The sequence below is a fragment of the Amia ocellicauda genome, chromosome 14 (assembly GCF_036373705.1).
Source record: "Amia ocellicauda isolate fAmiCal2 chromosome 14, fAmiCal2.hap1, whole genome shotgun sequence".
Lineage (NCBI taxonomy): Eukaryota > Metazoa > Chordata > Actinopteri > Amiiformes > Amiidae > Amia > Amia ocellicauda.
In genome coordinates this window covers 8,645,035-8,717,123 of record NC_089863.1, presented here as the reverse complement: position 1 = coordinate 8,717,123, position 72,089 = coordinate 8,645,035, and the positions used below count along the sequence as shown (strand labels likewise).

Sequence of the window (72,089 nt, the reverse complement as noted above, 5' to 3'; positions counted from 1 at the left end):
TTCCAGAACAATAGAGACACAGTTGATCAAACACAAGATGCTGCAATTACCTTGGCAGGTGTCTGAATTACTTTTATTTGGGACTCCAGGTGTAGGACTGTATCCAGTGTCACAGATACACTTGTAACTTCCAAAAGTGTTAATACATTGTGTGTTAGGACCACACACTTGGTTTGCACACTCATCGATATCTGCAGCAAAGCAAGACTTCAAATCAGTATTTATTATTTTAATTACGGTTTTAATAGATTTCCCTGACATTTTTCACAGCATTACCCACATCTTCACAACCTTTTACGTGTAAGCATCCTGGTGACAAGATATTCCATGTAAGAAAAAATAGTTTTTATATTTATAATTGAACAAGAAAGAGAGGAATAAAAAAGAAAAAGAAGCAGGAAGAAGGAAGAAGGAGAGAATAGAGAAGAAAAGGAAGGAGTGTAATGAATCGAGCTTTTCTCTTCCAAGGAATGTTACACTGAACAAAATAAGGAGAAACACAAAACAAGACATTTATTGCAAAAGACTTGCAGAAAACTGGTAAGAGAGGCCTGTGACATGTATGGTTTATATCTTTCTATGTAGAGCCACTGTAAGCCTTTATTTTGACATCAGGGAACCCCACTGTTGATTTATATGAAAGAGATTACTACCTCTACATGGGTTTGAACTGCTTATCTGTGTAGTGTCTGTAGTAGGGGCCACAAACCCAGTGTCACAGGCACAGCTGTAATTCCCAGGTATGTTCGTACACTTTGCATTGGGACCACAGAGGTTGCTGTATGCACACTCGTCAATATCTGCAAAGAAAATACATCGATAGCATCTGTACTTTCTTTGTTTTACTCAGGCAAGTCATGATGGAGATCTGTATTTCATCAGCTTAGTTATATTGACCTGATCTTCCCTAGTTTTAACCTAAGTTATTACTAATTGTTATGGTGTGGGGTGTCATCTGTGAAGGGTGCTATATAAGAAGGGCAGGGATCCACCTCCAGGAGTATTTTATATAGGAGAACAAAGCACGCTCAGACGCATTGCAATGTGGGTGCTGGGAGAGGTTTTGAGCAGAGCAAACCGTGACTGCTATTGATGGTTTGACTGGATACCGACCTTTGATTGTGCTGAGAACCTGATTTGGCTACCTGCCCTGGACTGGAAAACGAACATGATTATGTATCTTGTCTCCTGCTTCCGAACTATGACTGAGAGACTGCTCTGCAAAGTGGATGCTTGGCCCAAACATAGGCAGACACAGATATAGTGTGAGTTAGAAGGCCGGCAACAAGGCTCTGCAAATTGAATTGTGAGAGCTGTTAGGCTGCTTGACTGCTGGCAGCCAAAGGAGTAATTGAAAGACTTGTGGTCAACTATCTCCTGGCTCTCCCCTATTACATAAAAAGACCATCAGTCAGGGAGATTCTGGAAAGGGCAGACGAGCTCATAGGCCTTGGGGAGAGACAGCAGGCAACAGCAGAGCTACAATGAGGCAGTCAGGCAGAGAAGCCAGGGCAAATTAAAACAAAGGGAAATTATCCAGGGGAGTGGGAAGGTCCTAATGGGAGCTGGATTCCAGTGGCTTGAGAGGAATGACTGAGGACAAGCCCCAAAAAAGGAAAAGGACCCAGCAGTCAGTCTGACCGGAACGCTCAGGTGACACTTTCTATGCGATGGATAACTATGAAGATTTTTCTTAGTTGTTTATTTATTTATTTAATAACAAATACTATTCTCACCCTCACAGATGCTACTTGACTTCTTGACTTGAGAGAGAATTCTGTATCCAGGATCACAGTAGCAGCTTCCATTAGTGTCACTACATTGTGCATTTGGACCACAAACTGATGCAGCACAGTTGCTATGGCCTACAGAAATATAAAACATAAATAAACAACATAATTACAATGATACACACATAACTACAGATTTACATACATACATACACACACTTGGCGGTGAAAACTATGATCCTTCTCAGTATTTCAGCATGAGTGAATTGGTCCATAGGCCCAGCCCTGTGGGGCTACAATATCTCTTGTAGCTCCATCTGAGAACTTAACTACCCAATAAAATTAATTATTGTTTACAAAAAAATAAATAAACTAGTCTTCCCAGTATCAGTGATTGGACCAGGATTTTGAACCCCTGATACATACTGCAAAACCCCCGATTAAATTCAAATAATGATCATCATTATTGTCCTGATAGCTCAGAAAACTGACCCAATCTGCACCAAAGCAATTAATTATTGTCAAACAGGCTGGCCAGATAAAAGAGGGGTCCCACCAGAGCTGACTCCATTCTGGCAGGTGAAGGAGGATTTTAATATGGTGGGGGATCTACTCTTGATGGGCCAGAGGATAGTGATTCCAACGGTTATGTGGAAGGAAATCTTTGATGCGCTTCATGAAGGTCACCAGGGCATTGCAAAGTGCAGGACGGAAACGTCAGGAGCTTCAGTACAACAGATGACATCGAGCCTGTCCACTACCGGAGCTTCAGCCAGGACAAAAAGTGTGGATTACAACTGAGCAAGCTCATGGGCATGTGCTTCAACAGGCCAAGACTCCAAGATCATATCTTGTGCAAACTGCAGATGGACTGTTGCGTCGGAACCACACGCATCTCAGTGCAACAGCACAGCCTGTCATTAAGGAGGCACCAATGCCATCACATCCGTCAAGGGCACAGCTATCAGTGATATCCAGTCTTGATAAAGGATATTGTACCAGAGCTGGGAGAAGTTACCCCCACCCCCCCACCCCCACTCTCATGGGAGAAAACACCAACACCGTCAGGAATTATTTTGTCTGGGGCCCCAACATACTCTAGAATTGCCACTGCTATTGAGGAGGGGGAGGACATTTAAGGAGAATAATTAAACTAATCTCTTGTGGGTTTCCTTCCCATTGAAATGTTAGAGAGGTTAAGTTGATAGTGAGAAAGTTACAATATTATCAGTTGGAGAAAATAAAAGTTATGTTCTTTACTTAACAGGGGAGATGTCCTGGTAAGGGTTAACTTCCAGGGGGAGGTTACTTCTGGGGCAAAAGGTTAACCCGGAGGGAGTTTTAGAGGATAGAAAAAATAAACCTAGTGTTAGTACATAATGGTCTCGTCTGCATCCTTGTCACCCATAATATAACAAATATCATCATTATAATAATAATAAAACATATAATATGCCATAATCAATATAAATAGATTTGTTAATATTGTATACTCACTGGTACAATAAACATAGTTACCTGAATCTATTGAAACCATCTTGTATACGTAGTAACCATCCTGGCAGGCCTTTACATATCCAGTATACCAGTAAGGGCAGCAGTAGGGGTGAATAATGAATAATGAATTGAATATTACCTCAACTTACCTGCATTACACCTCAGAAAAAACAGCAGCAAACCTGAGTAAAAGCAAAATAGATGTATATATGTGAAAGAAATGTGTTGGTTTGGAAATATACTATTTGCACACTAAACAGTAAAAGTCTTTATAAAATGATATTGCCTTTGATGTAAAATATGATTTTATAAGGTATTGACTATATTTTCAATAGCATTACTACTACCAACAATAAAAGGTATCATTCCCACTAGGTTATGACTAAATAAATAACATTGAGACTCATTTTCAATTCATTAGTGAATCTTATAATGGTTAAAATCTAATCAAGAGAAATTGACTGACTGAAGTGAGAGATAAGCATTCTTTTTTTATGTAAATGTTTTTACATACAAAATACCTGGATTAGATACCTCTATTTGAGTGTTATACTGGAGATTGAAAATGCACTCACTCAAAGAGAGAAAGTCCCATCTTTCTGTGTTCATTTTCCCTGTGGGTGGCATGGAGAAAGAGAACACAGATATAAATGTGCAATTGCAATTGTAAAGAACTGGTCTCTCACCCACTTTGATCCCTCAAAGTCCAAAAGTGTCTGTTTTATCAGTGTCTTAAATCTATACAGAATCACAGTCAGCCAATCCCTTGATCTCTGAATGTTGAGTCTAGATCATGCCTCTGGTTTATGTTCTTTTCTGTGCATGAAGGAAATATTGATATCACAAAATGCAGTATCCTAATTGATCAGATTGTTTAAAATAAGGAATACAAGTTTCAATTAAAACCGTTTGTGCCAGTGAGAGATCCAAAGTTTCAGATACAATTGTGTGCATTAATGTTGTAGAGATCACTTGAACATCGTTAATATGAATATGGACAGTCATTGCTAACTATCTAGCCACCAGTGTTATCCAGTAGTTACAATTACAATAATTATTGTAATTATTTATTGTATTAGCAGATTTGCACCTGCCATCGTACTCGTCAGGCTGTCCTGTGATCGGCTCAGCGAGTTTCTAATTCAATCCCGATTATGTTGCAAAACCAGGTCTCTGGATCAATGTTTGATCAGTCACCTGTTTGATGCTAATTATTTCATGTTATAGGGCACCGTAGTGTTGAAAAGCGCGTTTACTGCATACAGCTATACAAATCGCCTTCACTTTGCATAATACTATAGCCAGGATATATGCAATAGTTCAATTTCCTGCTAATTTTATAACTAGTTCTTTGTTTTATAATTATGTCTTACCGATTTATATAATTCATTGTGTAAAGCCAGTGTTATTGTGTTTTATTATTATTATTATTATTATTATTATTATTATTATTAGTGTGTATGTATATGTGCAGGTGTTGATACACAGTTGAAGAATGAGGTCTGTCTGTCCTCTGATCGGCTCAGCCAGTTTCTACCGCTCCTTATAATTCAGTCATGACGACTCCAGCATAGTGTCCATGCAAATCGAGAACACCTTAGTCCAGTAAAGTGTTTTTCATAAGCCCTTACTGTTCGTTTGCTGTTAATCCTGTTATTGTTGATGTACTGGCTGGCAGTGTTAAAATAATTGATCGTTTTTAATTAGGTCATTAGCTTAGGTTAAGATTCATTTGGAGACAGGTGTGTGAAGAAAAAGTACAATCAAAAATTGAACCGAATCAAAAGTGTGTGAATCTTTACACCCCTATTAGTGAGCAAACATTTGAAGAGCTTCGTGGCAAAACGTGATAATTAAGCCAACACACATAATTCGGGTTCTTGATATGGATATACTGATAGAGGGTACCATTTTCATATAGTATACACATTTTAATGTAGTGATGTCTTGTAATCCCAGTGATATTTACTGCTTTACCCACCAAACGCAACATTTGACATCCCTGATTTATATCAAAACGCAATATATCAATTTTCAAATTAGCACTGATCTCTGAAACGGTAAACGTTCATACGATCACAATGAATAAATCATGCAGCAATGTTGACGAAATATCAGACAATATCCCGTTCGTAATAGCAATTTACTGTTTGTAAATAGATGTTTCTGTAAAATAAAGGGACAGAATAAAACGAATGACAAAACGGAATGTCCATTGAAAGTGGGGGAATGCGCATAGACTACACATATGAAAACAGAAGTGCAATCTAGATCTCAAAATCCCACACAGGGATGCTAAAATCCTAAATCCACTTTATTTAAAATAACCTCATATAACACATAAAAGTGGAATGACAGGCCTGGAATATCGAAAACGCACTGAAAACAGCACTAATAGGTTTGACTGCCTAAATCTCCTAATCCTAGACTGGGATTCTAAAATCCTAAATACACTTTCATTAAAATAACCTCATACAAAAACAAAAAAGTGGAATGACAGCTGATTTCCATGGAATGACAGGCCTGGAATACTGAAAACACACTAAAAACATAATAGGATTGTTTTCACACACACGTCTGTCTTTATTGCTGTTAATTGCTTATTCATCTTGATTATTATTTATATGCAGACACTTTATTAAGAGTGAATTACAATTGTTTCAAGATATCACAGCATTTTGCATATAGTTGCCCATTTACAAAGTTTATTTTTTCAGATAAGGTTGAACTTGCAGTGTACATAGATAGATAAACATAACAAACATAGATGACAGAATATATTTGCAGTCAAACCTATTTGTGCTGTTTTCAGTGCTTTTTCGATAATCCAGGCCTGTCATTCCATAGAAAGCAGCTGTCATTCCATGTCATTCCACTTTTATGTTTTATATTATGTTATTTTAAAGAAAGTGTATTCATGGTTTTAAGATTCTTGTGTGGGATCCTTCTGTTCTCCCAATTATAGTCAATGGGTATTCCGTTTTCTGATTCATTTTAGTCTGTCCCAAATACGGCTTCCTGTCCTGACCAGTGGTGTTCCCCACAATAAACTAACAATAAAGTTATATCAATATTTCTGTGTGTTCTAGGTAAGATGGTATTGTGATTTCATTTGTATTTATTTATTTAAATACCAGCTACAGCCATTTAGAAATAATAATAAAAAGAACTTTTAAATCAATAGAACTGTTACTTTATTGTTATAAATCTATATATTCATCAAACCGCTAAATTTATTTATTGAACATGGCAAGAAATGTGTGAAGCATGAAAACACAACTTGCACTGAATTGGTAAAAAGACAATCCACAGCTTTTTGAGCATAAAACAACACTGAAAAGCTCAATTTCAATTGTATATAGATAGATATAGTGATTTATAGAAACATTTGTAAAAGGAATATAAAAACCTTACAGCTATCTTGCAACAAACTTGGGAATTTGTATCATTGTACCTATCAATACCATATCTACTACCATATCTACTCAGCAACCGCAAATCTATACAAAAAACATATAAAATACCTCTTAGTGTCCTCAGATGCCCTCAGTGGTGAATCTGTCTCTTGCTCTGGAAGTCTTCAACTTGAGTGTGACAGGACCACAGTGATAGTCTGATCCCTCAGTGATTTTGCAAATCAACCATGAAGAAAACATTCAAATCACGTATTCTGTTAAAACAGTAGCAGATTCAGTGTTTACAGCCCATTCAAATGATCAAACCATGGTAAAGTAAATTCCTTTTTAATCTTTTTTAACCCCTTTGAGCAGAGAAAATGTACTGATACCTCCACTGGTCCCCTGGGAGTGATGTTTGTAACCATGGGTTGCTGTAATCCCTCACTCAGCCACATTTTGTTTGTTAGGTCAGTTGCAGTTCGGTCAGAGGACTATATTTCTTTCCCTGTGTGTCTGTGTAAACAAGGTCACTGTCTCACAGTCCTACTGTGGTATGGTACTATGAGAACCATAGTTCTAATGTAAAACTTTGTTTTTTTACTTAAATCTTGTTTTTTTTTTTTTCCAGATTTAGTAAATACTTAAGCCATTTTTTCCACGTGCATTAATATTTTGTTTTTTTAAATATTTAGCTAAATCCTAAATATGGGCTTTGCAAAGTAAACATCTAACTCTTAAATAAATAGTTTGTCTAAATATAAATATTAAATATAAATGCAAAATCAGAATCTTAATGTTAAATGTAAAAGTTAAATATAAATCTTAAATATAAATGTGGAGTTAAATACATAACTAACATGCAAATACAGTCCCTCTGGTCAGGTCAGCCTATAACATAAATGTAACATTTATATTAATATTTAACTTTTACATTTAACATTTATATTTATATTTATATTTAACATTTACATTCATATTTAACATTTATATTTAGATTAGGGCAGCATGGTGATGCAGTGGTTAGTGTTGATGCCTCACAGGTCCTGTGTCCCGTGTTCAAGTCCTGGCTCCGGGGGCCTGTCTGCATGTCTGTGTGGGTTTTCTCTGGTCACTCTGGTTTCCTTCCACTGTGCAAAGACATGCAGGTTAGGTTGACTGGCCTCTCTAAATTGTGTGTGTTACCCTGCAATGGACTGGTGTCCTGTACTGGGTGTACGCCTGCTGGCTTCCCCTTGCCAGGTTTGAAAATAAGTGGTTTTGAAAATGGATGGATGGATTTATATTTAGACTAATGATAATGGTTCTTTATGTCAAAGTGACAGCCGGAAGTCCCGCCCTCCCTAGTACCATAGACCCACCTCACCTTCCGTGACCCTCCCTGTCAGCCATCTTGGATGGCAGCCATTTGTAACGTCATAGGTCATCTTGAATAGCGGCCATCTTGGACGGTGGCCATCTTGTAAAGTCATAGGTCATCTTGGATGGCAGCAGCCATCTTGGATGGCTGCCATCTTGTAAGGTCATAGGTCATCTTGGATGTCGGCCATCTTGGACGGTGGCCATCTTGTAAGGTCATAGGTCATCTGGTAAGATGGTAGCCATCTTGCTAGGGTGACATCCATCATGGTGAGGGTCTAAGGGTACCTCACCCTGCTGGTGTGGAGGTGTAATGTTTAATAGCATAAACGGTGTTTTTAAGGTTATATTGTTTTATGATACGCTTTTAGTAAATTAAAAAATACAAGTTTTAAACACATATACATTTTTAAAGTTATATTGTTTTATGATACTGTTTTAGTAAATTAAAAAATAAGTTTTATATATATATATATATATATTAGGTTATATTGTTTAATGATACTGTTTTAGTAAATTAAAAAATAAAAGTTTTAAATACTTATATATTAGGTTATATTGTTTTATGATACTGTTTAAGTAAATAAAAAGATAATATATATATTAGGTTATAATGTATGATACTGTTTTAGTAAATTACAAAATAAAAGTTTTAAATAAATAATATTATTTTATGATACTGTTTTAGTAAATAAAAAAATTAAGAAGTTTTAAATACATATACATTAGGTTATATTGTTGTATGATACTGTTTAAGTAAATAAAAAGAGACTATATATATTAGGTTATAATGTTGTATGATACTGTTTTAGTAAATTAAAAAATAAAAGTTTTAAATACATATATATTAGGTTATATTGTTTTATGATACTGTTTTAGTAAATAAAAAAGAATAAGAAAAAATATATATATTTTATTTTAGGTTATAATGTTTAATGATTCGTTTTAGTAAATTAAAAAAATAAACATTTTATATATATTAGGTTATATTGTATACATTTGAGAAAAATAAAAGTTGTAAATACACATATATATTTTATTTTAGATTATAATGTTTGATTATACTGTTTTAGTAAATTAAAAAAATAAGAAAAATATACATTTTTTATATATTTAAGGTTATATTGTTTTATGATACTGTTTTAGTAAATTAAAAAAGAAAAATGAATATTTACCCAGAGTGGGATTTGAACCCACATGGACATACGTCCATGTGTTTTTAGTTTATATGTTTTATGATTAAGGCTTAGGATGATACTGTGTTGGCAAAATAAAAAGGTAAGAAAAAATCAATTAAGAAATGTATAGACTTACATATATTGCATGTCATTACATACATATTTAAGCAAACACAGATAAACACACATGCCTATATCTCTTTAGTTTATATTTATCAAAAGACACTAAAGTCAAATACACCACTTTTCTTAGCGAACAACAGTGAAATGTATAGAATTATATCTGTACATTTTGATCAGCCCTGTACTTTGTTACATTATGTTAATTATATTTGTTACATTAGTGAATGCTCAAACATAGCCTTAACATGTATCATATTTAAGAATATACTGCATTTATTTTCATTACACATACATACATATATGTATATATACATATATACATATATATGCAAACACACACACACACACACATATATAATAATACAAGTCTTTTGTTTTATTTATCAATAGACACTAAAGACTAGTGAAGCACAGAGAGAGACTCAGTGAAGCACTATTTGTGAGTACTCATATGTTTAAAATTATATACATGTATATATAATATAATTTGTGCTCAAATGTATAGAATTAATAAAATACACAAACACACACACACAATGGTGACTTTTATTGTGACAAACAAGCATTTTACAACATGGAACATAGTCAGAAGTAGAAAAAAGATACTCCAAAAAATGTTGTACAGATACTTGTAATTAATTTCTGGTTCACAACATTATGTTGTTTCTTGACTTTATTATTATTATTAAGGACATCAGCTCATGTATGACAATATGTATAATTACATTAAAGCTATTGACATATTGTAATAGTTCCCAATTGTCACGGTGTTTAATATATAGTATAATTTCATGAATTTTAGAAACCCACAATACTTTAGTTAGTACAATATTTCATGGTTTACCCCATATAAGGCCATGACTTTATGACCAAATATTACCTTTGATATGTTATTTGTTCTATAATGGAGTGAATAGTTTCTATTCACATGAAGGGATCAAGAGCATCTCTAGCTTGTAGACACAGGATGAAGTTTAGACCCACAATGATTTAGTGCATTTGCAAAAGCTTTGAGAAGCAGCCAGAGCAGCAGTTTGCAGCTCAAGAGTGAGAGGACAGTGTAGCAGCTTTGGTCTGAAATCTCCTACAGGAAGCCAGACATACAGAGGGACGAGGCTGCCCGGGCATATTACTCTTCACAGAGACAGAAATAATTGCCTTCAAAGTTTCAGTTTCTTCACTACAATTATCACACAAAGGCCTCCCCTCCTACTTCAAAAGTCTTAGGTGCTGACACGACCATTAATTGTTTTTACACAAAACCATGGTGTTATATCACTTAACGTTCTATGTATATCATGTTTTATCATCATGCCATGTTATGGTTCTTTGTTAGGTGTACATGTGCTAGAAGAATACCTGTGCCAGTCATATATCTCTCTGTGGATAAACCAGTACAAACATGTTTACCTTGACATGTTTTTAAAAAAGATTTCAACTTGTTTACATTGTTTTAGAACAAAACATGGCCATCTGAAGATTTCATAACTGAATAACTGTTTTGTTTGAATAGGGTGAAATACTGTACACCCCAAACTGCAATACAGACAAAGATTACAAGAGAGCATAGTAAGTGTAGAATGGTAAAATAATAACGTACAAAATACTCTTTCCATTTAGCCAGACAGACAGTAAGATATACATATATTTAAAGGTAATACATATATACACAATTTAGATAAATAGTTCATGTTTAAGAATGAGATTGTCTAAATGATCAGGACTGAACATTTCTAAGCAGATATAATACGTAGAAAAGAAGTGAAATGCTCATGCAATACCACAACATCAAAGTGTGTTTATTTTTTTACATAATGTACATGTATCAATATAGAGTGAGAAAGTATAAGACGGTTTTAAATAATTTAAAAAAACACTCTGAGTACTGGGTTCGTAGGCCGGCTACATAAACACGAGCTCTCTGGCTCTGTCGTTGGGGTGTTATGGCCAGGCCTGGTTGTAGGGCCTTATCTAGAACGTAGCCATCGCTTGTTACTGATAACCACCTTCAGGGCTCTGCCGTTTCCCACCCAATCTGATAAGTATGTGCTGTCCTTCTCCAGGACACTAATCCAGAGAATAACTAAGAATAACAATAAAAGAAGGAATATGTAATCAGACCCGGTTTCATGGTTTTTACTACAGAGCAGTTTAATTATTGCCGCACAGTCTTTGTGTGCCATATTCAGTTTACTTATTCTAATAGCACAAATGAGTTGTTTCTATACAGTTCCCTTTAAGAGACCAATATTGACACATGTCTTTCTTTTTATTATTATCACTTTTAAGCCTTCACTAGTCTCATAAGGAAACACATGCCTGTGTAAATATTTCTGTTATGTGCACATTTTAGGTATTCAACATATTGATAATGGCAAAAATTATTAAGGTTTAATTAAAAAAATAGTTCTTTGTCTTTGGTTAAATCCCTCTCACTTTGTAACTTTTACTAGTAAGTCAAATTGAGATTTGAAAAGTTGGTACATGTGAGACAGATCCAATAAGGTTTAATTCAGACTATAAGTTGTGTATGTGCATGGGTAAATTACTTTTGCTAACCTAGTATAGTACTATATACCAATGGTTTATTGTCCTTCAGCCTAAATCATTTTGTATACCAAAATACCACCATGGTGAATGCCATATTCTGAGTAATGTACTTAAACTAGTGCTAATCATGCTCTGAAACCAACCCATAGAGAACAAGGTGAAATCTGGATTAATGGCAAAGCACAGTCATAAACTGTCAACATAATCAAGCCCAGGTAGAAATATAGATGTCTAATTGTTCTGAGCACTCATCTTACATTTCATAAAGAAAAGCATTTAAATCTAAGCAACTGTTAGGTATATACTACGTATTCCGGTTATTTCACTGTAATGACAGAAATGAGAAGTTCAATTCTTTAGCACACTCACAGAAAACCATTTCTCTTTTTAAACAGTTAGTAGATAGCCAGTTTAGGCCTTCATCTTAGTTATTTCTAATAGCAAGAGTGCTTAAAATGATTCATTCAATTATATATCTTTGTTCCCCCTTTTTCTTACTGCTCTCATGAAATAACATTTTATTCAAGCAATAACAGGGTAGCCTAAATATACAACATATCTTAAAGTACAAGTCATCTGGAAGCTGTGTACGGTCTCAATGCATTTGATGCTGAGGATTAATTCAACTGAAAATGGTCAAAACAGTGGACTTTTATTGAATGTTAAATTTGACAGTGTCCTCTCTTAAGGAGCTGCTGTCTGGGGGCGTTGCTGCTTTGGGTGTGTCCAGTGCCATTTCAGATAAGAGAGGCTCTGCAGGACAAGCAGGATAGAGACCCGTCTCACAGACACCCTGCCTGCTCTGCATCTCCCTTTCCCCTCTCCACCGCTCACAGCTGAACGATACTCTGAATCTTACACAGAGCGCTCAGCTTCTGACGCTGATGGCAAGACCGGGCCTGGCTCCGAGCCTGAGGAAAGCCATGAGGTAATTCAAATTGATTTAATGTATATACTGTGAAATGTCAGATTGAAAGTGGATTATTTTCTTAATGTTTGTATTGTTTACGTATTTCATGTATTATTGTACAGTTTTCTGTTGACGAGTCCTACATCAACATGAATGTGAATTTCAATGTGAAGAGCACGTGTCATGCTCTGTAATGCAAGGGAGCAATGAGGGGCTGTAGAGACACTCATAAGAGGAGTAGATTTAACACTTTTTTTTATGAACTACTCATTTGTTCTAATTTTAATAGAATATGAAATGTAGTAGAAAGTTGTATCAGATCAGACCACTGGACAGAAACACCCCACCAAGACTGAGTTTTCATGCTTCTGCACTTGTGTTACAAGTCACCTACAAACTCTTGACAGAGTGGATGAGGGTCTACAGCAGAGGTTCCCCATCCTGCGGTTGTGACAAAGTCAGGGTGAGTTTTGTTTAATATGTTTTAAAATTATTATTATTATTATTATTATTATTATTATTATTATTATATTGTTATTTTATATATATTATTTTGTAAGTAAATATTAATATGTTTTTGCATTATTGTTACTATTATTATATAGTAGTTATTTGTATTTATTAATTTGTACTTAAAAATATGATAATTATGTCAAATTAAATCAAAAGTATAAACCACATTAATGTACATAGTAATACAACAGTAATACATATGATACAAAAAACATGTCTTAGCATTTTAGGGGTTGGAGGCTAATTGGACAATGTTAAAAAGGGGTTTTGAAGCCCTGGCCTACAGAGTCATTTTAAACCCCAGCGCACAGCATTGTCTAAGCCCTGCTACCCGCTCTCAATGCTGTTGTTGGCTCTGTACAAGTGTCTAAAAGTTGCATGAATAGATTAATAATACCCCTGTGCTACAGGTAAACCTGTAAGTTTACATCATACTTTGGACTATGTTGAGGGTGAGCCTATTTGTTTCTGTGTCTGTGAAATAAGCCATTTTACAAAACATAGAGTTTGTAGTTATTTTTCAGAGTTTCAGGGTTTAGTAGAATGGAGTTTCCTGTCATATAAATATGACATTGTGCTTATTTCAGTCTGCTGTGTGTGTTAAAGACTGATTGCATTTTCACTATGTAGTTTGCAGATTACTCCTAGACATTATATATATATATATATAATTTTACAAAACTTGAAATTTGCAGTAAAATACCTTTTGTGAATATTATATCCTTGCAATGTGGTCCCTATTTCTGTGTTTTGTATGTGTTTCTTGCTTGCAGTTGTCACCATGTATTTGTAGGTTTGAAAAATAAAGTATTTCCAAAGGAATAGAAACTTAAGTGTTTCTCACTTTATTTACAGTAGATACCTGATATACTTTGTTGCCAGAATCAGGCATAACTTTGAAAAAGAAGCCAACAGTGAAAGACTTAATAGAATATATATGGAATATGCTGGAAATGTAATGGAATGACATTACTCCGTACAGGTCAGTGTTTCTTTCTGTCCAATGTTGGTGTTGTGAACCAGAAATTAATTAATTATCTGTACAACATTTTTTGGAGTATCTTTTTTCTACTTCTGACTATGTTCCATGTTGTAAAATGCTTGTTTGTCACAATAAAAGTCACCATTGTGTGTGTGTGTTTGTGTATTTTATTAATTCTATACATTTGAGCACAAATTATATTATATATACATGTATATAATTTTATACATATGAGTACTCACAAATAGTGCTTCACTGAGTCTCTCTCTGTGCTTCACTAGTCTTTAGTGTCTATTGATAAATAAAACAAAAAATTTGTATTATTATATATGTGTGTGTGTGTGTGTGTGTTTGCATATATATGTATATATGTATATATACATATATGTATGTATGTGTAATGAAAATAAATGCAGTATATTCTTAAATATGATACATGTTAAGGCTATGTTTGAGCATTCACTAATGTAACAAATATAATTAACATAATGTAACAAAGTACAGGGCTGATCAAAATGTACAGATATAATTCTATACATTTCACTGTTGTTCGCTAAGAAAAGTGGTGTATTTGACTTTAGTGTCTTTTGATAAATATAAACTAAAGAGATATAGGCATGTGTGTTTATCTGTGTTTGCTTAAATATGTATGTAATGACATGCAATATATGTAAGTCTATACATTTCTTAATTGATTTTTTCTTACCTTTTTATTTTGCCAACACAGTATCATCCTAAGCCTTAATCATAAAACATATAAACTAAAAACACATGGACGTATGTCCATGTGGGTTCAAATCCCACTCTGGGTAAATATTCATTTTTCTTTTTTAATTTACTAAAACAGTATCATAAAACAATATAACCTTAAATATATAAAAAATGTATATTTTTCTTATTTTTTTAATTTACTAAAACAGTATAATCAAACATTATAATCTAAAATAAAATATATATGTGTATTTACAACTTTTATTTTTCTCAAATGTATACAATATAACCTAATATATATAAAATGTTTATTTTTTAATTTACTAAAACGAATCATTAAACATTATAACCTAAAATAAAATATATATATTTTTTCTTATTCTTTTTTATTTACTAAAACAGTATCATAAAACAATATAACCTAATATATATGTATTTAAAACTTTTATTTTTTAATTTACTAAAACAGTATCATACAACATTATAACCTAATATATATAGTCTCTTTTTATTTACTTAAACAGTATCATAAAACAATATAACCTAATATATAAGTATTTAAAACTTTTATTTTTTAATTTACTAAAACAGTATCATTAAACAATATAACCTAATATATATATATATATATAAAACTTATTTTTTAATTTACTAAAACAGGCTGCTGCCATCCAAGATGACCTATGACTTTACAAGATGGCCACCATCCAAGATGGCCGCTATTCAAGATGACCTATGACGTTACAAATGGCTGCCATCCAAGATGGCTGACAGGGAGGGTCACGGAAGGTGAGGTGGGCCTTCCCATCTATTGTACGTAGGGAGGGTGGGACTTCCGGCTGTCACTTTGACATAAAGAACCATTATCACTACTTAAGTCTTAATTTTAAAGTTAAATGTATAGTTTGGAAAGCCCATACTTAGGATTTAGCTAAACATTTAATCAAACGATGACTATTTATTTTTCAAAAATGGAAATTTAACATCTCTTTAAGTATTTGTTTATAAAAATGAAATATTTATTAATGTGGAAAAAACACACTTGAAAAAAGTGAATGCTGGTTTGCATTTGGTGCCCCATATCGTTCAGCCCTGATAGCCAGTAGAACAGTCAGATAAGAACCAGTTTTCACCAGTAATTTGGGCTTGATACATCATACAATCCCCCCTAATATTAAACATTACGTATGCCTTAATCGTCCCTGGTTTAGCCATATATGGGTTTTCCTAACGAGGTGTCAGGCAGAAACCGAACTTGCACTCATCACAGGACAGACATGTGGCCTCTTATCTTTCTCTCCTGTCTGGTCTGCATGAAAGTGCCTGTACTTTGTAACTTTTCTAAGACTGCTCTTGAGATCGCCTCTCATTTGTCGAAATTGTAGCCTGGTTTGTACAAAAGTGTAGTAGAAGTTTATTTGGTATGTGAGGAAATGCAGGTAACAGATGTGTATAATTCTTTATCTTCACCCATTCTTGTTGGCAGCAAATCATTAATTGGCTCCTAATTCTAAAGTTTTACTTTGAGCTTGAACCTTTGACCTTCCTTAAAAATGTATCAAACAGAGCAGAATTGCATGCAGATATACTGGCCACGTAATTTTTTTGAAATTGCTTTGATTTTGCTTTTTTGTTAAAAAAGTTAAATTGAATACATAATGATCATAATAATAATAATAATATGTGTTTTTCCATGAATGTATATACTATTGAATAAAATATGATAATTTGAACACTTGTTTTTGTGCTTTGGACCCTCATCTTTCTTTCTTCCTTTCTTTTGAAAAATAATAATCTCTGTGAAGCTTCTTGACTCAATTGACTCCTGAATTAGTGTCTTGTCCTCCATTTCTAGTTGTCTCTCAATCTCAGAGCGAGCCTCCTTTTACAGAAAGTGTTTCATTTGGTGTTGCAGGAGGAGTGAAATGCAGCCCTTTCCCCCGAGTGACTATCCCAGAACTTCGAGGACATGCAAGGTTCTCCATCCAAGACCCCTCAATAACCCTAGCCCACACATGGCCACGCTGTCTCCTTTATGCATTCCCACCGTTCCCCCTTCTCCTGGTGGTCCAGGAGAAGGTCAGGAGAGAACGAGCAACATTTCTGCTGATAGCCCCTTGGTGGTCTCGCAGATTCTGGTTCCCAGACCTAATCACCCTCCTCTATGGAGAGCCTTGGCAGCTCCCAGTGAGAGCAGACTTGTTGTCCCAGGTGCAGGGCATGCTTTGGCACCCCAAACCAGGCCTCCTCCAGCTCTGGGCCTGGACCCTGAGCAGCAGCGACTGATTGCCTGCGGTCTGTCAGACGCGGTAGTAGCCAGTATTCAGTCGGCGAGAGCTCCCTCTATGAGGTCGCAGTATTCTTACCGCTGGCGGACGTTTAGCACCTGGTGCTAAGCCAGCAGTCAAGACCCAATTCACTGTCCCATTGGGGTCATATTACAGTTTTTACAAGAGATGTTGCAACAGGGCAAGTCCCCGTCCAAGCTCTGGCGGCCATCTCCACATGTCATGTCCGGATTGATGGCGAGCCCCCTGGGTGTCATTTCCTGGCTGTGCAGTTTTTATTTACTTCACTGCCCACATGGCGTCTTGATGTATTGCTGGACGCACTTTTCCAAGCCCCATTTGAGCCACTGAACTGAGCTGAGCTGAAGCTGGTGTCAAGACTGCGTTTTTGCTGGCACTTACCTCTGGAAATCACGTGAGTGAGTTACACGCCCTGTCCGTATACCCACCGTGTGTTCGTTTTGTGGGAGATGGCTCCAGGGTCACGCTGCGGCCTAACCCTGCATTCCTCCTGAAAGTGCTGTCTCCATGCCATGTCAACAGGCCTATTGAGTTCATGGCTTTTCATTCTCCTCCCTTTGCTTCAAAGCAAGAGAGTCGACTTCACCCACTCTGCTCTGTGCGGGACCTCAGGTGCTATTTGGAACGCACTAAGGACATTCGAAGGGTCAGGCCAACTGTTTGTGTCTTATGGAGTGCGGACACAGGGCCAGGCGCTTTCAAAGCAGTGCCTCTCGCATTGGATTGTGGACACCATTACCATGGCCTATGAGTCCACCCAGGACCCCGGTGCCTGAACACCTGGTGGCCCACTCGACTCGAGGCTTAGCCACATCTTGGGCCCTTTTTCAAGGCGCCCCCTTGGCAGACATTTCTGTGGCTGCAGCTTGGGCTTCGCCACTTACATTTGCCCGGTTCTATAGTCCCTTCCATTGGGAACCCAGTCTTGGCTGCAGTCGAGCCGTAGTAGCCTATGGCATTTTTCCTCTCCCAGTCTGCCCCTGTTAAGTGCATCCTGAGGGAGCTAATGAACCGTGTCTTCCCTTCCACCGGACTATGCCTTCCAGTCGAGCACCCATGCGAGCTGCTTCTGGATTTACTGACAGCCCTGTGCAGGTCTGTGGCCCGCTCTGGCTGTGTATGCCATGGAGCAAGGGGACCGCTGTTGTTGTACTCCAGCAGAAACAAAATGCACATTGACAAAGATTTCCAGTTGTTCTATGTGCTTGGCTTTAGTACCTTAACAGTCGATCTGTTTAGTAAATGAACTTTGGAAATTTGAGCATCAATTAGTAAAATACATATTTTAGCCAGTTTAAAATGAGAAAAAATTACTTAAATACTAACCAGAGCCTTAGAGATGTCACACTAAGCAACATGCAATAATATATTAAAAACTTACATTTTCTTGAACCTTTCTTCTTGACTACTAACCACTCTGTTCTATAATGTTTTCCATAACAAAAAACACATATTGAATGTATTTCAATATCTGTGATGATTTGCATCTGTTTCATGATTGATCAGTACATAATCACAAATTCTAAATTCCAGGGAACAATTATAATTGTCAAAAAATAATAAACACACTCACACCAAAATGTATAAGGTGCCAGTCAAAAATAGATAAGTCAAAATATAGAACTCGCACACTTAATAAAACTCCAAAACCACAGCCATATTATAATCTACAGATGGGTGACAAATTAAAGGAAAAACCTGAATAAATGAGTGGAGGAACATAACGAATGCAGATGCCTCCAAACAGGTGCACTGCATGATACAATTAAGCAATTAACATCCTATCATGCTCTATGACATGATTAATAATGCTGTGCAGGCCCAGTTGACCTTGATTTTGGATCAAGATGGCAAGAGGAAAGGATCTAAGTGACTTTGAAAGAGGGGTCATTACTGGGGAACGAATGGCAGGAGCTTCAGTCAAAAAGACGCTCAACTGGCTCATATTCTGGACAAGTGGGCGAGTGCATGTGTGGTGACACCAAGAGAACAGTACAGGCCGGACTGCTGGACCCCTACAGTGAGGGGGTTCGGAGGCTCTGTTATGCTGCAGGGAGTATTTTCCTGGCATTGTTTGAGTCCACTTGTGCCCATAGAGGGAAGGGTCACTGCAAATCATGACAGAGTTATTCTGAGTGATCACCTTTATCCTATGGTGAAACATTTCTATCCTAATGGGAGTGGTCTCTTCCAGGATGACAATGCCCCCATCCACAGGGCACGAGTCCTCAGTGATTTCTTATCCATTATGTTATAAGACTGTGGGTTAACGTACATCATGGTTTCATAGCAGGGCTCGCAAAATTTTAAAATCTCTGGTAGCCCTTCGGGCAGGCACTCTTCAGATTTTGGTAGCCCGAAATGAATTTTACTAGCCCAAATAACAAAAGTTTTATGAATGAATGTGACCAAAATTTTCTGTGCTGCCTGGCAGAACATAAGAACATAAGAAAGTTTACAAACGAGAGGAGTCAATTCGACCCATCATGCTCGTTTGGTGTCCATTAATATATAAGTGATCTAAGGATCCTATCCAGTCTATTTTAAAATTTTTCCAAACTTTCAGCTTCTACCACATCGCTGTGGAGTTTATTCCAGATTGTGACGACTATCTGTGTAAAGAAGTGTCTCCTGTTTTCTGTCTTGAATACCTTGAAGCCCAATTTCCATTTGTGTCCCCGGGTGCGTGTGTCCCTGCTGATCTGGAAAAGCTCCTCTGGTTTGATGTGGTCGATGCCTTTCATGATTATGAAGACTTGGATCAAGTCCCCACGTAGTCTCCTCTGTTCCAGGGTGAAAAGGTTCAGGTCCTCAGTCTCTCAGTAGGACTTTCCCTTCAGACCTGGAATAAGTCTGGTTGCTCTCCTCTGAACTGCCTCTAGAGCAGCGATATCTTTCTTGAAGTGTGGAGCCCAGAACTGCACACAGTATCCAGATGAGCTCTAACTAGTGCATTGTACAGTCTGAACATCACTGCCCTTGTTCTCAATTCTACACTTTTGACAATATACCCTAACATCCTGTTTGCCTTTTTTATTGCTTCCCCACATTGTTTGGATGGAGAAAGTGAGGAGTCCACATAGACTCCAAGGTCTTTCTCATGCGTTACTTCATCTAGTTCTATTCCTCCCATAGTGCAATTATAGTGGACATTTTTGTTACCTGCGTGTATTACCTTGCACTTGTCCACATTGAATTTCCCCCCTGCACTCTTACCGGAGAAAACACCGCCCGCCTACCCCCCCCGTGCTCTTATCGGGGAAAACACCATCAGCACCAAACCCCCCCCCCCCCTGCTCTTACCGGAGGAAACCCCGCCCCCGCACCGCACTTGCTCGTTGCTCTGGTCACCGACTTTTAGCAAAGAAATCGGTCCGAGGCCGGACCTCATTGCGTGCCGCTGCGCAGTCGATACATGGCTTGAAGCTCAACTTCACTGCGGACCAATCTGCATGATCAAAAACTTCCACGATCATATTGTTCCTTAAAATAACAAGACAAGACAGTGAATAACGTTAATCAAGGGAGGAATTTGATTATACTATTTCAGAGAGCACGTTGGGCAGGCCGGTGATGCATTTTGGTAGCCCGACTGGAAAACACTATAGGCCCGGGACGTCGGGCTAGCGATTTTGCGAGTCTTGCATAGATATGTAGATAGATCGCTCGATTTATTCTGCATAGACAAATAAATGTGCATAAAAAAACCTGGCCAAAGAAAAAATATTAAATGTATTGCTAGATTATGTTATGTAGGACAATATGTGGAAAAACTGGGACAAATGGCTACCTAGCAGAGATGGGTGACTTGAGTCATATGACTTGACTCAAGTCAGATTTGAGTTAGCTTAGCTGCCTTTGACTTTGACGATTTGGGAATGACTCAACTTGGACTTGGGGTGGATGACTTGGGTAGAGACCTTCAATTTGTTTTTATAGTATATATATTTTGTGCTAATATATATATTTTACTCTGAACGGCCAAAACAAAGAATAAAAAAAATACATTAATAAAATGTGCTAAAGCCGACGATATGATGATGTTAGTTAGTTTTAAAAGTTGGCGTTGAGGACAGAAGTGAACCCCAAGTTTATTAAAGTATATTTATACACTGATCACAACAGGACGATATTGCGTACAATGCAGAAATTAGTCAGTAAGTTAAAACATAAAATACATTAATGTGTATAGTTCATAGCTTAAAAAAAGAAAGGAAAAAAAAATAGAAAATCAGGAAGAAATAAATCAGAAAATTCTAAATAATAAAACAGATAAGTCCTAGTTAGCTCACTTTATAACTACATAGTTAACATTGGGTAATTATCCAACCACTCACATAAAGCGAGGTAATGACTCCCATTAACACATTTGAGGTAACCAGTGTTGTTTCTCACAGGTAGAGTTTGTATTAATTGACATTGTAACTAGCTGATTTTCACTGTAGGGTCTGGGGGGTTTCACTGGGGGTCTGTAGCTACTGCAAGGTCAGATAGAGGGATAAACGTCTCCCTGACTTCTTAGGGGGTCGGATCTCTGAACCTTACAACTCAACATCAATACCAGCCAAGCTCAACCAAAAAACTAGACTCTTAAAATACTTTTTATTATTCATTTCATCAGGTGCCAGGAACATCACAACATCGCTTGTGCCTCCATTTCTCCCAGGTGTGTATAATTAAATATGCTTCATTTCTACTCCCCTTGCAACTTCAGGATTTTATTCTTCTTTTTTGCCATAAGTACAAACCTGTTACCCCTGGTATCTTTTTGATATTAATCAATGACAGGTGAGATGACTCAACAGAACATGAGACATATTGGCTTTATCACTCATTATGGAAGAAAAACTGCAAGACATCAGCCATTGTAAAATTAACAGTAAAGAAAGTGTTGTGCTATTCTTTTGGTCTGTTCTCAGACTCCAACAACCACCTGACATGATTTAACTCACAAATATACCTGTTTACACTCCAGTTTGATCATCCATGCAGACTTTGCAAACAAAGGCAGGGAAATTAATTTGACTAAGGAAAGTTTCTTGTAAATTACAAAAAATTGTCCATTCAAATCTACAGGCTACAATGCTTCTTGCCTATTCAAATGTCTGAGGCTGCCATCAGCCTAAACTCCTTCTAAAAGCTTATCATTGTCCCAACGTTATGGATCACAAGGCAAAGAGAATAGCTAAAATGCCCATTCAAATGAAATATAAGCACATTAACGGGAGCAAATTCTGTATAACTTTCAGGTCTAGACCTGAAATCCACACATTGACCCACATGCAAATTGCAAATTATGGAGTTGTGCCCAAGTACGTTTTGATGTACGGTTTCTTCAGCTTTCCTTTTCTTTTTATATATCCAAACTGTTATCCACTTAATAGATTCAATTACTGGGATTAATTTGACGAAGTTAACATGTTTTGAAGGTGGTCAGTGACTGATGATTGATAGGGACTGATGTTTCTTTAACAATCTACCAATATCTCTTAGAGATCCATATACAGTGAGGGAAAAAAGTATTTGATCCCCTGCTGATTTTGTATGTTTGCCCACTGACAAAGAAATGATCAGTCTATAATTTTAATGGTAGGTGTATTTTAACAGTGAGAGACAGAATAACAACAAAAAATTCCAGAAAAACGCATTTCAAAAAAGTTATAAATTGATTTGCATATTATTGAGGGAAATAAGTATTTGACCCCTTCGACTTAGTCCTTGGTGGCAAAACCCTTGTTGGCAATCACAGAGGTCAGACGTTTCTTGTAACAATTTGACTTGTTCAGTCCAGTTCACTTACCTTCACAGGGGAATGAACTGTTGGTTAGCTTGACTCCCTTGGGGGGACGGTAGCCACTTTCGCAGGAACACTTATAACTTCCAGCGGTGTTATTACACTGTGCATATGGACCACAGACAGAGGGGTCTTGACACTCATCGATGTCTGCAGAGAATCAAGACCATTATCACTCTGTGCGAGGGCCAGTGCTTCAGTTTTACCAAACTGCATGGCACTCAGTTGAGTCGAAGAGTCTAAAGTTGCTAACGCTGCACCAGGTATCTGTCTAACTAGCTGTAGTTCAGTTTAGATTAAACACGAACCTAGAAATCATTCAAATGTTCCACTCGTGATCTCTTTTCATATTTTAATTACAACCTGGAGTGGATGAAATACATTATTATCTTTAAGTAATTAACTGATCACACTATTCCAGGAAAGAAAAATAAGATCATTGAAAATATAATCTCTTTGTAAATCATTGCTGAGGCTATAGCATGAAATCACATTTCCCTTACAGAATATTTACATATTTCAAGTTCTTAACAGAGAATTATAACTTACAATTTTAGTTTACAAAGTGTTAATGACATGCCACTAGTGATAAGATAAAAAAGGTTACTATGTGATATATCCAGATTTGTATTATATTGCTAAGGAGACACCCCTGTCCAGGGCAATCTTAGAATTGTTACAATACATCACATTATTTTAACAGACAATTGCCCAGTTATACAGCTGGGTTTTTACTGGAGCAATCTATGTACAGTACCTTGCTCAAGGGTACAACAGCAGTGTCACCCACCTGGGATTGAAACCACAAACCTCTGCTCAGGAGTCCAGAGACCTGCCCACTACTCTGCAATGGAATTGTTTAATCTTAACCTAGTGTCAATTATTACAGGGATAAGCCACACTTTTTTGGAGAGAAACAAAGTGTTTGACTGGTTTAAAAAGAGTCCTGAGTAGCACTCCTGAGTGGTTTGACTTCCATTCTTTAGATAAACAAGTCTTCTCTTTCAAATCATGAGAACTACTTACATGACAAAACAAGTCTTACTGTCACATTGGATTTTGTTTGCTTCTGTTGTTGAGACCTTGAATCCAGTATCACTGGGGCAGAGATAACTCCCAAATGTATTGATACATTGTGCATGTGGCACACAGATGGATAGAGCACACTCATTAATATCTGTCAGAGAATCACAGTTGTGCATCAGAAGGTGTTTATTTTTTATCTGGAGTTCAACTCATTCAACTTCCACACCTTTTAAAATATCTTTTACTTACTTGTTTAATCATCTCAAAACAATTCTTAATTGCAAGTCCTGTTTAACTGCTTTTGTTCAGAAACATCTGGACAAGTGTTGATCAAAGTGGAGGAAAACACAAGTCACTTTATTTGAATTTCATCAAAGTTATAATTTTTAGTCAGTCAATCAGCATAATCAGTGAAACCTTTAGTAGCATCACTAGTGTTTGTAGGAAGTTAAAGTAAGACTAAACATTAACATCTAAATAACACTAATATATTTATCCTATATAATGAGAAAGCTCATTTGTTTCAATTCAGAACAATACAATGTTTTCCTGTGATTGACAGAAGGACTAAGTATTAAGAAGAATCAGAAGACAATGTGAGTTGACATGAAGTTATTGCACATATTATAGCTTTTTAAGACAACCTGAATTCTGTTCCAGCAGATATTGTTTTGTGATCGTTGCTCTTTGTCAGAAGCAAATATCAGTGCAAAAGTCTAACTGTATAATTAGTTGATCTGTGAATGCATTCCATCATTTTGCTCAGATATGAAGTTATGAATCATTATAAATATGTACGTGAAGTTTGTGTTCCTTTGATATTATTTAGTATGTAGCTTTAATCAAAATGTTATGTAGGAAACGGCCATCTTCAAATAACACAATAACACTTATTTTGAAAATGTAGGTTTTCATTATTACTATAATAACATTATTAGTCCAGGGTGTTACAATATACCAAATTGTACCCGTTTATACAGCTGGGTATTAACTGGAGCAAATATGTCATTGAGTAAGTCATTTATTTTCTATATCTGCTCAGTGCCTATATGTTTGCATTACTTTCAAACTTACCATTGTGTTTGCAGGTGTGCAAGACATGAAATGACGCAAATGTCAGCACTTGTGATCGTAATGTAAATGTAATTAGGAGTATGAGATTAGATTAGAAACTATAAAACATAATATTGTGTGGCCTACGTCTATATACATGGTTGTAAAGTCTTGTAATAAACAGATATGATTATAGCTGTAACCTAATGTACTACCTTGATCCCATCTGAACAATTAGAGTACTGTAGTGCCTCCTAGTGGTGTCCCTCCTACACACCAGCCCATTACCACACCTGTGATTCTCACGTACTTCATTTGTTGTTCTGTGCTTCATGTAGTTTAACAAATAATGTGAATTCAGCTGTACATCTATACAAATGATATATTTGCAGAATTTTGTAAATCCTATTTCAGCCACAAAAAAATTATACAGATTCTAGTGGACTGAGATCTCAAAAGGGTTGCCACCGAGCCGTTATTTTACCGGACTGTCCGGTACTTTTCTGTGCTTTGAACCCTTGTCCATTTTTTTAGGAAGATGTCCTGTAATTCTAAACACAGTGTGGTGTTGACACAAACATCTGTATATTTGAATGATAACTGCGATTGAGTCGGCAACACTGAGAGCTGCTGGAAACATACTGCTCCTAATACAATTAGCATAATTTACATGACACATGCCCAGGTTGAAGTTCTTGGTGTTTTTGTATGACGATGCCTTTAGGATTCAGATTGTACGTAGTTTCGTGATGTTTGTATTTAAATGGATATACGTGTTCAATTGGCTAGGACAAGGTATTTATTGTTAGTGTGTTTATTTGGCTTAAGTATTGTTTAGTTTATATTAAAAAAATACAGTATATTATCCGACTTTAAGAAATTAGCTAATATTGCAAGGATTTGCAATCGGTAAAGTTTAAAACCAAAAGCATGTTTTTTAAAACTTTTCTATTACTCCCTTCTTGGTTATCAACTATCATCTTATTGTATTCCCTGTCTGTCTATATATCTATCTATCTGTCTGTATGGTCTGCTGTTGTTTTTGATGTAGATTAAATTGAGAGGCTGAAAACAACATTCAACATGAAAACTAAGAGCTGGTATGCAGCAGTGCATTATGGGTACACCTGTATACTGTGGTATTATCACAGTGAAATTATGTTTAACATGCATAGGTAACTAGTGGCAACCATTGTGCTTCCTTCAAAAGGGTTTTGCAGACGCCCACAGCATAGGTGTGTAGATTCCTTATGTTGTAAGTTGCCCTGGATAAGGGTGTCTGCCAAGAAAAAAAATAAAAAATAAAAATAAATAATAATAATAATGTCATGTTCATGAAAATACAGGGAAGGACCAGTTTATAGTCTCTGAATGACTTTTATTGTCCCCTCAAAATCATGGAGGTGAAATAGATGCATTGAGACAAGCTTAGAATTCATCCTGGAAAAACGTATCAAAAGACTGCAACAAACATGAATTGGCCGCCATGTTGTATTTTACGAGAACTATTGACCATTTTCATCATTCTTCTTCGAAACTGCTTATTGCATAGCCCTGAAAGTTGTTACATAAAGTCACATGATGATGTCGATTTACGATTGTTGAAGAGAAGTCGGTTAGTCACATGGTTTGGATTCCATATTGCGTTTGTCTGTGTCCATTTGGCCAATTTAAGTGAAATTCTGTAAATGTAGCCCTGGCACCATCTTCTCACATTTGCGCAAAGCATGTAAGTGCAATAAATATAAATAAAATTACCACAAGAAGGCATACCAACTTCTGCTATAGTCTGTATCTCTATGTACTTTGTATCTGTTGCAGTATTTTGGTATGGGAGAATATAAGACTGATTACATTTTAAAGCCTAATACAGACAAAATAATGCTCAAAACATAAATAAAAGTGATAAGTAACAAAATGGCTGCCATCAACCAATCAATTTTGAGGCATATAAATAATCAACAGATGGTAACAATCTGCAATTTCATTACTACTTTTCAGATAAAAAAAACTCTTCATGTGCTGATAAAATAAGAAAACAATATTTGCAAAAGAACCTTTAACAGCTGAAACATGCCAAGTCCACAAATATTGAATAACATCCTAAAGCTGCAGGTACAACTTCGGCACCACAACGTTGCATGCAACGTATTATATTTTAGAGTCTTATTCCTTGAATTTTACTTAACTACTAAGGGAATTTTCATACAAATTCAATTTATATAGAGACTGTGCTATTGTGGAAGGAAAGTTAGAATTCTTTCCCTCATATCTATTTTACTCTCTTGTATACTTAAGAAAGATAAGGTCAAGCCAGAAGGACAGGCCAGAAGGTAGTTTGATTTCTGTTTGTTATTTACGATGAGAATCTTGGAGACAATGTCAAACAGTATGATTGAAGTGCCTGCTCCCTAATCCATGTGTTGACCTATGAACTCTGTCTTATAATGATATATATTCTGCTTAGCTAACTCTCTAAGATAATATAGTAATGACTTTGTGATTGTAACCAGATATTTGTTTTTTGTGTATAAAAGCCTCTGACTTTGGGATCTTCTTGATTCACTGTTCCTCTCCACGCTGCGTGTATTAAAGGCATTGCAACGAACGTTCCAACCTGATTGAAGATGATTGTTCTTCCACATTACATGGCGACGAGGATGGGATCGCTAACCCTGACGGAGAGGACCGGAGTGGCCAGACCAGTGACCAGCAAAACCGCACCGGCTAAATAGAAAAAGGTAAGGGAACCTTTTTGAAAAATTCCCTACTGCCGCGCTTTGCTTTCACTTGTCTGCTCGCCTGGCCCTCTGACGATCAGGTAACGCGATCTATATTTTAATTCAACGTTGTTGCTTGTCTTACATCAAGTACTTGAGGCAGGAAGTGTTTTCTTGCTTGTTAAGAAACAAAGTTTCTTAGGGTTACCATAGACTTGACTGTGTCTTCTTGTTTGTGAAGAAATAGGACTGTGTCTTCCTGTTTGGGTTCCCGCAGACAAAAGTGTGTCTATAAAACTGCAGGGCAGGTTTGACCTACTATTAGAAAAAAAAAAAAAGAGCGCTAATTAATTGTTCAATATCTGATACACCGGTGATAATATAAAAGCACGTGTTTTATAGAACCATAAATGGTATGGTAAATGAAGAAACGTCATTAAGTTATATACATGTTATATCAATGCAAACATATTGAAAAACATGTTTGTTATTATTCGGATATAGGATTTATTTTAATTTGTGTTTTGTTATATTTATATTTCTTTTTTACTTTTTTTCTTTTTCCCCCTGTCATTTTGTTATTATTTTGTGTGCTTGTATGTCTTGGTAGTTGTGTACAAAACGTTACATAGAAAATGGGTGGTAACGGCTCCAGTAACACGGGTGACCCGCCACCCAAAGGTACATGTGTCAGGTACATGTATGATCACTATGGAGTGAAGATGTGCGCGAGGTGACAGAAAGTTAAGGTTTCCAGAAGATGGGACTTTTGATTCAGATAGACTTGAGCACCTAAAAACGGTTTTGCAAAATAGGAATACAAAGCCGGGAGAAGTAAACTAGAAAGTGTTTATGATGTGGAATGATTAATGTATATTAAATAATGAGAAAGCAAAGCTAGCTATCTTAAAACATTTGTTATGTAGGTTGAAACTAGGGTTTGACTTTTATGACCTGGGGCAGGATGAAATGTAATTTGAGATGCACTGTAAAAGCTCCAGGAAATTGCAACTGGCCACTGCACCTTCCATAAGAGAGCTCAAACATCTGCTAATGCATTGGTTGCCTCACAAGCACTCTTTCCCTGGTTTTTCTGGTGCATGTGTTGGCCACATGGGCAAAGGGGGGATGTGTGCATTAGTCTTAAATTGGTTTGCCCCAGGTTTTATAGTAACAGCTTAGCAATATTGTAGAACTTGCCACATTTGTCAAACTCATAATCCTGCAAAAGTTCATATGCAAATAGATTGTGTTCAAAAGCTTAAATGTTGTGGATATGATTATATACTTGTAATAATGTAAATGGGTTGAAACCTATCCCGTAGGAAGGCTGAAGTAGTAACAGTAGCAAAAATAATGTTATATGTAGATTTCACATTCCAGGGAAAATTCCAGCGATAGGAACACTCACTTCACTGGGACAATAGTGCAGGAACTATGCAAAGTCCTGCGAGGTAAATAACAAGATTTCTTAGATTTCTTAGATTTCTTAGATTCTTTTCTTTCTTCCTTACAAGATTTATGACTTTTGTCACCACATTACCCACATCTTCACAACCTTTTAGTCTATGTTTTCAAGCATCCTGGTGACAAGATATTACATGTAAGAAAAAAAAAGTAGTTTTTATATTATATTATATTAATAATATAATAAGAAAGAGGAAGAAAAAATAAAAAAGAAGGAAGAAGAAGAGAATAGAGACGAAAAGGAAGAAGGAGTGCACTGAATCGAGCTTTTCTCGTCCAAGGAAAGTTCCACTGATCAAAATAAGGAGAAACACAAAACAAGACATTTATTGCAAAAGACTTCAGAACACAACATTTGAAAACTGGTAAGAGAGGCCTGTGACATGTATGGTTTACATCTTTCTATGAACAGCCACTGTAAGCCCTTATTTTGACATCAGGAAACCACACTGTTGATTTATATGAAAGAGATTACTACCTCTACATGGGTTTGAACTGCTTATCTGTGTAGTGTCTGTAGTAGGGGCCACAAACCCAGTGTCACAGGCACAGCTGTAATTCCCAGGTATGTTGGTACACTTTGCATTGGGACCACAGAGGTTGCTGTTTGCACACTCGTCAATATCCGTGAAGAAAAGACATCGATAGCATCTGTACTTTCTTTGTTTTACTCAGTCAAGTCATGATGGAGATCTGTATTTCATCAGCTTAGTTATATTGACCTGATCTTCCTTAGTTTTGTCCTAAGTTATTACTAATTGTGATGGTGTGGGAACAAAGTTGACAGTATGGGATGTCGTCTGTGGAGGGCGCTGTGTAAGAAGGGCATGAAACCCGCTCCTGAAGTATATTACATAGGAGAACAACACACCCTCAGACACATTGCATTGTGGGTGCTGGCAGAGGTTTCGAGCAGAGCAAACAGTGATTGCTATTGATGGTTTGACTGGATACCGGCCTTTGTTTGTACTGAGAACCAGATTTGGCTACCTAAACCTGAACGCGATTATGTATCTTGTCTCCTGCTTCCGAACTATGGCTGAGAGACTGCTCTGCAAAGTGGATGCTTGGCCCAAACATAGGCAGACATAGAAATAGTGTGAGTTAGAAGGCCAGCAACAAGGCTCTGCAAATTGTGAGAGCTGCCAGGCTGCTTGACTGCTGGCAGTCACGGGAGTAGTTGAAAGACTCGTGGTCAACTGCTATCTCCTGGATCTCTCAAAAAGACCATCAGTCAAGGAGATTCTGGAAAGGGCAGACAAGCTCATAGGCCTTTGGGAGAGATGGAAGGCAACAGCAGAGCTACAATGAGACAGTCAGGTAGAGAAGCCAGGGCCCAAAAAACAAAGGGAAATTATCCAGGGGAGTGGGAAGGCCCTCGCGGGAGCTGGATTCCAATGGAGTGGGAGGAATGACTGAGGGCAAGCCCCGAAAAAGGAAAAGGACCCGGCAGTCTCTCTGACTGGAACGCTCAGATGACACTTTCTATGCGATGGATAACTAAGAAGTTTTCTCTTAGTTGTTTGTTTATTTATTTATTTATCTTATAACAAATACTATTCTCACCCTCACAGATGCTACTCGACTTCTTGACTTGAGAGAGAATTTTGTATCCAGGATCACAGTAGCAGCTTCCATTATTGTCACTATATTGTGCATTTGGACCACAAACTGATGCAGCACAGTTGCTATGGCCTACAGAAATATAAAACATAAATAAACAACATAATTACAATGATACACGCATACCTACAGACATACATACATACATACATACATTTTGTGGTGAAAACTATGATTCTTCTCAGTATTTCAGCATGAGCGAACTGGTCCCCAGGCCCAGCCCTGTGGGGCCACAGTATCTCTTGCTCCACCTGAGAATCTTAACTACCCAATTAATTTAATTATTGTTTGATGAAAAAACAATTCAACAAGTCTTCCCAGTTCTGTGAGTGGCAGTGATTGGACCAGGATTGGGAAGCCCTCAAACATACTGCAACCCCCCCCTATTAAATTCAAATAATGATCATCAATATAATAATAAAACGTATAATATGCCATAATCAATATAAATAGATTTGGTAATAATGTATACTCACGGGTACAATAGCCATAGTAACATGAATCTGTTGAAACCATCTTGTATATGTAGTATCCATCCTGGCAGGCCTTTACATATCCAGTATATCTGTAATAGCAGCAGTATTGGTAATAAAAGAAGCAGAATTGCACCTGTTTGATGCCTTCTGACTCTTGGGGGTGAGAGCCGTCTATCCAGTAGTGGTATCGGGAACCACAGTGTTCATTCTCCATGCATTTTGTGTGGAGGATGTCTCCCGCTGGTCCAACAAAGCGATACCACTCATTGTCCTTGATGGAGCTGACATAGTAATCGTATCTAGAATAGCCAATATTATGCCACGAATCATTCAGACTAATGTAGGAGGAGCACGGGTGTGGGTCTGGAATACAAAATAAAAAAGGCTATTGCATTTAATTAGTCTAGAACACTGAAGTATTTCACAAGCATACAGTCTGGGAAGATGTTACTATATCTGAGGGTATATATGAGGGTGTCCAAATGTAGTCCTGGACAGCTCTAGTCCAGCAGGTTGTCTCAGTCACCCTCAATTTATAAAGGGGTGCATAACAACATCAAAGTACAATTTTGAGATTGTTGCTCTTATTAGTTTGTGTCTAGTACAATAACAGATTAACTATTGCTACTTGAAGTACTATAAATGTCAGGTTTTCCTTTCATTGTCAATAGTAATCAATTTTGTCAGCAATTATCCAAGTAGTAAATGTGCAGTTCAGGAATTGGCAGCATTCTGTCTCCTGGTGACTTGATGTTACCATTATAATTTACGAGCTTTTCTTTCTGATTGGTTAACTTACTAAAATCAGTAATTTATTGGTTGTTTGAAACACCAGAATAACCTTCAGCATTAAGTGGCCAGGATTATAAAATAGAGTTGCTTATATTTATTCAACAACTAATTAGTGTTATTAGTAAACAAAATTAGTAATTTAAGGTAAACTGGGAACCAACTGGCTAGATGTAGAAGTGGTATTTGTTACCATTTATAATGAATTGAATATTACCTCAACTCACCTGTATTACACCTCAGAATGAACAGCAGCAAACCTGAGTAAAACCAAAATAGATTGGTTGGTTTGAAGAACCGTAGTGAACAGTAAATGTTTTTATAAACGATATTGCCTTTGAGTAAAATATGATGCATTTGTACATTTATACAGTATAGACTATATTTTGAATAGCATTAATACTACCAACAATAAAAGGTATAATTCTCATTAGGTTATGACAAAATAAATAACATTGAGACTTATTTTCAATTAATTAGTGAATCTCATAATACTCATAATAATCTAATAAAGAGAAATGGACTGACTCAAGTGAGAGATAAGTATTCTATTTTCTGGAGTGGGAATGCTTTGGACAGCTCCTCAAATGTAAATGTGTTTACATACAAAATACCTGGATTAGATACCTCTATTTGAGTGTTATACGGGAGATTGAAAATGCACTCACTCAGAGAGAGAAAGTCCCATCTTTCTGTGTTCATTATGCCTGTGGGTGGAATGGAGAAAGATAACACAGATGTAAATGTGGAATTGCAATTGTAAAGAATCTAAAACAACACAACACAAACCGTGGAGTATTGGTCAATGTGTCTTGTCGCTGTGTGGAGTGTGGGCAGAGCACTGGTCTCTCATCCACTTTTGATCCAAAAGTGTCTGGTTTTATCAGTGTCTTCAATCTATACAGAATCATAGTCAGATCTGACTGTGACTGTGGATATATGTAAAAGAAGGTTTTCCACTCATGTGATCTCTGAATGTTGATTCTAGATCATGCCTCTGGTTTATGTTATTTTCTGTGCATGAAGGAAATATTGATATCCCAAAATGCAGTATCCTAATTGATTGGATTGTTTAAAATAAGGAATACAAGTTTCAATTATAACCATTTGTGCCAGTGAGAGATCCATGGTTTCAGATAAAATTGTGTGCATTAATTTTGTAGAGATCACTTGAACATCGTTAATATGAATATTGACAGTAACTGACAGTGAAAAACTACGACATGATTTATGAAACCAATTTCAAAGACAGAGAGAGAGAAAAAAATAGAGAGAGAGCAAAAGAGAATGTTTCAGGTAGACAAGGTCATACAATGTCCAGCACCCTGTACATAACATAAAACACACAAAGTTGAGTAAACCATTATTAAAATATTTCTAATATGTCATTCTTTGATTTCCCATGTACATGTATGAATCCATTATCAAACCGCTGAATTTATTTATTGAACATGGCAAGAAATGTGTCAAGCATGAAAACATAACTTGCACTGAATTGGTAAAAAGACAATCCACAGATTTTTGAACCTAAAAAAACATTGAAAAGCTCAACTTCAATTGCATATAGATAGATATAGTGATTTATAGAAATGTTTATAAAAGGAGTATAAAAACCTTACAGCTATCTTGCAAAAAACTTGGCAATTTGTATCATTGTATCTACCAATACCATATCTACTACCATATCTACTCAGCAACCGCAAATCTATACAAAAAACATATAAAATACCTCTTAGTGTCCTCAGATGCCCTCAGTGGTGAATCTGTCTCTTGCTCTGGAAGTCTTCAACTTGAGTGTGACAGGACCACAGTGATAGTCTGATCCCTCAGTGATTTTGCAAATCAACCATGAAGAAAACATTCAAATCACGTATTCTTTAAAAACAGTAGCAGATTCAGTGTTTACAGCTCATTCAAATGATCAAACCACTGTAAAGTAAATTCCTTTTGAGTCTTTTTTAACCCCTTTGAGCAGAGAAAATGTACTGATACCTCCACTGGTCCCCTGGGAGTGATGTTTGTAACCATGGGTTGCTGTAATCCCTCACTCAGCCACATTTTGTTTGTTAGGTCAGTTATAGTTCGGTCAGAGGACTGTATTTCTTTCCCTGTGTGTCTATGTAAACAAGGTCACCGTCTCACAGTCTTACTATGGTATGGTACTATGTATGGTACAGTTCTAATGTAAAATTTTGTTTTTTTACTTAAATCTTGTTTTCATTAAGCTGTTTTTTCTACATTCATTAATATTTAGTTTTTTTTGTAATATTTAGCTAAATCCTAAATATGGGATTTGCAAAGAAAACATCTAACTTTGAAATAAATATTTTGTCTAAATATAAATGTTAAATATCAATGTAACTGTTAAATATAAATATAAATGCAAAATCAGGAATCTAAATGTTAAATGTTAAAAGATCATTTCTTTGACAGTGGGCAAACTTACAAAATCAGCAGGGGATCAAATACCTTTTTCCCCCACTGTACACCAATCAGTCATAACATTATGACCTAACACTGATGGTCAGTACCTATCAAAAGTGGTCCAAGGAAGGAAAAGTGGTGAACTGGCAACAGGGTCATGGGCAGCCAAGGCTCATTGATGCACGTGGGGAGCGAAGGCTGGCCCGGTCCGATCCAACAGATGAGCTACTGTAGCTCAAATTGCTGAAAAAGTGAATGCTGATTCTGATAGAAAGGTGTCAGAAGACACAGTGCATCTCAGTTTGTTGTGTATGGGGCTGCATAGCTGCACACCAGTCAGGGTGCCCATGCTGACCCCTGTCCACTGCCGAAAGTGCCTACAATGGGCACTTGAGCATCAGAACTGGACCACGGAGCAATGGAAGAAGGTGGCCTGGTCTGATGAATCACGAGTTCAAGGTGTTGACTTGGCCTCCATATTCCCCAGATCTCAATCCAATCGAGCATCTGTGGGATGTGCTGGTCAAACAAGTCCGTTCCATGGAGGCCCCATCTCACAAATTACAGGACTTAAAGGATCTGCTGCTAATGTCTTGGTGCCAGATACCATAGCACACCTTCAGAGGTCTAGTGGAGTCCATGCCTTGATGGGTCAGGGTTGTTTTGGCAGTAAAAGGATGACCTACACAATAGTAGGCAGGTGGTCATAATGTTATGGCTGATCGGTGTATGGGTTTTCCTAATGAAGTGTCAGGCAGAAACCAAGCTTCCACTCATCACAGGACAGACATGTGGCCTCTTATCTTTCTCTCCTGTCTGGCTGCATGAAAGTGCCTGTACTTTTCTAAGTCTGCTCTTGAGATTGCCTCTCAATTCCCTTCTGAGCAGATGCTTGTAATTAAAACCTTTCGGTTGGAAATGCATCTCTCTGTCTGGATTTATTCGACTTTTCAGTTGGCGTTACTGGGGAGTCCCTCCAACAGACTCTCCACCACAAACTATGTATCTTGTGCTGTCATAACTGGATCCTGGTTAATAAAAGACAACTACTACTACTACTTCTGTCGACATACTTACCCGTGTGAATGTCATTATTTTGGTTTACAAAGAGTGTATCCCACTTGGAATATGAAAGACCAGAAATACTTAATTTTGATTAGTCATACAACAATATGTCACTGTACGTGTTTAACATCAGGAACACTCCCATAAACAGCATGGCAGTGTTTGATATATTTAATTCCACACATGCAAACATTTCACTGTTGTCAAGACTGAGCTCTTTTGCATTCGAAAATTGGCTTCTTTTAACACCCTTGTCTGTATCATCTTCTGTGGCCCAGAAGGCTGCCATTAGGGGTGGGGGGAGCAGGTAGATGTGATATGCATAACAAGGAGTGATAATAGTCCGTGACACCAACAATGCAACCCTATAGCACAAGTAGTCCGGGCCAGTGCTTTATCACAAGAAAGAGGTAGTCAACTTAATTTCTCAGAGTTTTCACTGCTTCTGGGGCTCCATGCTCTTGCCGTGGTCAGAGCCAGTATGAGGGCAACATTTGATGACTGTGAGCAGTTCAGCTCCCCTGTGGCTAGAAGACCACTCCCTGAAAAGGATCTGCCAGCGCTTCGTAGACAGACCCCACTACGCCACCCTGTACGACACGGCCAACCACATCCCGGTCTACTCAGCGTACTCCTTCAAACGATCTGACGGGGCCAAGCGTGTCGATGTGCTGTGGATGTTTGAGCCACAGGTATAGTGTTTTAGTAGTAGTAGTAGTAGTAGCAGGAGGAGGAGGAGGAGGAGTAAAACTTTTTAAGATGCAATTATCTTTCTCAAGTAAAAATCAAATTACTTTTACAGTGACCTGAACATGTTTTATTATTGTCTGAAACAAATGTCTGGGTTGCCACAATGTTGTTACCAAAGGGAGTCCCTTTTGAAGGACTGTAATCTAGGGCTTCTAGTCCTAAAGTGTTGAAGCAATAAGTTCTTCTGACCTTTCCTAAAAGTTTGTAAAATGGAGCAGAATTGCCATGCAGATGTACTGGCCACCTAGTTTATTTTATACTGCTTTGATTGTTAAATTAAATTGAATAAATAATTGAATATATATATATATATATATATATATATATATATATATATATATATATATATATATATATTCAATTATTTATTCAATTTAATTTAACAATCAAAAAACAATATACAACAATCAAAATGTTAATGTTTTTCCATTAGTATTATAATTTGAAGTTATTCCAGTGGTAACATAAATGGAGAAATTCTTTGTTCTTTCTTCTTTTTTTTTGAGAAATAAGAATCTCTGTGAAGCTTCTTGACTCCATCGACTCCTTAATGAGTGTCCTGTCTTCCATTTCTAGTCTAGCCATCTCAAAGCGAGCCTCCTTTTAGAGAAAGTATTTCATTTGGACTTCTTCTTTTCCCAGCTGGCCCAGGACAAAATGCAGCCCTTTCCCCAGGGTGACTATCACCAGAACTTTGAGGACACGCAGGCCGTTCTTAGTGACTACATCTATGCGTTCTCCTTCGAAAGAGGTCAGCTGAACCTGGACCCGCACCAAGCCAACCCGAATGATAAAGCCGCCACTTACACTCTTACTAACATTGTACCGCAAGTCAGGGAGTTCAATATCGGCCCCTGGGCTCAGCACAAGAACATGATCAGAATGCGGCTCAATAACTACTGCAGGGGCACGGCTAATGTTGTAACTGGAGTGACGCCTTCAGGGAACATGATCCGAAGGAATGAAGTGGCCAGGGTGGCCATCCCAAAGTACATGTGGTCGGCCTACTGTTGCACCAACTATGACAGAAACGCCCCCAACAGCGCAAAGTGCAAGTTCCCTGCCCACGCGGCTTATGGGCTGAATGCAAGAACGGACAATGAAGTGGTGAAACTGACTGTCAAAAGCCTGGAAAACTTTCTGAAGGAGTCCATGTCAGTAGATAAAAACATTCAGATTTTCTACCACAACTGCATTACGTAGAGGCTTTGCTTTAGCTCCAGCTGTAGTCACATTAGCTAGCTTAGGTGTTTTCTTTTATTTTAGATGAATGCATTTGGCTTGTGTTAACATGTATCACGTGGCTGGTCTCATACAGGAAGAGAAGAAATGAAGTAAATGACTGCTATTTAATATTTCCCTTATTGGTTTGCTTATTGTGCTAGTTTTGCTGTTAGCTTGCATAGATTAAAACAGGTGATGGATTTATGTACATCTTCCTATTTTGATAGTTTGTATTTAATAGTTAAAATAAACTGTGGAGAGGAAAGTGATTTTGCTATAAGTTTTTTTATATTTAACACACTAGATGTTTGCGTAATTTCTATAGAGATGCACTTCTGTGTACATATTTCAGATGTGGTGTTAGTGCGCATGTGTGGTGGTGCTGTCGCTTTAAGAGGAGAGTTCAGGGGAATTTCCCTCCGTTATGCGTCACTGGAAACGTCACTCTGAGCCTTGCGTGTTTACAGGTAATGACAGCTTATTTAGTTTCTCATGTTAAATATTGCTAATTCCTAATTTCTTAAAGTAACGATTAATATTATATATATATATATATATATATATATATATATATATATATATATATATATTGAACCTAGTTTTATTAAAAACCTCCTGCATCAGCGCTCTGTACCTGTTCCTGTATACATCACGTGGTGTCGTCTTTCGCGATTTCACTCAATCACTGTCGTAAAGATTTAAAGTGACATTGCTAATCAATTAACAATATCTTCAATTTCTGCCGCTTTTTTCAAAAAGTCTAAACTTTTCTTTTAGACATTCAACATTTATCATGCACAACAAACAACAACTGGTCACCTGGCAGATAAACATTCTGCACAATATAGACAGACAACATAACTGAAATCATTCTTATAAACAGAACAACAATTCAAATAAACCTTCTTACCTCCCTAACTAGGGTATTTTCTTTAACTTTTCCCACAACTGTGTCTATCTGTTTGTTTGTTTTTTCTCTATAGATCCAGTCTAACAACTGGCTTACTAACTTAGCTTCTGGACCTGGTTAATATCTGTCTATGTGTAGGGCTGGGGTTTGTTTCCCCAGTTTGTTGTGTTGGTGTACACTCTGTTGTGTCAGTGGGTGTAGATTGGGTGTTAACAGTATCTTTTGTTTGTGAAAAATGTGAATGTTGTCTGTGTGTTAGGCACAGCTTGGAGATGGCGTCGATTCCGACGTAGTACTGCCCCTTGTTCCGTCTCAATGACATAGGAACGAGGTGTCACACTTTCCCGTCTGATTACTGCAGGTGAAGCCCAGACCTTCTCGTGGTCCAGTTTTGTGAGGACCGTGTCTCTAGGTCTCAGTATTGGCAGACGTTTAGCTTCGTGACAATGCTTGTAGTAGTACGCTTGTCTTTCTTTTTCATGTCTGTTTGACAGTCCTTCTGTTCGGCCACCTGGGTTGAAGATTTTTCTCCAGGGAGGGCAGAGTGGTTCTTATCTTTCTGCCCATCAGAAGTTCAGCTGGACTGAATCCAGTGGTGGCACAGGGGGTTGATTGATAGCACATAAGAGCTGTGAGAGGGTCTGTCTGCTTTAAGATCCTCTTCGTGACTTGCACTGCTCTCTCTGCATGTCCATTTCCCTGAGGGTGGTGAGGGCTTGAGGTGATGTGTTTGAAATGCAGTTGATTGGCCAGTTCTTGAAATTCTATGCTGGAAAACTGGGGACCATTTTCGCTCACCACTTCCTCGGGAATTCCGAATCTGGCAAAAACTGTTTTCAACTTCTGGGAAACGTGAGCTGTTGTAGTGGAGGGCAAGTGCACTATCTCTAGGAATCTAGAGTAATAATCTGATTTGGGATTTGACTCTTGTATTGCGGCCATGTAGTATACTAAATATATAATATAATAATATAAAGTATAATAAAGTACAATACAGTATGTGTTGTACTACTGTAGTAATAACTATAATACATCACAAGGTACTACAATATACTAACAGTCATGTGTTTAGATTGCATTTATTATTATTGACAATGAGAAATTATGTGAAATGTTTTGGGGCGCTTTATGAAGTTGTATGATTTAATATTAAGTTGGCCTTTTTAAGTATGACAACACAGAGCTTTTGGTGTTGAGGCTCCATATGAGAACCTTATGGCGTATGGTGGTTTATCGTGATATTGACATGTACGATTATCATATCGTGAACATTTGCTTATCCACGGTTTTGGAGGGGAAAAAAATGAAACCAGATCTCACCTGCGCTGCAGCGCATATGCAACTTCTTTCCAGTTGAATGCTTAGACTCCACCCATACATGTACAGCAGAGAAACTGCTACTGTAAATCTATATTCTGCTTGTTCTGCGTGTCTGTGTGAATGAGCAGCACCGTTTCGTCTAGTAGTACATACTCAAGTACGTGTGACGCTCATGGTGTTTAAAGCGTCTGCTGGTGCACTCAGTATATGAGGACGTGATACATTAACATATCCAGAGCTGCTCTGAGAGAAAACTTAATGAGCATTTCATCGGTGTTTAGTACAACTTGTCAAAATAAAAGTTTGGTTTAGCTTAAATAAATGACTGAAATATATTACTATTGTACAATAGAATGTAGCCTACTTAAAGTTATAACAACAACAATAATAATAAAGTTTATTTAAACATTATTTAAGGAATATATTGTTTTTTGTCCATGTTTTAATTTAGTAAACCTCTGTTGTGCAGACAAACAAAAGTTGTTACATTTCATCTGATTGCATTTTCAATAATGTATTTGTATTAAATCATAGAATCCAGACAAATTATATCAGACAACCCAGAATGTCTGAGGAAATAAAATACATTTCATAAGACTCTATTATCTTATAATTATTTTCTTAAATAATAATTCATAATTAAGGTTTTATGAATTCAATTGATTAGATATGTTTTTGATTATAAACATTTGAATTAGTTTGCCCCATCTAAGTTATATCCCACATTTCAGTTCCCATTTACATCCATGTTGTTGGTTCATTATGTGGTTATATGTAGTTACATGCTATTTTGTTTTATCATGTTTATAATTCTGTTAATTCTTTAGGGTCAAGCTCTGCAAAGATGCTTCCTGATCCAGCTCAACCAACTGTCACACAGTCACTTGCAAAAGGAATCAAGTTAGATCCTACATCCAAACAAGCCAAAGAATTGAATCATGCTGAAGCTTATTTCATTGCTAAAGACATGATTAGAGTTGTGGAAAAACCTGGCACTTTTTGTTCTTCTATTCATGCTGTTCAAGAGGTAGAACAGTTTGTTTTATTCTTGTCTAATCTGAAGAGAAATAACTTATTCCTTATTTTGTTCAAATGGGAGATGTGCAGCTTTTCTTTATTATTTCAAAAGGTAGACTCATACTTCCACATAAATTAATTTCTCATAAAAAGTTTGTTATAATAAACCATATGTTCAACCAAAAAACCCTATTTGTTGTCATTAATTTAAAGGTCATTGTAGCTGATGATTATAATAATAATGATTGTTTAATACCGTATACCGTGAAACCATGTCAATCATATTTTCTGAGACGATTATCATACCGTGAAAATCTCATACCGTTACAACCCTAGTGCCAAGTCAAAACATAGAACTCGCACACAATAAAACTCCAAAACCTTTATTTATTATAATCTACAGATGGGTGACAAATTAAAGGAAAAACTTGAATAATTGAGTGGAGGAACATAACAAATGCAGATATCTCCAATTAGGTGTACTGCATGATACAATTAAGCAATTAACATCCTGTCATGCTCTGTGGCATGTTTAAAAATGCTGAACAGAGCAGTTGACCTCGATTTTGAATCGAGATGGCAAGAGGAAAGGATCTAAGTGACTTTGAAAGAGGGGCCATTATTGGGGCATGAATGGCAGGAGCTTCAGTCACACAGATGCTCAACTGGCTTGTGTTCTCAACAAGTGGACGAGTGCATGTGTGGGACACCAAGAGAACAGTACAGGCCTGACTGCTGGACCCCTATAGTGAGGGGGTCCGGAGGCTCTGTTATGCTGTGGGGGGCATTTTCCTGGCATGGTTTGGGTCCACTTGTCCCCTTATAGGGAAGGGTCACAGCAAATCATTACAGAGTTATTCTGAGTGATCACCTTTATCCTATGGTGACACGTTTCTATCCTGATGGGAGTGGTCAGACAGTGGAAGACAATGCCCCCATCCACAGGGCACGAGGGCTCAATGAATGGTTTGATGAGTATGAAAATGATGTGAATCATATGCTATGTTCTTCGCAGTCACCAGATCCAGATCTCAACCCAATTGAACACCTATGGAAGATATTGGGCCAACGTGTTAGACAGCGCTCTCCACCACCATCATCAAAACCTCAAATGAGGGAATATCTTTTGGAAGAATGGTGTTAATCCCTCCAGTAGAGTTCAGAGACTCGTAGAATCTGTGCCAAGAGTATTGAAGCAGTTCTGACATTAGAACCCCCAGGGCATTTCTCGTAAAGAGTAGAGGTATTATCCTCATGTCCTGGACATATCTGTCTGAATATACAACTCAAAGCATCCTGACATCAGGTTAAAGAATTTAGAAATCTCAAAAAAGAGATATGGAGAAAGGAGCTAGAGCTAAAGGAGAAGCAGCTAGAATTCAAAAGTTCTCTGTGATTTCTTATCCATAATGTGATAAGACTGTGCGTTAACCTACATAGTGGTTTCATAGATACGTAGATAGATCACTCGATTTATTCTGCATAGACAAATAAATGTACATAAAAAAACTGGCCAAAGCAAAAATATTAAATTTATTCCTAAATTATGTTATATAGGACAATATGTGAAGAACTGGGACAAATGGCTACCTAGCAGAGATGGGTGACCCGAGTTGTATGACTTGACTCAAGTCAGATTTGACGACTTGAGACTTGCTTAGCTGACTTTAAAAAAATTCAACTTGACTTTGACTTGATGATTTATGACTCGGAACTCAACTTGGAGGCTCAACCTTCAGTTAGTTCTTATTGTAGATATGTTTTGTGCAAATATATATATTTTACTATTATGATGTTAACGGCCAAAACAAAGAATAAACACATACATTAACAAAATATGCTAAAGCTGACGATATGATTATAGATATGATGTTAGTTTTAAAAGTTGGCATTGAGCACTGAAGTGAACCCCAAATGTATTAGTTTATTAAAGTATATTAAGGCACTGATCACAAGAGGATGATATTGCATACAATGCAGAAATTACAATCAGTGTTAAAACATAAAATACTTTAATCAGTATAGTTCATAGCTTTAAAAAAATCATATAATGAAAAAAAAACAGAAATCAGGAAGAAATAAACAGAAAATTCTAAATAATTAAACAGATTTCATAAGGCCCAAGTTAGCTCACTTTATAACTACATAGTTAACATTGGGTAATTATCCAACCACTCAGATCAGCTAGCTAATGACTCCCATAAACAAATTTAAGGTAACCAGTGTTGGTTCTCTCAGGTAGAGTTTGTATTTGTTAATTTTCAGCGCCTGGGGGGTTTCAGTGGGGGTCTGTAGCTACTGCAAGGTTAGATTATGGAGTCATAAAACAGTACTAGGCTTCTCCTCAGCCTTTGGAATTAAGCTTAGGCAGTATGTTCTTCTGATTAAGTTAAAAAAAAAACTATGTTCATTAGATATGCCATTTGCCTGTGGAAATTAGATTTTTATGAGTTAATTTTCAAGTGCTGAGCTGTAACTCGACTTTCAGAGACTCAACTTGACATTTGCTTGATTCTGTACACTGTTACTTGAGATTTGACTTGAGACATACTTGTCTATTATTTGTGACTTGCACATGTGTGACTTACTGCCACCTCTGCTACCTAGCACTATAAACATCCCATGGATGAGTCTAATATTCAAATTTGAGTTAGTAGCAGATAAAGCTGAGGTTCTGGTAGCAGCAGACATCATGCCATTCATAGTCTTTGTCTGAGACTCGTTGCACGGACCCACACAACTCATCAAAGGGATGGCTGGGCTGCCCCTCAGCCCAGTGGGAGTATTGCAGTGGTTGCTTGTCTGTCCAGTACCAGCGCTGCCAGGCCATGTGCTTCTTCAGGCCCATCCACACCACATCTGGAGGCCCAGCTTCATTGTTCAGCTTCTCCAACAGATCCTGGTGCTGCTTCTCATTTATGATGCTCAGCAGGTTCATGTGGTTGGTGCGGCAATATTGCAGGGCCTCCTTCCAGCTTTGGCCCTCCTTCACAAAGTAGAGCTCCCTTTCTGGAGGACCAAGGATAAGATGGAACAAGGCTGTATCAGCATTCACATCGCCCATGCCCTGTCAGTACCCAGTTCCCCAGCACTGTGCATGCAGACTGAAATGCAAGAGAAGTTCACCAAACCCGAGAAGAGTGACTCAAGGATTGATGCTTCTTTAACAATCTTCCAATATCTCTCAGAGATCCCTATATAGAGATCCCATGTTCTAAGTCCAGTTCACTTACCTTCACAGGGGAATGAACTGTTGGTTAGCTTGACTCCCTTGGGGGGACGGTAGCCACTTTCGCAGGAACACTTATAACTTCCAGCGGTGTTATTACACTGTGCATACGGACCACAGACAGAGGGGTCTTGACACTCATCGATGTCTGCAGAGAATCAAGACCATTATCACTCTGTGCGAGGGCCAGTGCTTCAGTTTTACCAAACTGCATGGCACTCAGTTGAGTCGAAGAGTCTAAAGTTTGCTAACGCTGCACCAGGTATCTGTCTAACTAGCTGTAGTTCAGTTTAGATTAAACACGAACCTAGAAATCATTCAAATGTTCCACTCGTGATCTCTTTTCATATTTTAATTACAACCTGGAGCGGATGAAATACATGATTAATTTACTTATAAATCTTTAAATAATTAACTGATCAGACTGTTCCAGGAAAGAAAAATAACAGCATTGAAAATATAATCTCTTTGTAAATCATTTCTGAGGCTACAGCATGAAATCACATTTCCCTTACAGAATATTTACAAATTTCAAGTTCTTAACAGAGAATTATAACTTACAATTTTAGTTTACAAAGTGTTAATGACATGTCACTAGTGATAAGTTAAAACAGGTTATTATGTTATATACCCAGCTTTGTATTATATTGCTAAGGAGACATCCCTATCCAGGGCAAACTTAGAATTGTTACAATACATCACATTATTTTAACAGACAATTGCCCAGTTATACAGCTGGGTTTTTACTGGAGCAATCTATGTACAGTACCTTGCTCAAGGGTACAACAGCAGTGTCACCCACCTGGGATTGAAACCACAAACCTCTGCTCAGGAGTCCAGAGACCTGCCCACTACTCTGCAATGGAATTGTTTAATCTTAACCTAGTGTCAATTATTACAGGGATAAGCCACACAGGGAAACAAAGACAGTGTTTGATTGGTTTAAAAAGAGTCCTCCTGAGTGGCTTGACCTCCATTCTTTAGATAAACAAGTCTTCTCTTTTGAATCGTGAGAACTATTTATGTGACTAAACAAGTCTTACCATCACATTGGATTTTGTTTGCTTCTGTTGTTGAGACCTTGAATCCAGTATCACAGGGGCAGAAGTAACTTCCGATCGTATTGATACATTGTGCATGTGGCACACAGATGGATAAAGCACACTCATTAATATCTGTCAGAGAATCACAGTCGTGCATCAGAAGGTGTTTATTTTTTATTTGGAGTTCAACTCAACTTCCACACCATTTAAAATATCTTTTATTTTTTTACTTGTTTAATAATCTCAAAACAATTCTTAATTGCAAGTCCTGTTTAATTGCTTTTGTTCAGAAACATCTGGACAAGTGTTGATCAAAGTGGAGGAAAACACAAGTCACTTTATTTGAATTCATCAGTTATCATTTTTTATCACCAGCTGAGTCAGTCAATCAGTATAACCAGTGAAACCTTTAGTAGCATCACTACAGTGTTTGTAGGAAGTTAAAGCAAGACTAAACATTAAAATCTAAATTAACATTAATATATTCATCCTATATAATGAGACAGCTCATTATATAGGATGAATTCAGAACAATACAATGTTTTCCTGTGATTGACAGAAGGACTAAGTATTAAGAAGCCTCAGAAGACAATGTGAGTTGACATGAAGGTAATGCACATCAAGGCAACCTGAATTCTGTTCCAGCAGATATTGTTTTGTGATCGTTGCTCTTTGTCAGAAGCAAATATCAGCCAAACCATATCAGTGCAAAAGTGCAAAACTGTATATTTAGTTGATCTGTGAATGTATTCCATCATTTTGCTCAGATATGAAGTTATGCATCATTATTAATATGTACGTGAAGTTTGTGTAGCTTGGATTTTTTGGTATTATTTAGTTATAGCTTTAATTAAAAAGTTATGTAGGAAATATACTGCCATCTTCAAATAACACTTTTGACAATCTTTTATTTTGAAAATGTAGATTATCATTATTACTCAATTTCTTAGCAGATGTCCTTATCCAGAGTGACTTGTAATTGTTACAATATATCAGATTTTACCCATTTATAGAGCTGGGCATTTAACTGGAGCAATCAAAGTACCTTGCTCAAGGGTACAACAGCAGTGTCCCCCAGTGTACTCTGCTTTAGAGTGTAATGCCCTAACCACTACTCCACTGCCAAAAATAGAAGATGCTCATAGACTTGCCACCACAGGATTCAAACCCAGGTCTCCCATGCCACAGTGCAGAGACCTTACCACAGCACTAAATATACAGGCTATGTAGTAGTAATAGTAATAGTAAGATGTCCTTACCTTGGCAGGAGTTTTCCCTACTGGTGAGAGAGACTCCATAGGGAAGACTGTATCCTGGGTCACAGTGGCAGTTGTAACTCCCGTTAGTGTTTTCACATTGAGCGTTTGTACCACAAATCAAGGTGTCAACTGTACACTCATTGATGTCTAAAGAAAATCAAGAATATATTTATTAGAATATAAGAAAGTTTACAATCGAGGAGACCATTCGACCCATCGTGCTCGTTTGGTGTCCATTAATAACTAAGTGATCCAAGGATCCTATCCAGTCTATTTTAAATGTTCCCAAATTGTCAGCTTCAACTGGGGAGTGTGTTCATATTGTGACGCCTCTCTGTGTGAAGAAGTTTCTCCTGTTTTCTGTCTTGAATGCCTTGAATCCCAAATTTAACAAATTCAACAAAAAATACTACAGAAAAGTGGTGCAATGTCTCAGAGAATTGTGATAATCCAAACTTTTCTTTTGTTTGTCTACTGGAAAATTTGTGAAATGACAGAGCTTTATATCTGTCATAATGGGAATCACTCACACGGCTAGAAACACAACAGTGATACATGTTTGTTTATCGCTTTCAGAGACTGTGAATAAGGTCCATTGGCTACAATATCGTCTGTGTTTTCTTTGTTTCCACCTGAGGTGTATGGTGACACTGCACGGACAAAAAGCCTTTTTTTTTGTTACGTGAAGGATGCAATCGCAAAATTTTCGTTATACAAGTAGAGTGCTCCGATACTTCGATATTACCGAATGGATAGCTCAGAACTGTTTCTGACATTTGGTATCGCGGTAGTATCAAAGTATCAGTATTGTTGACAGCCCTAGTCTTAACATTACTTGCCTTGTTTTAAATTCTACACTTTTTGCAGTATACCCTAGCATTTTGTTGATATTGATTACAATCATATAAATGTGTGTAGTCATTTATAAAGATATCTATCCAGAATTATATTCTTACCTTGACAATCAGACAGGTCCACAGGAAAGGCATAGCCAGTATTACAGCTGCAGTTGTGACTCCCAACAGTGTTGATGCATTTTGCATTGGGACCACAAACTGGAGGGGACTGTGAACATTCATTGATGTCTGTGGAGAAGAACCATAGTCACCACCCCTATTAATATCACTGTCCTTCATTCAAGTGCATTAATTTAACATGCATGACATACATCAATATAACATGCATAATAATGTTCAACATGATCAATTTCACATCTCTCCCAGACAGGTAATAAATAAAGTAATAAACAAATGCTCTCCATGCATGATTAGATCAGATATTAGATCATAACTGTTTAAGTATGCAAGACATGCTGTAACCTCATCGCAATACAATCTTTATAATCAGCATGATCCACTTCAGGAACATGGATTCATATAGAAGAAATTGTTTAAGCCAAAAAAAAAATAAGATTTGATTTAAAACAATGCAGTTCATCCTGCCTGCTAATGCTCATTGGTGTACAAGCATCTATGGCTCAGCACTTTCCATGTTTATCACAATCCATGTGTTTATTGTGGGATAAGCAAACCACCACCTGCCTTTATTAGTACAACAGCCAACATCCTTTGCAGGTAATTCCCACTAATTTACTCTGCTAGACTTGGACTATAACCTGGGTGTTTTATTCGTGCTTACCTTGACACGGATCCCAGTTGCTCGTCAGTGTGATACCAGGACGGGGCGCATATCCACTATCACAAGAACAGGTATAAGTTCCCATGGTGTTGATGCACTGTGCGTTTGGACCACACATTAAGGGGTTTTCCACACACTCATCAATGTCTGCAGAGAATCAATATTTACATAATGAAACGTTTGTCCCTCTGGGAAGTTGAATTGTACTCTTTCTTATAAGCAAAAATGTCTCTTCTGCCTTCATACAATGTCATTATTTTCTAAATCTGCTCAGTGTCAGTTTGTTTGCATTACTTTCAAACTTACCATTGTGTTTGCAGGTGTGCAAGACATGGAATGACCCAAATGTCAGCACATGTGATCGTATATTAAATAAATGTCATTAAGAGTATGAGATTAGATTTGATTTGGAACTGTAAAACATCACATTGTGTGGCCTATGTCTATATACATGGTTGTAAAATCTTGTAAAAAATTCAAAGATTATAGCTGTAACCTAATGCCTCCTAGTGGTGTCCCTCCTACACACCAGCCCATTACCACACCTGTGATTCTCACATACTTCATTTATTTTGTGCTTTGTGTAGTTTAACAAATAATGTGAATTTAGCTATACATCTATACAAATTATATATTTGCAGAGTTTTTGAACTCTATAACAGCCACAATAAAACTATAAAGATTCTAGTGGACTGAGATCTCAAAAGGGTTGCCACCGAGCCGTTTTTTTTTTTTTTTTGACGGAAGATGCCCGGTAATTCTAAGCATTCTAATCTATTGGATAGGTTCTTAAAAATGTGTTACAATAAACGATTTAATATAACACAAGTAAATGTACCAGAAATAATTGATGTAACAAGGTAAGCCACCAAAACGATGTTCAGTTGTTCGTGTGTGCTCACCGCTGTGTTCCCTGGTATGAGCATCTGCACTGCTGTTACGTTTGTCAGAGGGAGTGTTGGGGGGGGGGCTTGGGGGATCTGGGGCATCTGGTACTTCTGGATCTCAAATGTCTCAAACCCTAGTTCCAGTTCCTGATTTTTTCTGTGATGTTCCAGAGTTAGTTAGATTTATAGAATACATAAGCCTTCTGGAATTCAACACAGACTTGGGGTCTAGATCAAACATCAAAAAATGTTGGACAATTTCGATTTTGTCTAAACAAGAGAATCTGCCAGAAAATTTGCAGGTTGTCTTCCCACATGTACATAAGAACATAAGAAGAACATAAGAACATAAGAACGTTTACAAAAGAGAGGAGGCCATTCGACCCATCGTGCTCGTTTGGTGTACATTAATATCTAAGTGATCCAAGGATCCTATCCAGTCTGTTTTTTAATATTCCCAAACTTTCAGCTTCAGCCACATCGCTGGGGAGTTTGTTCCAGATTGTGATGACCCTCTGTGTAAAGAAGTGTCTCCAGTTTTCCATTTTGAATGTCTTGAAGCCCAATTTCCATTTGTGTCCCCGGGTGCGTGTGTCCCTGCTGCTCTGGAAAAGCTCCTCTGGTTTGATGTGGTCGATGCCTTTCATGATTTTGAAGACTTGGATCAAGTCCCCACGTAGTCTCCTCTGTTCCAGGGTGAAAAGGTTCAGGTCCTCAGTCTCTCAGTAGGACATTCCCTTCAGACCTGGAATAAGTCTGGTTGCTCTCCTCTGAACTGCCTCTAGAGCAGCGATATCTTTCTTGAAGTGTGGAGCCCAGAATTGCACACAGTATCCAGATGAGCTCTAACTAGTGCATTGTACAGTCTGAACATCACTGCCCTTGTTCTCAATTCACTTATATTTTGACAATATACCCTAGCATTCTGTTTGCCTTTTTTATTGCTTCCCCACATTGTTTGGATGGAGAAAATGAGGAGTCCACATAGACTCCTAGGTCTTTCTCATATATTACATCTAGTTCTATTCCTCCCATAGTGTAATTATAGTGGACATTTTTGTTACCTGCATGTATTACCTTGCACTTGTCCACATTGAATTTCATTTGCTAGGTGTCGGCCCACAACTGAATATTATCTAAGTCCCTTTGAATAGCCTGTGCTGCCGAGATTGTATCTGCTGAGCCACCTATTTTAGTATCATCTGCAAATTTGACAAGTTTGCTAACTATCCCAGAGTCCAGATCATTAATATAGATTAGAAAAAGCAAAGGCCCTAGTACTGATCCCTGTGGAACTCCACTAACAACCTCACTCCAGTTAGAAGCGACTCCTCTAATCAACACCCTCTGTTTCCTAGACATCATCCAGTTCTTAATCCATCTATTTACATTACCCTGAATGCCTACAGCTTCCAATCTGAGGATCAGTCTTTGGTATGGAACCTTATCAAAAGCTTTTTGGAAATCTAAGTATATCATATCATATGCTTTCACCTGATCTACAGCTGTAGTTGCATGTTCAAAAAATTTGAATAAATTAGTAAGACATGATCTGCCTCGTCTATACCCATGTAGAATATGGTTTTCATTAAGATGCTCCTTTATTTTCTGTCTAATCATTTTTTCCAACATTTTACAAGTGATGCAGGTGAGACTGATTGGTCTGTAATTTCCTGGCTCAGTTTTGTCCCCTTTCTTGTGGATTAGTATGGCATTTGCTGTCTTCCAGTCAGTTGGCACATCCCCTGTTCTAAGTGTCATTTGGAATATTTGAGTTAGCAGCCTATAAATAATTTAAAATGCACTTTAGATTTAATTTGGCCCTTGGTTGTTGAAGCTGGCACAAAGTCATATACTGGTATTTATAGTAAGCTTGATATCGCTGCTTAAATACCACAAATTAGAAATCATGTGCAGCTGATTCAAATATACAGTGTGATCCTGCTTATCACTATATTTGGACCATCTGTCTAAAAAGTACATTATCACTCTGCATTGTAATGAAACAGTGGTCCTTTAATACAGAGGTGCTACGAAGTCTCCCAGTTGTTGATTTCGCATAGACCTCTTATTAACAACAATACTAGTCAGGTAAAGAACTGAAAAAACAAAGCAAGAAATTAAAATGTATTCTTGTCACCAAAATATGCCATTGTCTTTTATGTTGTCATGGTTATGGTCATCATACTATCACTGACTTTTTGTTACTGATGTAGAGGTCAGATCCAAGCTGGAGCAGGAGTACATAATACATAGATCTTGCTCTTACCTTCGCAGGGATTCGTATTACTTGTCAGGGTGATTCCAGCAGGGACTCTGAATCCAGTGAAACAGTAACAGACGTAACTCCCATAGTTGTTATAACAGTGAGCATTTGGACCACAGACTGAGTTATTCACACCACTGCACTCATCGATGTCTGGAAATAAATCAGGTTTATTATCACCCCTTTGGCTTAATGACCAGTGTTCATAATATTATGACAGGCACTTAAATAAAGACTTCATTCATTTCAGCACAGACTTTTGAAAGCTTTTTCAAGTATGATACCTCACCTCCTTTATATAGACAAGGAGGAAACAATCCTTGTGTTTTTAAATCACGCCATTTTGTAATTACCTTTACATAAGGCAATTCTTTAGATAATGCCCATTTTTATATCTCCTAGGGCAGTGGTTTCCAAACCGGTCCTGGGGGACCCCCTACCCTGCTGGTTTTTGTTCCAACCGTGCTCTCAATTACTTAATTGAACCTTAATTGAACTAATAATTTCCTAAATCAGAAACTTTTACTTATTTTAAACAGTAGGGGTTTTAAGTTAAGTATAGAATTTTCGATTTACAATTTAAAAAGTAAAATCTAAGCAGATTGTTACTTCAATTAAGGTTCGATTAAGTAATTGAGAGATTGGTTGGATCAAAAACCAGCAGGGTAGGGGGTCCCCCAGGACCGGTTTGGGAACCACTGTCCTAGGATGTTTTGGTTTTGCACCACAGATTTAAACTAGGACCTTCGTCACTTCTGTATGGGTTTACGGTCCATTTATGGATAATGACCATGGACCAATCAAGGGAAAATGACCAAATTACTATGCAAATTCAGTTGTAAACAGGGGTGGAAAGTAACGAATTACAACTACCCTCGTTCCTGTAATTGAGTAACGTTTTCATGTATTTGTACTTTTTTGAGTATTTTTCAAATTTGGTAATTTTAGTTTTACTTAAGTATGTTTTGAGTCAAGTATTGTAGCGACCTAACATTTTAATGGTTACTGATGAAATAAAAACCAAAGAAGCAGAAGTCTTCCAAAACAAAACGGGTGTTTATTGATCTTTTTGCAGAGGTACATCTACTTTCCCCCTATCCGCTCTAAGATGCTCATAAACCCCACACCGATCTGTCTTTCTCATTAGCTCCCTCTCAACTCAGCCTCCTGGTGCATCACCACTCCCTTATATATCCCCCTATCTGGTGACTCCCTCCCATCCAATCACCGCTCTCCAGCTGTACCACCCGGAGACAGGGGGAGCCACACAGACACAAATACCCACAACATCCCACCCTAACTCAACACAATAACACCCCACATGTAACACACATTCACACTCATGCACACACACAGACAGACAGACAGAGTCCCGGAACTGACCCACCCACCCTGCATACACACTTTTATATCCTCCCCCCACCTTTGGCACATTCACACAGACACCCGCCAGGATCGCTACAGTATTGTCATTCACTACTTTTAAAAAGGCATTCATTACAGAGTACAAATTGTTGTAGGCTGTGATGGAAAAAAACAAAATGTGCTCGACAGACAAAAAGACCAATAAATGAACGAGCAATATTCAAATGCCAAGCATTCCGCACACAACACTCAGCAGGTGGTTTGTTGAAAGGCAAGCTCCATGATACCACTTCCTGCATTGACAATAAAGATCCATGCCCTCTCTCATTTGATTGGTTCATTTACTTTAAAAACTAAACTAACCTTATCTACTTCAGAAAAATGCACAATACTTCATATTATTTTATAAAACCTATTGCTTTAATATTAAAATGGAATAAAATAATAAATACTTATTGAATGTCAATTACTGTGAATAAATGCATTAACAATATAATTTTAAGTATGCAAAGCAAATAGAAAGAGTTATTCAGTTAATTATCATAATGCAGATGTCTTTATTGCTGTTAATTGCTTATTAATACTCTATTAATAATATTTCTATGCAGACACTTTATTAAGGGTGATTTTCAAGTGTTTCAAGATATCACATTATTTTACATACAGTAGCCCATTTACACAGTTTATATATATATATATATATATATATATATATATATATATATATATATATAAACCCCATCTAATCCAGGGAGGCAAGTAAAAGTGGACATAAATAAATGTGAACAGAGACAGGGTGTTGCATTTAGCTCTACTCGACTTTGTTACCTGTATTTCAGTCGTCCAGCCACAAAAGGCCAATATAGGCCTTTATTAAAGCAGCTTATTGAGCAATCATTCACAATCAGCCCTATGCAGTACATTCAATGTCTCAATTAGTAATTTTAGTACTATAAGTCATTGGTTCCCAATCCATTCCTTCCTCCCAATCCTTTCATGATTTAAAATGTTCACCACACACCACGTTTAACACATTACTGAGTGTGATTAAGGACAACACATTAAAGTTAACTCAGGTTGTGTGTAGGAATATTAGCACAATATTAGCACAAATAATGTGTGATTTAATTAACACAGTTATGGGTTAGTTTTACTCAACACATTGGCCTATTCAAGATAAACAAAATCTGAATTTGACAAAGGAAACGATGTGGTAGATGTTTAATGTAAACAGAGAAACCTTAATATGCATTATTACTATTGCAAACATGTAGCAGATGCCTTTGTCTTATTAAGTAATTTATTCAGTACACAACAAAATGTGCTGGGCTGCGCTGCTCAGATGAGGCTCAATGCGCTTCAGCGTCTCTGCAATCCCATGTGGAGGAGACACGTCTAGTGCACAGCAGGCCTACGGACAGGTCGAAAGTGAAGGAACATGATAAATTATCAATTTTTATGTTTGATTAAACGATGAAGTATTATTTAAATCTCACTATATAAAATTACAGTCCCCATGAGACACAATACAAAACCACATTATAATGCAGTGGGGGTTTCTGGGCCGCGGCGGGGCAGGGACTTGAACCCCGGTCCCTAATCTAATACAGAAGAGCCATGTAGCCATGTCAAAGAAAAAACAAAACAAGAATTCATCATGTTAAACCCGAACTTTAGAGATTACAAGTTTAAATTTCGAGTTTTAAAGTCGAAGTGGTGTTTTTGTTTCACATGGTCCCAGGGCTCTTCCTCAATATTTAATTGGACATAAGAAGAACATAAGAACGTGTACAATCGAGTGGAGGCCATTGGACCCATCCTGCTCATTTTGGTGTACATTAATAAACATTAGTACATTAGTGAACAATACTTGTGTTGCAATTTTTAAATTAACTCAAACAGGATTCAAATAAATTAATGTTACTCACCTCAAGTAATTTCATGGCCACAGAACAGGTTGTGTAGAAGGTTAAAACACTCAGGGCTGTCCTCAGTGAGGGGCGTGTGCAGGCGATTGGTTGAAATACATCGCAGAGGATTATGGTTAAAAATAAATAACACACTTCGGATGTGTTACACGAAAGACAGTACCCTACACATATTGTGTAGAAAATAGCACAATGTGTCATAGTACAATTAACACATTTTTTTGTGTAAAATTTCAACACATTACTTCTAAGAGTGCGGATGGAATGGAAATGGAATGCAATGGGAAAAAATGCAGTATATTGAAACTGTACCGAATATAAATAGAATGACTACTATGTGGTTTGTGTGGAGTGATGTTGTGATGTGAAAACCCAAATGAAGAAACTACAATTGGTAACAACATATACATATATTGCACACAAATTGCCTATGCTACATTTTTGTCAATTTACAACCAGAATCAAACCCTGCCATAGAATCTAATGGGAGGGTTCACAGATCCAAAGCACACACTTGTTGCAAATTGAATATCCATATTAGAAAGTTGTGAGCTGGTTGAATCCAATGTGTTTCCATTCTGAATTTGATCCGAGTTTATTCGTTTTTAGAAGCACTATGAGTGAAATTAATTGCTACAATACATTTTTGACAGATTATATATATATATATATATATATATATATATATATATATATATATATATACACACACACATCTGGCTGCATCTCAGATTCTGTCTGATAGCCCATGTCAATAAGTATAAAAACATGAATTCTGAGTAAACAAAAACCTTGCTTGGCCTAACTGTGCTTTAATAGCCCACACTGGTAATTTGGCAAATGGGCATGGGAAACTATGGGCAAAGGGAAAATAAGAACAAGTATTGTTAGTATGCATTCGACAGTTTACCGAGGTGGTGCCACTGACATTTGTGTGGCATTATGACTGCACCAAGACATGCATATCTGGAATATCAATAAATTGACTATTTAACTTCTGTAACAGTATTGATATAACAGTGGTTACCTTGACATGCTTGTTGATAGTACTGTGTCCTTATGAATCCATCTGGGATCCTGAATCCAGTGTTACAGGTGCAGTAGTAGCTCCCCACAGTGTTGTTACATTGTGAATTTTGACCACAGACGCCGGAGTAACTGACACACTCATCAATATCTGTTGAGAATGAAAGTGATTATCAGTCAGGTGTTTGTACTTTTGAACAGTGTTTGAACAGTTTCATTGCAATTAGTTGTATGATGAATGCCTGGAGTTTGAAACAATAATTTAGCATATATGGCAAATGATTCCCCATCGTTCAGTACTTTCAGTAGGTTGTCTGAAAACATGGTGTCTGTATGGTAGAACCAAGTTACTTCTGAGGATAAAGAGTGTTTTATACCACTATGCTTCAAATGGAAATGACTGGACAGACCAGGGGCCGGTTTTACGTCTTATACTTAAATTTAAGTCCAAAATAAATAGGCCTGTTGCACACACAAAAAATTAAATCAGATTGGTCTTAAATTTAAGTAATTTTTTAAGCCAACCCTACACCAGGCTTAAATGGGAAAAAGGTGTCTCTTGCTATAGAAACTTGTAATATTTATATTGTAATACTTCCAACAGCACTTGTAATATTAGTCCTCTATCCCTGCTAGATAGCACTTCAGCTTATTATGCTCCTCGCATTCTTGATTGTTTTCCTCCTTGCTCCCTTTCCCATAGCCCTTGTCTGTAACCCTACATCTTGACAGCACTTAGCTTTCACCGTCCAGGATGTAGGAAGTCTTTTACTGTACTTGCATAAATTTGTAATTGGAATTTGTAAAATGTATTTTTGAATTGCTGTATTTTAGCTAAGTTGAATTTGTAATGATTGCCTTGTAATTCTCTGTATTTTGCACTTATGTTGTAAGTCGCCCTGGATAAGGGCGTCTGCCAAGAAATAATAATAATAATAATAATAATAATAATAATAATAATAATAATAATAATAATAATAATAATATAGAAACTGACATGAAACCAACATGGCAGCACATATGCCAGGTAATTTAGATTTGTTTATACGAAAGGGCATACATACAAAGTAATGGAAGTTTAACTAATAGATTAACTAATAACTATTTTGACATTTGACATAGTTTAAATTAATTTAATTAAATTAATAAAAACTGTATTCATATTTTAGGTGAACTATTACAATATAAATTCAAATAGATTATCTAGTATCTATTATAAAGAATGACAACTGTATTAACAACCAACAACTCTTAATAAATTACAATAATACTTTTCTCCTTCCCCTTTTAACTCGAATCGTGCCATTTTTAACTTTAACATTTTGATTTCTAGACCACGCTTTTCCCTTTACAATAAAATATTTAAAGGTCCTCTCTTTGAACCTAGTTTTTATGTTTTTATTCTGAATGGGCCGACATCTTCAGAAAATTTTATTAAATAAGTAAATGTCCTGTTGTTATGTAATCGGTAAAACAGCTGTAAAATAAGCAATATATATTAATAATTGTGAGGTTTGCAGAAGCTGTCACAGTAACTAGAGGGTTTAGAAATGTGATGAGGAAAAGCAGGAAGTGTTCGCATGATTAGATGCTCAACTATCGCAAGTTTTTCATCTTCTGTGAAATTTATATTTTTTTAACTTTAGAAGCAGCCATTTAGTTTTTTTCGTTGTTAACAAAAATAATAAGACCAAATAATAAGCCAGGGCTAACGTAAGAGCCGCAGGATTTTGTTTTGTTTGTTTTGGTCTTACATGAGTCCAATGTCACAGGAATTAGACTAAGGCTAAGACTTAAAGTAAGACCTTTTTAGTGCAACCGGCCCCAGATCTCATTTGCTCAATAAGTCACTGGGCACTATTCATCAAAGTGCCGCTGTTTAAGGATTTTTATTCCTTATTTACACATTTTCCTGAAATCAGGAGCGATTAATCAAACTTCCAGTTCGAAATAACGACAGTTCTGAAGCCATTTCTGTAGGAATTTCATGCATAAATTCAAATAGGGACAACCTACAGACAGCCTACGTGACAGCACAATCCCGAGAAAAAGGGAACATAGTCGATCCACGATTTGTGAATGAAGGCGAAAAACAGACACTCCAATCCAATAGTGAAGCATGAACGCATTCCAAGTTACAACAATAGCCGTAATGTCTTTTGCAACAATTTGCAAGGTTAAATATTGGTGCTAAAAAATTTGGTACTAAAAAATAAAACCTAAGACCTACTTGGCACACACAAGAAACATGTGTCATATAGAAACAACATATGGGACAACAGAGCCAACAAAATGAATTAAAAGAACATGACAGAAAATAAACAAATATCTTTAAAAAATTGTTTGTTCGGCCATTGCTGTGTTCTCGGGAAACTAATGTAATTGCCTTCCGTCTCCCCAGAGCTCCTGTCAATTGATGAAGCATGCATGATTGCCCCCTTCCTCTTAGCTCAATGTTGTGTGTTAGCTGGGTTCACATCTTGTCTGCATTTATGATCTATTACAATCTAGGACTTGTATTTTGTATTAACTGTATATTTTTCCTATACACTTGTGTAATTTAGAACTTGTAATTGTATTAGGTTTTGATCTGTAAGTTATACTATATTATTGCACTTTTGTAATGCTCTTATATGTTGTATGTCGCCCTAGATAAGGGTGTCTGCTAAGTAATAATAATAATAATAATAATAATAATAATAATAATAATAATAATAATAATAATTGGTTGGTTCACCATGCTGATCCCCACCCAGTCTCTGGCACAAAATTCCCAGTGCCATTTGGACTTTAATGTGCACGGGTATGGCACGAGTTGTCTGGCTTTCCAGATCTCCCTCACACAGGTCAAATATTGCAGCTCTATCCAGCCTAACCTCATCATTGTGCAAGTTAATACATTCTTTGCGTATAGATTCTTAAGCGGATTTGCCTTTGCTGACCCTGATTATGCTGTTTTATATTGAGCATAATTTGTTCCTAATAAATACATACATATACATACATAAATAAATAGAAGAAAAAAAATCAAAAGAAAACATAAATAAATCATCATATATAAATAGATAAACAAAAAGTGAATCTGCAAATTGTGATACCAGGACTGCCTCTTGTAGTAACCCAGCAGCCAATACATTTCGTTCTGGCCAATTTATGTGAGGTTGTAGTTTTGTATTTGTACTTAATTGCAGTGTTGCCACATCATCGCATTGTTCTGTGTGCACTTTATTGCAATGTGGCCACAGCATTATTTGGTTAGCTGGGAATAAGCTTGTGTTTGTGGATAATTTAAACTGTTGTCATTCACAAAGAACCAGGAAAACTATTATCAGACACTTAAGCTGAGCGACGAGGCTATTATTCATAGTTCCCTTTGATTAAAAATTAAAAATACAATCCTTTAAATTGCAAAAATATAATAATAATTTAAAATATTAATTCAGCTATTGAGTCTTTCTATTCTTTCAAAGGATAGCGATACTAAGTTAACTATTCCAGCAGGTGCATTGCTCTACATCTCGTGATTGTAGTTTATATGCCATTGATAATATACAAATATACTTACCATTCAAATATATTTCTTACCTTCACACAAGCTGCTGTTGATCAATGGTGTGATCTCTCTGTGGAACTGATAGCCAGTATCACAATAGCAGCCTCCATCTTTGCTCTGACATTGTGCGTTTGGACCACAGACCGGTTGGGTACAATTGCTGTGGCCTGAAAATGAATTATACATATATATGAGTTACAGATTTGTAATGATGCCTTGATCAGGTAACATTATCACTAAGATTATTATCTTAGTGATTCAGGTATGGTCTGAAGATGAATTACAAGTCATACCAAATAAATTATACCCTTTAGTGTACTGAAGACCAGGTGAATATTTTTGCATGTGTTAGCTAGAAACAAAAAGCTTTTGGCAATGTTTTTCACACAAAGTTTAGTCATCCCTGTGTTTCTTTTAACACATCAATTAATTTAATAACCATTTATACTAATTCTAGTTTGTATATGTCTAATTAGTTAATGCAGCAATTTGTCGACAACTTGATTGTGAATTAAATTATTCAATTAGTGGGGAGGCTGCAGGGAGACCTTGGACTGAGCAGTTGAACTGCAATTGAAAAAAAACAGGGCCCCAGTTATATGAATCTATGCATTTGAATGACAATGCATAAGCGTCAGGTCAGATAGGTTTAATTAGTAGTAGTGTTACGAAGTGTAACCCATTTTCAACTTTATAATTTTGGTTTCTCTTTGTTGTTACTAAATTCAGTGAGATTGTTTTTTCTTAATCTGTTTCTAATCTGTAGCAATGCTGCTACATTTCAGATTATCAATGGATTACACTGATCAAAAGACAAAATGCTGAAACAATAAGCGGAGGGAATTAAGGTGTAATTGGTAGTTGGTAATTGTTTTATTATAATGTATTTGTACATGGTTTAGTTGTAATACAATGTTATGCAGTGGCCAAAATGACAGAAATCAAATTCTACATTTATTATTGGAATTAATTCCAGGTGCAGTCATATGCAGCATGAAATAGTCAAAGTATACTCACTGGCGCAGTAGGTCGATGGGGATATTTGGGGTCTAGAGAACTGATAAACATAATATCCACCTGGACAGGCTTTCACACTCGAGTACCACCAGTAATAGCAGCAGTCCTTGTCATTTTTTATCGATTGTGCTATGCAGAATCTCGAAGATCTGGGACCATCTCCTACTCTTGGATGAGAATCGGCCATCCAGACAGGGTAAGCAGTGCCACAACGAGCACCCCAAAGACATTGCGTGTACATCATGTCTCCTGCAAGTCCACCGAAGCGATACCAGTCCATGCCACTCATTTGATTGTCAGTCTTGTATTCAGAATTAAAGGCTGTGAACCCACTATTGTGCCAGGAGTCATTCAGGATGACATAGGAGCTGCAGGGGTCCTGGGCTGGAATGAAAAAAAACAGAAGCAATAAACATTCAACCAACTCAATATGAAATCTTTTTTTTTGTCTGTAGTTCTTATATGAAAACTATTTCAGCAGCTATAATTTGCACAGTTACTGGAAACATTGGACCACATGGGTTGTGTTTTCATTCTCATTTAGCACAAACTGACCATGTAAGCAATACTGCCATCATGCGTACACAGCTGTCCAAAGATGCAGTACAGTTTGATAAATCTATTTATTTGTGTACCTGCAAATAAATAAATCAGTAAAAACTTAGCTTTTACTTCTGTAATTCACCCACTCCAACTCAATGTCATCACGCCCTAATATATCCCCCTTGTTGACCCCCACTCTCCAATCACCGTTCCCTGGCTGTAACACCCCAGAGACGGGGGGAGCCAGGCAACCCCAAAACCCCTGAACACATAACCATATCCTTCCCTAACCCCAACACAACAATTAACCCCACATTCATACACACACACACACACACACACACACACACACACACACACACACAGGGTCACTGAACCGAACCGCCTGAAAGTATCTGCCACTTCACAGGTCCGAGCCAGGATAAAATATAAACAAACAAAGCAACCAAAACAAAAAACAAAAAAAACAAGTAACATAATAAATAAATAAATAAATAAATAAATAATTTCTGTCAGCAATTAAACATGTTGCCTCTTCAACAAAGAAGAAAAAAACATATTTCATTAAGCCCCATTCTCACTGAAATGCCGGCAACGTTTGCCTTCTTTTTTCCCTGTAGCATCCATAGATATACACTCACCTAAAGGATTATTAGGAACACCTGTTCAATTTCTCATTAATGCAATTATCTAACCAACCAATCACATGGCAGTTGCTTCAATGCATTTAGGGGTGTGGTCCTGGTCAAGACAATCTCCTGAACTCCAAACTGAATGTCTGAATGGGAAAGAAAGGTGATTTAAACAATTTTGAGCGTGGCATGGTTGTTGGTGCCAGACGGGCCGGTCTGAGTAGTTCACAATCTGCTCAGTTACTGGGATTTTCACGCACAACCATTTCTAGGGTTTACAAAGAATGGTGTGAAAAGGGAAAAACATCCAGTATGCGGCAGTCCTGTGGGCGAAAATGCCTTGTTGATGCTAGAGGTCAGAGGAGAATGGGCCGACTGATTCAAGCTGATAGAAGAGCAACTTTGACTGAAATAACCACTCGTTACAACCGAGGTATGCAGCAAAGCATTTGTGAAGCCACAACACGTACAACCTTGAGGCGGATGGGCTACAACAGCAGAAGACCCCACCGGGTACCACTCATCTCCACTACAAATAGGAAAAAGAAGCTACAATTTGCACAAGCTCAGCAAAATTGGACAGTTGAAGACTGGAAAAATGTTGCCTGGTCTGATGAGTCTCGATTTCTGTTGAGACATTCAGATGGTAGAGTCAGAATTTGGCGTAAACAGAATGAGAACATGGATCCATCATGCCTTGTTACCACTGTGCAGGCTGGTGGTGGTGGTGTAATGGTGTGGGGGATGTTTTCTTGACACACTTTAGGCCCCTTAGTGCCAATTGGGCATCGTTTAAATGCCACGGCCTACCTGAGCATTGTTTCTGACCATGTCCATCCCTTTATGACCACCATGTACCCATCCTCTGATGGCTACTTCCAGCAGGATAATGCACCATGTCACAAAGGTCGAATAATTTCAAATTGGTTTCTTGAACATGACAATGAGTTCACTGTACTAAAATGGCCCCCACAGTCACCAGATCTCAACCCAATAGAGCATCTTTGGGATGTGGTGGAACGGGAGCTTCGTGCCCTGGATGTGCATCCCACAAATCTCCATCAACTGCAAGATGCTATCCTATCAATATGGGCCAACATTTCTAAAGAATGCTTTCAGCACCTTGTTGAATCAATGCCACTTAGAATTAAGGCAGTTCTGAAGGTGAAAGGGGGTCAAACACAGTATTAGTATGGTGTTCCTAATAATCCTTTAGGTGAGTGTATATATACTATAACTAGATGTGCCAACAGCTGATTTTGTGAGATTTCAGTCTGTAATCTTGTGTGTTTATAAGAACGCGAGATTACACTGCAGTGGAAATGGCAATTTTGGCAATTTCTCTGCATCTGGGTCTTGTTGAGACAGTTCTCATGAGTAAAATGAGCTTGAGTCTGTAGGTTACGTGTCATAAGCACACTGACACCATGTTGGATTTACTGATGGCAATGGGGTGGCAGACAGACATGTGGAGACAAGGAATAATTAATAGAAAAATATTTCATTGATGGAAAAGTTTATGATATTTGTGACTTCTAGATAATGAAGTCATGGTAAGCCTATACTTTGCCATACCTAAATTGCCAATAATATGTGTGAAAACCTGGTAGTAGTAGCTATAGCCTAGAATTTTGAAAGAAGTTTTGCCCTAACAATTTAAAACCCTTTCTTTTTTTACCGGTATGTCATGACGGTGCACTGCATGCATTGATTTTGCCATAAATGTGGGCTGGTTGACTTTTCCCCCAGGGAGTGGTTTGGAAAAATCGACTTGTGAGAGAGAAAGTCTCTAGACCCTCAGAGAGACTACCCCTCCTTGAGGACTATGTGGACAGTCCACTTGAAACCGGCCAGCATCTGCTCCTGCGACTTCCAGGCAGGCAGATGCTATTGGCACAATGGTGGGGGTGGAACAGAAGCGCCTGGGATCTTTTCCACCTATAGGGGACTCAGAGACTAGACTGGTGCAGGCTAATGCGCTGGTGTGTGCAGACTCCAGGCTTCATGTGGAGGAACATACAACAGAGGTCATACGTCACATGACTGCACTAGGTCTCGCAGTTCACATAGAGAAAAGCTCCCTCGAATCCGCACAGACGGTGGGCTTCTTGGGATTGAGCCTGAACTCCCGGGACATGCTTGCCTAGCTATCCAGAGACAGAATCGAGTTGTTGGAGAAATGCCTGGCATCATTCATAAGGGCATCGACTCTCCAACTGGTCAAATTTCAAAAACTGTTGGGGCTGATGACGGCCACCTCGAATATTCTCCACCTGGGTCATATGCACATGTGCCCACTGTAATGCTAGACACAAACACCACCAACTTACAGTGACCTCAACATGCTGGCAGGCATTGTCCTGGTGGAGAAATCAAAGCAATCTGCGCCTTGGCTCCCCCCTCAGATGCCCGCACAGACGTGAAGTCATCACCTGAGATGCCTCCAGGTGCTATCTGGAACGGGATGGGAGTCAAAGGAGTGTGAAGCGGTCTCTGGTCAGCCACATATCTCCATACAGGAGCACTTGTATGCAGCACTTTCACCACGGTCTGGCAAAGACACATGTCCTGGTCTGGACGGACAACTTGTCTGTGGTGGCCTACATCATAAGAAACATAAGAACATAAGAAAGTTTACAAACAAGAGGAGGCCATTCGACCCATCGTGCTCATTTGGTGTCCATTAATAACTGAGTGAAGGAAGGATCCCATCCTGGCTGACTTTAAATGTTCCCAAATTTTCAGCTTCTACCACATTGCTGGGGAGTTTGTTCCAGATTGTGATGACTTTCTGTGTGAAGAAGTGTCTCCTATTTTCTGTCTTGAATGCCTTGAAGCCCAATTTCCATTGGTGTCCCCGGGTGTGTGTGTCCCTGCTGATCTGGAAAAGCTCCTCTGGTTTGATGTGGTCAATGTCTTTCATGATTTTGAAGACTTGAATCAAGTCCCCACGTAGTCTCCTCTGTTCCAGGGTGAAAAGGTTCAGTCCCTCAGTCTCTCAGTAGGACTTTCCCTTCAGACCTGGAATAAGTCTGGTTGCTCTCCTCTGAACTGCCTCTAGAGCAGCGATATCTTTCTTGAAGTGTGGAGCCCAGAACTGCACACAGTATCCAGATGAGCTCTAACTAGTGCATTGTACAGTCTGAACATCACTGCCCTTGTTCTCAATTCTACACTTTTGACAATATACCCTAACAATCTGTTTGCCTTTTTATTGCTTCCCCACGCTGTTTTGATGGGGAGAGTGAGGAGTCTACATACACTCCTAGGGAGGCCTACTCTCCCCCAGACTACATCATGTGGCGTGCAGACTTCACCTGTGGACGCAAGACAATCCCCACTCCATACGGGCAATACACCTGCCAGGCATGTCCAATACATGGCGGACTCTCCAGGAGCGGGTTGTACTAACGGGATCTGATCTTGATCAATTGTGTTGTACTAAACGGATCAGGGCTCAATCTGAGCTCTGATCCAAGCTCAGAAATGATCCTGCTTTTGATCAAGATCAGAGCTTGATCCGACTTTTTAAAATGCAGGAACTATGTATACTTCATCTAGTTTGCCAGTGTGAAACACACAGACCACGGGTATTTAAAGCCAGGCAAAAGCCTTTAGAGGTTTATCAGGAGGAAGATGTATGAAAGGGGTATAGATTAACAGCACGAAGGATATTTAACCTTGCAGACATAATTGATCCTGTTTTAGACCCTACATCGAAGCACAGTCATACCTTACCAAAACGTTTGAAGCTGTAAGCGTTGAGGTATTTTGCAACTGGCAGATTTCTGCAAATATTTAACATTATCGATGTAGACAAATCTGGTTAAGCACAGATAAACAATGAAAATGTGACTTACATTATTTACAAAGATTTGCACTTTCGAATAAACAATACAATGTTTCTTCTTTTGTGTCTTTATGTTGAGGTGTAGTTTGTGTGTGTTTGTAAAACAATGTAAAAGCTCATATTTCTCCAGCACCCCATTGCAAACTGAAGATGAAAGGTGACTGAGCCGACATAGCAGCTTCATGGCTGTGCAATGCGTTGAGGAGCACCCCTACAATCCATAGTTTTAAGACATTTGTTAAAACTCACCTTTATAAAAAGCTCTTAAGGATCTCTCTTAGTTGCTGGTTCATGTCAATAGGAAATTCCTTAGTTACCGCCTGCACTGCATTATAATCGGATCAAAAGATTGGATCAGTGGAGCCGGATCTTGATCTGCTTCGTACAACGTTTTTTCATGATGTGGATCCAGTGAGCCCGAATCCGATCATGTTTTCTGATCCTGTTAGTACAAACGGCCCCTGGGGCAGTCCAGACATCTCAGAGTGGAGACTGAATCCTCAGGTGGTGGAGCAGATCTGGGAAAGAATGGGACGAGCTCGGATCAACCTCTTTGCTACACAGGCGATGACCAACTGTCCTCTGTGGTTCTCCCTGGAGACAGGAGCCCCCTGGGTGTGATGCCTTTGCTCACCCATGGCCACAGGAACTGCTATATGCCTTCCCCCCACTGCCACTTCTTCCACTGACACTTGGAGAGGATTCCCAGGAAGGAGATAAAGTTCTCCTGATCGCCCCCAGGTGGCTGAGACAATTGTGGTTCCCTATGCTGGGGCAGATGATCAGCGTGGATCCATGGCAGCTTCTGCTTCGACAGGACTTGCTGAGTCAAGCAGAGGGATTGCTGTGGAACCCAACCCAGCACAGCTGCAGTTGCGGGTTTGGCCCCTGAAAGGCACCGCCTGATGTCTCTGGGGCTGCCTGTTAATGTTTTGGAAATGCTGCAGTCGCCCAGGGCCCCCTCCACCAGGGCCCAATATAATTATAAGTGGTCAGCATTCCAGAACTGGTGTCTGGACAGACATGTGGATCCTGTGTCATGCCCCATATCGACCATCCTGTACTTCCTGCAACAGCTGCTTGAAGAAATCTGCATCCATGTTGAAAGTTTATCTGGCTGCCATCTCAGCATGCTATGATAAGATTGAGAATGTCTCCCCAGGAGCTCATTTCCTGACGATCAAGATTCTAAAATGTGCAAGTCATCTGAGACCACCAATAAAGGGCACAATTCTAGCCTGGGACTTGGAATTAGTGCTGAATGCACTGAGCGGTGCTCCCTTTGAGTCCATCTCCACAACGGAGCTCCGTTTCCTCTCACTCAAGGTAGCCTTCCTTGTTGCGATAACGTCGGCAAGGAGAATTAGTGAAATCCACACCTCATCTGTGGATAAAACCTGTCTGATCTCCTCAGGAAGCAATGACAGAGTCACTCTGAGGATGAACCCGGCCTTCCTACGTAAGGTCGTGTCGGCTTTCCACATAAACTAACCGATTGTCCTGGAGTCTTTCCATCCCCTTCCACATACTTTGGATGAGGACCGCAGACTACACACACTCTGCCCTGTACAGGCTTTGAGGTGCTATATGCGGAGGACTGTGCACAGCTGCAAATCCTACCAGCTGTTTGGTTGCTACGGTTCCACCTCCAGAGGGAGGGCGGTTTCAAAACAATGACTGGCGCACTGGGTGGTGGACGTGATCTGGCTCACCTATGAGACTGCTAAAGTTCCCATGCCTGAACACATCTCAGGGCACTGACCAAAACACAACAAGGTTAAGCCACCATTGACCAACTACTTGTGACCGTAATAGACCGTAACGTGCCCTTATTCTGATTGGTTACACTGCGTCAACAACGCAAGGACGTGACACGTCATTTGCCAGCATGTGTTTCTTCGCTCCATTCACACAGACCCATTGTCAGAAATCTGCTGGCAATTAGACTAGGACCCTTGCCGAAAATATCTGGTATGGAAATGCCTGCAATAACCCATTCTCACAGAGCTTGGCGGCGACAAAATGCCACCAAAAAGCCGGCAATTGTTTCAGTGGAATGGGGTAATATTCAACAAAGGCTTTAATGTGAGTCAACTACACTTTTATCTTATTTTCTTCAGTTTCAATTCATTCATGTTTTCTCAGAAAATGTTTCTCTATTCCTGATTTACATATATACAGTTACTTACTAGACACCAAGTTGTAGCTCTGGAAGGAACTCAGCCAACCTGCCAAATAAAATGCAAACAATCACATATACACACAGACACACGCACGAATGGCAATACATTTACATACGTTTCAACATATGCAATATGGATTTCTAAAATACATATCACCACTTTCCAGTGATTACTCAAGACACTATGGTAAGCCAAATTGTCATTTAGAGATATCTCAAAATACAATTCAAGATATCTTAAACTGAATTGCCGATATCTCAAACTAATTCCATTTCAAGATCTCGAATTGAATTTGAGATATCTTGTTTAACGCTCCATTTCAAGATATCTCAAATTGAAGCTTTAAATGAGATATCTCAAATTGACTTCCTGTCCTATTTCAGATATCTTAAAATAGACAGGAAGTTCATACAGGACATATAGCATTTTCACAGGAAGTCAGTTGGAGATATCTCAAATTGACTTCCGGGCCTATTTCAGATATCTTGAATTGAATTTGCGATATCTCAAATCAAATCTCTATCACATCTTGTCTGCACTAGTTAGTTATTACAACCTAGGCTGTAGGCCTTCTATTTTATTTTAACTGTATATTTTACTTGTACACTTCTGTAATTATGAACCTGTAATTGTATTATGTTTTGATCTGTAATTTTATACTGTATTACACTTTTGTATTGCTCTTATTTGCAAGTCACCCTGGTTAAGGATCTCTCCTAAGAAGTGTATTTATTTATTTATTTATTAAAAACAAACAAACAAACAAACAAATAAATAAATAAACTTCTTAGGAGAGATCCTTAACCAGGGTGACTTGCAAATAAGAGCAATACAAAAGTGTAATACAGTATAAAATTACAGATCAAAACATAATACAATTACAGGTTCATAATTACAGAAGTGTACAAGTAAAATATACAGTTAAAATAAAATAGAAGGCCTACAGCCTAGGTTGTAATAACTAACTAGTGCAGACAAGATGTGATAGAGATTTGATTTGAGATATCGCAAATTCAATTCAAGATATCTGAAATAGGCCCGGAAGTCAATTTGAGATATCTCCAACTGACTTCCTGTGAAAATAATAATAATAATAATAATAATAATAATAATAATAATAATAATAATAATAATTCTGTGGTTAATAAAATATTAACACAAAGCTCTAGAATATGTGACTTACTGCAATCCAAAATTAATACATACATGGTGGCCACACTAACAAATCCTGTCATTGTCCATGGGATCATATTGTGTTTATCCGTGTACCATGTCTCTCAGCTCCAAACTAGTTTTCCCAACACTGTTGTCTGAGTGGGTCAACTATCTTAAAAAATCATAATACTGCCGCCTATTCCTGTAAGCCAGTGACACAATGTATTTAAAATGAAATATACACTCACCCACAAGGAGGAAAACAATGCAGTCCCCCTTCATTTTTACAGAATTTAACTTGGTAATGTTTTTCAGATGTTTTCCAGATTCTAAAACAAAACAAAACAAAACAAAAACACAACAACAACAATACATTACAAACATTTACTCCATCACATCTTTATTTATAAGTGGTAGAATGTAGCTTCTGAACATATTCTGTGATGGCATAGGAGTTTGTAGGTGTCTGTCTCTATCCTATTTCTCGCCTTGATGTGTTTGTACCAACATTTTTCATACAGATTGGTATCAGTCTATGCCCGCCTCCACCCGACCTCCACCCTTACCATCCACTTACCTTCGATTCACCCATTAAATTGGCCTACCTCTGTTAATTGTCATCTGTCTCCTTCATGCAGTTAGAGTGCCACTCCTTTATCCTTTGTCTGTCTTTACCTGCCAACTCCAGTGATTTTCCAGGCAGAGTATACCTGATTTGGCAATGCCCTACAAGGGAACCAGTCACATTATTTGTATCTCTTGGGATATTCAAAATAACCTGGACTTCGATTCTTGGCCCATTCAAATTATTAATGTCACTTTACATGTTTCATTCAAATCATTAAATCTACTATTAATCCTTAAAGCAGAATGGATATGTAGTGAGTTTGTATCTGGTGCCAAAAATCCTAAGGTTACTTCAGTAGAATGAGTCCAGTCACAGCAGTATCATTAATACTGACATTGATGTGCAAGCCTATTACAAAGACAGGCAGAACTATTAACAAACAGACTTGTTTCAGCTCAAAATCCATCCTCAGTGTTTCAGTGTTGAAAGCAAATGTCACGAGAGAGAGACAGACAGACAGATACAGGTATTTATCCATCTCTCAAAAATTCTCAAAACAGGTTTTCTTCCTTGCTCTATTTGCTTTAAATAGTAAGCTAGTGTTTATAAATCCATGCAAGTTGCCTTGGATAAAGCTCCTTAGCTCCTTGAAAATATATTCTGACCAAAAGACGTGCCTGAGTATGCTAATCTCGTAGTGAAGGGAATTACCAATGCAAGTCCCTAAGTGTGAAAGAGAAACTTCAACACTGAAACACTGAATGCCAGGCAAATATAATTCAAATCCTTGATAATACCTTGACTAGTCAAATAAGCCACTGACTATAATTCATGTGGAAAATTCTAATGATTGAGGTGGCATTTTTCTTGCCAAGGGGTTCCCTGTGTGACTGTTTTACCCCCGTAACTCAACCCCCAATTAAGCAGGTTGCCCACTTGGGTTCATAACATACACTGCTATACCACCTTTCGATAGCATGAATGCTGCCACCACCATTTGTGACCCAGTATGGTGTGGGAAGTAAGTGACCAGGAGGAGGCTAACAGAAAAACAAACAAGATAAGAAAAAGGAATTAATCTTTATATAAAAATTGATACAAGAGACAATTAAAAACAGGATATCATAGATCAAACCCACTAATTCAAAACAATATCTCACCACCCATTCAGTACATTACTAATTACCCCACCCTCCCTTATCGCACATTCATTGATTAATATAAACCATATAACTATTTAGCAGCATTTATCCCAGTGGACCAGATACTAGCAGCATAAATGAGATCGCACAACAGCTCCCCCTATATGCAGTACCACACTCAGTGTCTTCAACATAAAACCATAAATATACTGCTCAAAAAAAAAAAAGCGAACACTTAAATCACACATCGGATCTCGATGAAGGAAATATATTTTCTGTACAATCTTTACTGTACATTGTGTAATTCGTTGAGAACAAAATGACGTAACAATGGTCAATGGAAACCAAAACCACCAACCGATTGATGGCTGGATTCAAACTCACACCAAAAATCTAAGTAAACAATTGAAATCACAGGCTGTTCCAACTTGTGTGAATTTCATCACGGCAACTCATAATGTGACTCAGTAGTGTGTATGGCCCCCATGTGCCTGTATGCACTCCCGACAATGTCTGGGCATGCTCCTGATGAGACGGCGGATGGTGTCCCACGGGATCTCCTCTCAGACCTGGATGTATAGGTATGTCAAATCCAATGTCGAATTTTGGATATAGACTTTTTCATAGATTAGCATGAGAGAAAACCTTACAGCAAATACAACACTTTTGTCAGTGCAATTTCATAACTGATGAAACATTGCAAAAACTTACCATGCACTTTGTTTCAAATGCTCAAGCTTGTCGGATGTGCTCTTTTGGAAAGCTGATTCTTATTCACACAGCCCACAAAGCACCCTGCGGTTATCATTCTCTCTCTCTCTCTCAAATAAATACTCCCACAGTTTTGATGGTTTTGCTCGAGTTTTGTTTTGTGGCTGGCTGCGATGTGCAGGTTCAGACATTTTCCCAGTAAAAACCAAGTGATGCATTACTGCCACCTACTGCTGATTGGAATGAAACCGTTGTTCACACACTAGGAGCTAGGAACACGGGCCAAGTATATTACGCGATAAGGCTAAGATCAGTGATATTAATAAGAATGGCTTAGAGGCAAACTAGCTAAATTACTATTCGATGGCTGAAATACAAGTCAAAGTATTTTACTATTCCTATTACTATTTGTCTTTACTAATTGTTATTTTTCTATGCTCAGTTTCTTTTAACTCTAGTTGCCTAATGTTGTTACAGATGGTCATGTGGTCCCTTCATTGCTGCTTTTGGCACATTTTAGAGCAGGGGTGTCAGACTTCAGTCCTTGGGGGCCACAGTGTCTACTGGTCTTTGTCCCAACAGGAGATCCCAATTACTTAATTAATGCTGTTATTTACTCAGGTAGGCTTATCTGAAACCTTGATATTGTATTTTCATATCCGATACCTGATCATTTGTCAATGACTCAAAACACTGAATCAACAGAACATCTCAGAGCCTGGAGAGAAGTGTTCAATTAATCAAATGAATTGATTAATTAGACCAATTAAGGAGCCAAGAGCTGGGCTGGAACAAAACCCAGTAGAGACTGCAGCCCCCCATGACTGGAGTCTGACACCCCTGTTTTAGAGCAATACAAAGCAGCATGGCATCACTGGCATACCTTCAGCTTATGAAATTAATTCTCTTATTTCTGACACCCTTGACACTGGTGGGACGTGATGGCTGGTTACTGTCTGTCCCACGACTGTAACCTGTCCCCGCTTCCCTGCTGCAACAACCTCAAGAGATGACCAGTCAAACCACATTTAAAACAATGGTTACAGCTGTCTCCCTGATAGGCATCTTGACAAGCTTTACAGCTGTACTTACATTGTCGTGGTGCATGTTGTACTGTACTACTATGCTGCTGTATGGAGGTTGTGACTAGTTGTCTCATTTCCTCCATTTCTTGCATAA

The 72,089-nt window shown here is 37.8% G+C and overlaps 3 protein-coding genes and 1 long non-coding RNA gene across 9 annotated transcripts in view; 2 read left to right on the top strand and 2 right to left on the bottom strand.

The window, feature by feature from the left end:
- The window catches only part of LOC136768101 (rheacalcin-2-like), an 11,393-nt gene extending 3,344 nt beyond the window's left edge, over positions 1-8,049 (bottom strand). Inside the window, exon 1 of the mRNA XM_066722155.1 lies at positions 7,989-8,049. Coding sequence (XP_066578252.1) covers positions 7,989-8,049 — 61 coding nt within the window. The remainder of the gene's footprint in view (positions 1-7,988) is intronic.
- Positions 8,050-12,619: 4,570 nt separating this feature from the next.
- On the top strand, positions 12,620-16,605 carry LOC136768565 (uncharacterized). The gene is made up of 4 exons (XR_010821993.1): positions 12,620-12,760; positions 13,129-13,205; positions 14,111-14,237; positions 15,609-16,605. It is a non-coding gene; the product is annotated as an uncharacterized LOC136768565 (long non-coding RNA).
- A 19,586-nt stretch (positions 16,606-36,191) lies between these two features.
- Positions 36,192-37,922, top strand: LOC136768100 (endonuclease domain-containing 1 protein-like). The gene is made up of 2 exons (XM_066722154.1): positions 36,192-36,386; positions 37,087-37,922. Exons 1-2 carry the CDS (start codon positions 36,192-36,194, stop codon positions 37,645-37,647), a joined length of 756 nt encoding a protein of 251 aa, XP_066578251.1. The 3' UTR covers positions 37,648-37,922.
- Positions 37,923-41,282: 3,360 nt separating this feature from the next.
- Positions 41,283-71,118, bottom strand: LOC136768525 (adhesion G protein-coupled receptor E1). 6 transcript variants are annotated; one of them, XM_066722769.1, is made up of 16 exons: positions 70,911-71,118; positions 70,011-70,097; positions 69,095-69,215; positions 68,738-68,818; positions 67,341-67,379; positions 63,734-63,901; positions 60,127-60,510; positions 59,142-59,276; positions 55,558-55,707; positions 51,241-51,390; positions 48,085-48,231; positions 47,403-47,531; positions 46,447-46,593; positions 45,188-45,319; positions 44,149-44,292; positions 41,283-43,924 (listed from the first exon to the last, which is right to left on the bottom strand). In XM_066722769.1, exons 3-16 carry the CDS (start codon positions 69,108-69,110, stop codon positions 43,566-43,568), a joined length of 2,181 nt encoding a protein of 726 aa, XP_066578866.1. In that variant the 5' UTR covers positions 69,111-69,215; positions 70,011-70,097; positions 70,911-71,118; the 3' UTR covers positions 41,283-43,565. The 6 variants fall into 6 exon arrangements, with proteins under 6 accessions (XP_066578866.1, XP_066578868.1, XP_066578865.1 ...); XM_066722771.1 differs by having other exon boundaries at positions 70,024-70,097; XM_066722768.1 differs by having other exon boundaries at positions 69,095-70,097.
- Positions 71,119-72,089: the final 971 nt, after the last annotated feature.

What these genes read in the sequence shown, in the direction of transcription:
- LOC136768100 (XM_066722154.1), top strand. Translation starts at nt 36,192, where the DNA reads ATGACTGTGAGCAGTTCAGCTCCCCTGTGGCTAGAAGACCACTCCCTG. An exon ending in TGTGGATGTTTGAGCCACAG is followed by an intron (nt 36,387 to 37,086) that starts GTATAGTGTTTT and finishes TTCTTTTCCCAG; the next exon opens with CTGGCCCAGGACAAAATGCA.
- LOC136768525 (XM_066722768.1), bottom strand. An exon ending in GAGCTACAACTTGGTGTCTA is followed by an intron (nt 63,902 to 67,340) that starts GTAAGTAACTGT and finishes CTTATGATGTAG; the next exon opens with GCCACCACAGACAAGTTGTC. An exon ending in TAATACGAATCCCTGCGAAG is followed by an intron (nt 48,232 to 51,240) that starts GTAAGAGCAAGA and finishes GATTCTCTGCAG; the next exon opens with ACATTGATGAGTGTGTGGAA.